Source organism: Gobio gobio (assembly GCF_949357685.1).
Source record: "Gobio gobio genome assembly, chromosome: 1".
Taxonomy (NCBI): Eukaryota; Metazoa; Chordata; class Actinopteri; order Cypriniformes; family Gobionidae; genus Gobio; species Gobio gobio.
The window spans coordinates 45,764,960-45,837,048 of record NC_137097.1 but is presented as its reverse complement, the minus strand read 5'-3'; the positions used below and the strand labels follow the sequence as shown (position 1 = coordinate 45,837,048).

General features: G+C 38.8%; 1 protein-coding gene across 1 annotated transcript; it reads left to right on the top strand.

Annotated features, from left to right (window-relative positions):
• Window positions 1-19,092: 19,092 nt before the first annotated feature.
• On the top strand, window positions 19,093-58,997 carry ngfra (nerve growth factor receptor a (TNFR superfamily, member 16)). Its single transcript, XM_079820986.1, has 6 exons — window positions 19,093-19,352; window positions 24,914-25,076; window positions 36,296-36,658; window positions 45,464-45,686; window positions 46,498-46,658; window positions 54,863-58,997. The coding sequence occupies exons 1-6, from the start codon at window positions 19,317-19,319 to the stop codon at window positions 54,892-54,894; spliced, it is 978 nt and encodes a 325-aa protein (XP_079677112.1). The 5' UTR covers window positions 19,093-19,316; the 3' UTR covers window positions 54,895-58,997.
• The last annotated feature ends 13,092 nt before the right edge of the window (window positions 58,998-72,089 follow it).

The window sequence follows — 72,089 nt, the reverse complement described above, 5'->3', positions numbered from 1 at the left end:
ACACCTCAAACTCGTTGTGCTCCTCAAACCATTCTTGAACCATTTTTGCTTTGTGGCAGGGCGCATTATCCTGCTGGAAGAGGCCAAAGCCACCAGGGAATACCGTTTCCATGAAAGGGACCGTTTACATGGTCTGCAACAATAAACAGGTGGTACGTGTCAAAGTAACATCCACATGGATGGCAGGACCCAAGGTTTTCCAGCAGAACATTGCCCAAAACATCACACTGCCTCCGCCGGTATGCCTTCTTCCCATAGTGCATCCTGGTGCCATGTGTTCTCCAGGTAAGTCAAGTCAAGTCAAGTCAAGTTTTATTTATAGAGAACAAGTTTAACACAACTGTAGTTGTTCCATCAGGGGTTCTTCTGAACAAAATAAAATGAGACCAGAAAAATAAACTCCAAGATCTAAAGTCCAAAGTCCAAAAGTCCAGAGCTCAAAAATGTATACCGGAGAACAGCGGTAGTCAACCATGCCAGCGTTCGCTCAACCGGAAGCCATTCAGCAACACCAGCAGCAGTGAGAGAGGGGAGAGAGCAATGTCCCATGTTAGACAATGTGTATGAATTTTTGCCCATCAGGTAAGCGACGCACACACACACACACACCCGGCCATCCACGTGATGTAAAAGAAAACTTGATTCATCAGACCAGGCCACTTTCTTCCATTGCTCCGTGGTCCAGTTCTGATGCTCATGTGCCCACTGTTGGAGCTTTCGTCAATGGACAGGGGTCAGCATGGGCACCCTGACTGGTCTGCGGCTATGCAGCCCCATACACAACAAACTGCAATGCACTGTGTATTCTGACACCTTTCTTTATCAGAACCAGCATTAACTTCTTGAGGAATTTGAGCTACAGCTCGTCTGTTTGATCGGAACACACGGGCCAGCCTTCTCTCCCCATGTGTATCAATGAGTCTTGGCCGCCCATGACCCTGTCGCCGGTTCACCACAGTTCCTTCCTTGGAGCACTTTTTATAGATACTGACCACTGCAGACCGGGAACACCCCACAAGAGCTGCAGTTTTGGAGATGCCCTGACTCAGTCGTCTAGCCATAACAATTTGGCCCTTGTCAAACTCAAGTCAAGTCGAGCTTTATTGTCATTCCACTTACATGTGGTGACATACAGTGGAACGAAATGTTGTGCCTCACAGGACCACGGTGCTCCATAAATACAGACAGTATAAACCTATACACAACTAACCTACTGAGAGAGTCTGACTATAAATATACTATATATAAATATTTACCTTTACTTAAAAATATACAAATATACAAGTGCTTTCACATAAACACTGTACATGTGCAAAGAGAAACATCGTAAGATAAGCAGCTGGCTGGGGAACAGTGCAAGATTATTTTTAGTGCATGAGCATGTAAACAAACATATGTTAGAGTCTTTTGTATGATCATGTACACAATAATGTGTGTAGAAGGTGTCTAGTGAACATAGATAGAGTGTGTTACTACAGGTGGTTTGTACAGGCCCACTCACCTGTGTGTAGCACTCTCAGAATTGCACAAAACGTTTCAGACAGTTTTTATTTTTCATGTGATGTTGTAAGGTTGGGGGGTGTTTGGAGGGAGGTGAGACAGTCCATGTTTCAGGAGGTAGGGTTTTGAGCAGTCTGGTGGAGTGAGCTTTGATGCTCCGGTACTGTCTTCCTGATGGTAGGACCTGGAAGAGACTGTGGGAGGGGTGGGTGGGGTCCTTCATGAAGCTAGTCGCTTTGCTGGAGCATCATGTGCGGAAAATGTCCAGGATAGAGGAGCACCAATGATCTTTACAGCCATTTTCACGGTCAGCTCGAGGGTCTTGCGGTCTGCTGCACTACAGTTCCCATACCAGACAGTGATGCAGCTGGTCAGCAGGCTCTCAATGGTTCCCCTATAGAATGTAGTGAGGATGGGTGGACACAGGTGATTTCTTTGGTACCGGTATGATGGTTGTGGGGATGACTGCCTGGCTCAGTGAGGTGTTGAAGATGTCTGTTAGGATATCTGTCAGCTGTGCAGCACAGTCTCTCATCCATGGCCAGGTATGTTGTCAGGACCTGCAGCCTTGCGTGGGTTAATCCTAGATAGGGTCTTCCTTACATCGGCTGGAGACAGACAGAGCGTCTGGTCAGTGGGAGGGGTGACACTTCGGGACACTTCACACACATAAACTCCACCAACAATTAATAGTTTTTGACACTACCACAGCATTGTTACATCATTCTTTGTTGATGTACACACACAAGCCACCCCAGGCAGTGATGAGTCTCTATCCGCTCGGTGGCAAGTTATCCCATGCAGCTGAATGGTGGAGTCCTGGATGTTATCATTTAGCCATGTTTCAGTAAAAACAAACACACAACAATTGTTTCATGCTGTGTTTCATTCCTTGTCTCATGCTGTGTAGACCGACTGAGTTGAATTAGGTTTGACAGCATGAGTGTTGGTATAGCTGGTCTAGTGGGGTTAGCCCTTAGCTTAGCTCATATACCTCCACGCTTGCCACGTTTCTGTCTCCTCTCTCACCCGCTTTGAGCGGGTAGCGTCAGTAGGCTAGTCTCATGGTCTGACTTCAGCAGTAAACAGAGGCCTTGTAGCTTCTCAGTAGTCGCCGGCGAAAGCTGATGTTTGAATACACTGCCGATTTCCAGAAGGCTCTGGCAATCATAGATGTGTTTCTGAGTGTTTATCTGATGATTTTGCGGTAAAGTGAGACTGTTTAAAGACGAGAAGACGAGACTAACAGACTTAAAAGCACCGTTTTTAGGACCCGGTGTACCCGCTGCAATCGACCACGCTGCCATCTTGGAACAACTCGCTCAAATCCTTACATTTGCCCATTTTTAATTTTTCCTGTTTCTTTCCTGCTTTTTCCTCCTTTCACACTGGATGCGATTTTGACGCGCGAATAATTCACACAATGTTTTTTTTTTTGGATCAGCTGTTTGGAGTAGCCCAGGCAATAAATAGGCTACTGTCTAAGATAAGAAAATAAAACCTTTATTTGTCCCACAGTAGGGACATTGTATGCCTATGGGCTACAGTTAGTAGTTTAACTACAAGACCTATAGTTTAAATAAACATTCAAAAGGAACTTCAGTGTTCAACGTGTCCTCAAAACACAATGACAGGATATAAGCATCACAGAAGAGCCAGGAACAGTTTTACCTTTTATTGTTAATCACATGTCTGAACAACAATTTTTCACTATTGATAAAATATGGTTTATTTATACTCTCAAATGTACATTATTAATATCTACCATTGTTTCCTTGTATGTGATTGATTGAAGCCTTTTCTGTCGCCGTGAAAGTTAAAAAAAAAAAAACGACATTGAAGCGAAAAAAATAAATGTTGTTTTTCCGCCGCAGCACATTCTTGTTCGGTATGGAAGCACTCATTACACAAATAGCAGATAAAAATTAAAACCATAGCGCAAATTATTCGCACTTTAAAATCGCACCCAGTGTGAAAGAACCTTAACACATCAACTTTGAGGACAAAATGTTAACTTGCTGCCTAATATATCCCACCCACTAACAGGTGCCGTGATGAAGAGATAGTTCATATGTACTACTGTTCCCAGTGCTTTTCAACTATATCAGGGGTCTCTCCTCAACCACCACCAGTGTGCAGCATCCACTTGGATGATGCGACGGCAGCCACAGTACAACGGTGCCAGTGTACTCACCACACACTAGCTATTGGTGGAGAGGAGAGAGGGTGATGGAGCCAATTCAATGGATGGGGATTATTAAGAGGCCATGATTGGTAAGGGCAAATGGAGGGAATTTGGCCAGGACACCGAGCTTACACCCCTACTCTTTTTACGAGAAGTGCCATGGGATTTGTAATGACCACAGAGAGTCAGGACCTCGGTTTAATGTCTCATCTGAAGGATGGTGCTTGTTACAGTAGTTTCCCCATCACTTTAATGGGGTGTTAGGACCCACACAGACTACAGGGTGAGCACCCCCTGCTGGTCTCATTAACACGTCTTCCAGCACCTAGTTTTCCCAGGAGGTCTTCCATCCAGGTACTGACCAGGCTCAGCCCTGCTTAGCTTAAGTGGGAAACCAGTCTTGGGCTACAGGGTGATATGGCTGCTGGCAAAATAATCATGGTTATTCACTTCACTTCACAACGATCATAATGTCATGTCTGATTGGTATATATTAATATAAATTAAAATGAACAATTAAAAAAGTTGTATACTTGTTGTGAAGTTGTTCCTGGAGTGTTAATTGTATCATTTGTCATGATGCAATTATGGCCAAGTGGACACACCAATCTTGCACTCATTATTCCCAGCCTAATTTAATAAATCACTGTGGCAGGTATTTGCTATTATTAGATGTTATTTTGTGGGTTTTTAGTGAAAATGGCAGATGGAAGGAGCCGTCCTCTTCAACGAAGGCACCATGTGCTCATGTGCAGGATGGGAATGTTCACAATGTCCAGAGAATTATTTCAAAGCCTAATGAGATCACTACCATGCAGAATGTAAAGTGCTGTGGCTGGCCAAGGAAGACTAGTGAGCATTTATACAGGAGGATGAAAATCACCTGAATGTGGGACCACCTCAAAACAGCTTCTAAAGGCCTGGATGAGACCTCCAACATCCTTCATCTCGAACTGTAAGCCAACGGCTATAAAAGGGTGGATTGAGAGGTTGTGTTGCAGTAAAGAAAACATGTATTAGTTTTATCTACTTCAAAACAACCCCTTCCATTTGTCAAAGCATTTAAGGATTGGAGTTCGGAAGATTGGAGCTGCAGTCCGACAAGTCGAAATTTAACAAACCAGCATTGGATGGTGTCAGGTATGTTCGTAGGAGACTACTGGAGTGTTTTAATACCAAATGCATGCATGGCACCATTAAGGACAGCAGGGGAAACAGCAGGTGTTGGAAGGATCTACAAAGGAACTGTGAAAATTGACCACTAGTTCTGTTGAACACTAGCCAAGTATCGAGGATCTGATTTCAGATCAAATGTGTATTTTACAACATGATAATGATCCCAAAAACACTAATCAATGAAACAATCTGAAACAATTCTGTTGTCACCTTGAGTCATTTTTTTTTATATTTTTATATTTTAATCTTTATATTTTTATTTTTATCTTATTTCCTATTTTTATCTTTTACTTGATTTATTTATAATTCTACTTATGTTAATACTTTTTATTCTAATTTTATTCTATTTCTATTTTAATTTCTTGTAACTGTTATTTGCACTGTCCATGGAGCGGACCTGTTTACATTTCACTGCCAGTTGTATATTGTGTATATAACTGTGTATGTGACAAATAAAACTCTTGAATCTTGAATCTTGAAGAACGGAACGAAAACAGGAAGAAAACACAGGAAATTATGATAAAAAAACCAAGCATTCTGTATTAGTTCAGGCAGGCCACGTAGTCAAGCTCCGCTATCAGCTAATAGGCAAAATTCCAACCCAGCCCATATCAACTGATCCGATTCCTATGCATACACTCAATTGGCAACTCTCAAACAGGGCACCTTATTTAAATGCTGCTTCAGTCTGCCTGCTTGGATGCTTCCACTGCATGCTGCTTTGCAACTAAGATAAGTGAAACGGTTCTTATGCTATATCACTATGCGTTTTGTGTTTTCTGCTTGATCAATTCCTTGTGAAGTAACCAAGTGAATTACAAAGCATATAAGAAGCTAGCCAAAATGGCCTATTGCATTTAAACAGCAGCAAGTAGACAATGTAGTTGCCCCACGAGGATACAGAGACAAAACTTGCTGGTTCTACACTTTAAAAGTGAAATAGGCTTTTGCTTTTATATTCACATATCAAACTACAGCAATTCATTGTATTTTGTACAGCATGTATAACAAATTCAGATTGCATGTTAGCTAATATCACAGCATTAGAACTCTACCAGATTTTTGCTGTTAAGTCATGTGCTGGCTAATAAGTCGATCATGCAATGTGGACATTATCATGATTTAAAATGTAAACAATGTATTCTCCTATTTACATTCAAAGAAATGCGAGCAGCTGCATTTTTAGCAGAAATTATATCTGGGCATATACTATTTCATAACTATAGGATGAACAGCGATTTATGATAACGTTGAATATTTCATTGTCATCTTATTAGTAGACTTCACTGCTGTCATGCAAGCATGATAATTATTTCAACTTACCTGAAATATTACTGAGACATTTAACCTGGGCTCACTTTATTTGCTCAGCTTCAACGGCTTTTTCCCAGGCTGATATTTTCATGTACCTGTGTGTGTTTCGGACTGGTTTCAGCTGAACGAGTGCAACCATCTGTTGTCCTCCACATTTACAAATAGGAGTAGCCTATATAGAGGGTTTTGTGTGTTTTTGTGTTTTAATGGTTCGTGGTTTGCTAGTGTTTGGTAATGAGCTGCTATCCATGCTGCTAAAATCTTGTCAACTGCTCTGTTGGAACTGTATGCCATTGTAATCGCTGCATTCTGTAGGGTAAACATGGGTCTAAAACAATTGTCCTCTTTTCTTTTTTTCTGTTCTTCACTACGGCAACCGTTTATAAACCGATTTGTTAGGCACCTTACTTGGTTATCAGTCATTCAAATTTCAGGCTGCTCACATTCCAGACTTAAACAACCAATTTGCTGATTCAGTTTGAATTTCAGAAATTCCACCTCCTCTGTCCGGAGGCAGCTCAATCCAGCCTGGTCTGACCCCCTTTCAGCCAAACCATACTAGACCCTTCAATATGATTTGCACACTACATGCATAGTGGTCTAGCCAAATCTACATTTAAAAAAATGTACGACTACTTGGTCACCCTTCAGTTCATTCTGTGCCACATTCTCAGTAGCTGTACTATGTTAGTGCTTCTATAGTCCACTATTTTGAGTCACATAAAATGCAGCTTTCAACTGTCAAAGGTATGTTCGCCACCATCCAATTCCACCTGCGCTGCCTGGATCCATCCACCATCAGCTAATTAGAAAATCCATCTATTCGTTTTTTGCTTAACGGGCTACAAAGAGAGAAACCTCAAGGCAATGTTCAGCGTCTCCCTTCACACTCCCTCTTTTGCAAAAAATGTCACGTCTGATAGAAGTTTGCTTTGGGCATTATTCTGATCCATTGCTAGAATCCGTTTTGCTCACGGCTTATTAATATAAATATTTACTATCATTAGCTCTAAATATACACTCACCTAAAGGATTATTAGGAACACCTGTTCAATTTCTCATTAATGCAATTATCTAATCAACCAATCACATGGCAGTTGCTTCAATGCATTTAGGGGTGTGGTCCTGGTCAAGACAATCTCCTGAACTCCAAACTGAATGTCAGAATGGGAAAGAAAGGTGATTTAAGCAATTTTGGTTGTTGGTGCCAGACGGGCCGGTCTGAGTATTTCACAATCTGCTCAGTTACTGGGATTTTCACCACAACCATTTCTAGGGTTTACAAAGAATGGTGTGAAAAGGGAAAAACATCCAGTATGCGGCAGTCCTGTGGGGCGAAAATGCCTTGTTGATGCTAGAGGTCAGAGGAGAATGGGCCGACTGATTCAAACTGATAGAAGAACAACTTTGACTGAAATAACCACTCGTTACAACCGAGGTATGCAGCGAAGCATTTGTGAAGCCACAACACGCACAACCTTGAGGCGGATGGGCTACAACAGCAGAAGACCCCACCGGGTACCACTCATCTCCACTACAAATAGGAAAAAGAGGCTACAATTTGCACAAGCTCACCAAAATTGGACAGTTGAAGACTGGAAAAATGTTGCCTGGTCTGATGAGTCTCGATTTCTGTTGAGACATTCAGATGGTAGAGTCAGAATTTGGCGTAAACAGAATGAGAACATGGATCCATCATACCTGCATTGATAGGATAGCATCAGCATAACTGCAAGATGCTATCCTATCAATATGGGCCAACATTTCTAAAGAATGCTTTCAGCACCTTGTTGAATCAATGCCACGTAGAATTAAGGCAGTTCTGAAGGCGAAAGGGGGTCAACACAGTATTAGTATGGTGTTCCTAATAATCCTTTAGGTGAGTTTATATTCCTCATGCAAGCTTCATGTGGATCGATTGGCTCTTTACAATTAAATTGTTACAGTGGCTTCCTGAAACGCTCAGTTGGCTCCTCTGCTGGCTCTTTGGTTTAGAGCCAGGGAGGATTGCCTGGTATGGTCTGTTTGGGGGATTTTTGCGCTGCTCTCCCTGTTTAAAAAGTCCTTGAAAACAAAACCAAAACATTGTCTTTTCCCCCCTAAACTTATTTAGTCAAACATGCAAATTTTGTCATAAATAACATAACCAAGTTTAGTGGTTTGTTCTTTAAAATCTATACAGTAAAAAAAAAAAAAAAAAAAAAAAAAAAAAAAAAATATATATATATATATATATATATATATATATATATATATATATATATATATATATATATATATATATATATATATATATATATATATATATATATATATATATATATTCCGCATATGTTGATGGTTTAATCAAGGGTCATTAAAAACAAATATCACCTCTGGACATCACTTTTGTATAATTTTGTATATTGACAATTAAAAATGATAGTGATATGAGTACATGAAAACTAATATTCTATAATATTAAAAATAAAATTGATGCCATTAAAACGTATTTATTGAAACATGATATTTATATAAATATCAAAATAGAATTAAATTAAACTACAAAATAGATTCTATCAACGTTCAGCATTTGCCATTTTCTCCTTTTAATTATATTAGTAGTAAGTAATTTATATTAGTAGCAAGTCATACTAATAATTATATTAGTAGTAAGTCCCTGACGTCTCGTTAGATGGAGCCCTGAATCGTGTTATAGGTATCACGCACACAGTTGTTTTGTGCTTTGGAATAATCTGTTTTAGTCATGTGACGGATTGTGTGGGGTGTGTAATGATGTGTGTAACTTTGGCAGAACGGGAACGTGTTCTGTTCCACCAGCAGGGGGTATGGAGACCACAGGCACGAACACACATACAAGATGAGACCACACACACATGCATATTTGTACAGATAAACAAACATGCATGCACATTGCACATGGGCTAAGAAAATCAAACAAAGAGAAAGAAAAGTCAAAGTCACTCATTTACAATAAATAAATAAGATGAGGTTCACAAATAAACCTGAAGTGGAAATAAATGAAATCAAATAAAATTGTATAAATTAATGATATATCAGCTGTTCAAACATGATGAGTGTGACCTTTGGTCCTCACAACTTCTCACCTCATCTCCCACTACGCCTTTCACCTGACCTCTCACCTTTCATATTATGCCTGTCATAGGGGTCATGAGGTTTATAAAGACACATTTCCCTTTGACACTCACACATAAACACAAACACACAGTAGTTCATTCGTTTTTCTCTTTATAAATTGATGTAATATTTCACTGATAATATGCTGGACCACTATGCCATTCTGTTTTTTCTCTGTGTGAATGTGTGAGATACCAGATTCAAACAACTGACCTTTCCTGTCCACAGTAACACACACAAACCTTCCACAGATGGAAAACGGAATTCCATCCTGTATATTATCCCGACATATTTGCTTTATAGTGCTGATTCTCTGTAAGACTAATCATAAATAATGCAGTTGAAAAGTTTATGCTCAATTGTAAAGGGGTCAGCCTGTTTGATGTTGCATCTCAATGTGTGTCTGGCTGCCATCGAAATCGATGACCTGGAGGGACTGCAAAAGTATATCCTAATAAAACTAGTTCTTTAGTGCTCGCACGGGAGTGTGTGATTATATGCGTGTATGTATCTCCTTATGGCTCAGATTGGGAGTAAATGGTCCGGAACACAATAGAAATGACCAATTCGAAGAATTACTAGGCTACATGTCATGAATGAACTTTCAGGAATAAGATATCATGAGCTCTGTAATAAAAACCTTGATCCAGTCATCAAACAGAGGCTGAATGATTGGTCATACACAATGGAAGAGTAGTTTAGGATAATGGACTGTAGCAATATGCTGAACTGATATAAGGCAGTATAATCATTTGCCCGACTGAGACTCAAAAGCTCTGATATCTGTTACTAATATTTATGACAGTTATCTTCTTCTACAGAGGTTCTCAACTGGCTTTGATTCAGCACTCAGGATTTTACAATGGATATCAAGTGGTGACCCAGTAAATGTGACTGTATTTAGCGTAGTGTCTACATAAAGAGGTAATACCGGGACCATTTGCTGTATTAATATATTTTTAAATAAAAAATAAAGTAAAAAAAAAAACTTTTAATGATTTAAGTTACATCAAAGTGTCCTTAAAGGGTTAGTTCACCCAAAAATGAAAATATTGTAATTTATTACACACCCTCATGCCATTCCACACCCGTAAGAACACAAATTAAGATATTTTTGTTGAAATCCGATGGCTCAGTGAGACCTGCATAGGCAGCAAGGACATTTCCTCTCTCAAGATCCATTAATTTACTAAAAACATATTTAAATCTGTTCATGTGAGTACAGTGGTTCAATATTAATATTATAAAGCGACAAGAATATTTTTGGTGCACCAAAAAAACAAAATAACGACTTATATAGTGATGTCCGATTTCAAAACACTGCTTCATGAAGCGTTATGAATCAGTGTGTTGAATCATGATTCAACAAGGGAGATATTTGCTTTTAAAGAAATCAATTTCTAAGGACTACAGCAAACGGCCGGTAGGCGACTACAGACATTCCTCCAGGGTTGCTGACATCACCAGCCCCAATATTTACATAAACCCCTCCTCCGAGAATATTAAATAAGGGGGGGTGAGGCCATTTTGTATTGCCGCGGGGTAGCGTTGTTGTGGTATATTTAGTAGGTTGGAGTGTTGTTGCCGCGATCCCGACGAAACGCTGTTATTTTCATCCGGATTGTGGGTCCACTTTGTTCAGCCTTCCTAGGGACGGGGGTGCGTTGCAGTGCGTTTAACATACAACATGTTATATGCATGTGTGTATGAGACAGAGGGGAACAGGTCGCTTTTGCAGCAGATATGCTGCCCATCATAAATCAAAGCACGAGACAGACAGGGGTCGGAGGAGAAGACCAGAAAATGTGACATAATGGACAATATTCGTCAGTATTTGCAATTCACGAGCCGCGGTTCAGCTGCATGAGACAAACACTGCCAGTGTGTGTATGCACAATGGGCGCGCGGCTCCCGCTGCACATTTCACGGAGGAAAGCTTCCACAATCTTCGCGAGTTCAATGAAGGACTCGCACAACGGCTTGTCCTGAAAGATGGATTTAAAAACAGAAGCTGTTTACGGGCCACAACCTGTAAGTATGATTTATTTTTCGTCGATGTGTTTTCCTGTAATAGTTTGTATTGTTAATTGTACGTTGTAGCAAGGAAGTACACAGATGACAACGCTGTTCTGCAAACCAGTTTGTTATGCTCATTCATACTTAACGTTATCCGACAAACACCTATCGTTACAAACTTTTTTTTAAATCTCAACAGCGAACTTGGCATTAGTGTAAATTATTCTTTGATTAGAGCTTTTATGTATTGTTTATCTACAGGCATGCTAAACATGGTTCTGTGTTTGATTTAGTAAAGCCAATGTTTAGTGTTCGTTTTGGGTTAATAGTTCTTGCGACAGATATTTGGCTATAATCGTTCTAAAAATACAAAAGTAACAGTGCCATTCAGTAGCGATCACTATAGATCCGCAGTCTTTACTCTTAAGGACTGAACAGGTTCAGCTCGATCATCTTCACTAAAATTGTCTGGGTCTGATTCGGGCTCACTGGCTTCATACAACCCGGAAACTATCAGACCGTTTTTACAAGGAGGTACAGAGCAGTGTAGAATAAAGGTAAAATATATGAAAAATAATGCAATTTTTTAAAAACGAAGCATGAGCACATGTTACAGTGCACCCCACAAACACAATCCAGCCTTCGAAAGAATGTGTTTTACCACCCCTTTAATTTGCGTTCCGAAGATGAACGAAGGTCTTACAGGTGTGGAACGGCATTAGGGTGAATAATAAATGACAATATTTTCATTTTTGGGTGAACTTAATCTTTAACTCTTTCCCCTCACTGATGGAAATTTTCGTAATTTGTGAGAAAACACTTCCCCGCCATTGAGGGAATTTCCCGGCTTTCCGTGTTTTATACTAGAGGGCGCTATGACACATCTTCTGAAAGAGTACTGAATCTCCTGATCAAAACACAGGAGAAAAAGATGCAGAAACAAGCAATATCATATGTAGTCATATGCATATGTAAAATAATGCGATTACCAACATTAAAGTGCCCCTATTATGGTTTTTCGAATATTCCCTTTCATGCAGTGTGTAACAGCTGTTTGGGAATGTAAACGTTCTGCAAAGTTGTAAAGTTGAAAGTGCACGATATATAAAGTTAATGTCTTTTAGTCGTTTGTAATTCGAATCTTACTGCGTGATGATTCTACGTCACTAGAAAATACATTTGCATAATGCTGTCTGTCCGCGAACAACTTGTCCCACCCTCAAAGGTAATTTTACTGATGACTGCTTCTCAAATCTCGGAGTTCAACGCGGGATTCACAAAACGCTTTCTCTTGAAAGATCGGTCAGTACCCTGTTTATTTCGACCAGCTTGCTCCTCATAATCACAACCTGTAAGTATTATTAATTATTGATGCATATTTCTACCTTGTGTTCAAAATACGTAGTTTTTTTCTTTAATATGGTGTACATTTTCGGCTAACACACGTTATAACTGTCTTACTGAAATACTTCTGCTAAGCAGCTGTGGGCCGATTGTCTGTCGTTCTTACTTTGAGTAAAGATAAAGAATGTGCACCGCAATAAATTAGAAATATACACATCAGTTAGTTGTTACACTTCTTAATGCTGATGGTGAGGAATTACAGTTGAAACATTGCATTATGTACCTCAAACTGAGTAGAGTATGTCCTGAGAAATGTCCTGCTCAAGTCATCCTTGCAATGGATGTTCAGGTTGAATAACTAGTCCTTCCAATGTTTAATGGTTGGAATTGTTCACTCGCCATCATTACGGTCTTTAAAGTGTGTACAATTGCTGAGCTTTAAGAAGTGGAGCTGGAGTTCAATCACAACAGACTGGACCATCTGGCCAATCAGAGCAGAGTAACCCGCGGAAAGGAGGGATTTAGAGAGACTGATTCATCCATCGAGTCGTTTGAGAATCATTGAAAAATGCGATGTGCAATGTATATAATGAGAAAATGAAAGTGTTTTTTGACCTTTGATGCATGTAAACCTGTTGTAGGAGACCTCCAAAACAAAATTAGGAAACTTTAAAAAAGCATAATAGACACTTTAAACAACATATAAATCAAAACTGTGTAATGTTACCAAATGAAATGTCGACCCAGGAAGTGCTATTTGACTGTGCTATATACTGTGTTGATGGACTGGATCTACTCCCTCTATGTTTTGATTATCGTTCTGAATATGACAAAAACGTGATTTTCTCTGCTTATTGCACAAAATGTTGCTTTTTTTAACTTTTACATTGCATCAACAATAACTAATAAGAATATTTCACACAAAAAAACTATTGTCTGGCTGCTAATATTAATTATATGTAATAAATGAAGATGCAGATTTCATTTATTTGCTAAAAAAGTTTAACAAACAGATCATTTTGAGTTTCATGTAATTTCAAGTTTATGTTGATTCAGACATAATGAAAGGTGATAATGTTTAAGTGCGTGAGTTGTTTGCTAAATGCCACACCCATTTGAAGCATTCAGGAAAACTTTGAGCACCTGTTATGAACATCACACTGTAGATGGGTGTTATCCTGTTGACAGCATGATCAGCCAATCACAGCAATGAGACTTTTTGTCTGTATTCTGCCATTACCCCCGACCCCCCACCATATTTTAGGATGCAAACTCAATGAATCTCAACTGAGGTGGCCAGAAATGTGGCTTCATCAGCGTAAATAAGAGCAAACCACATGTACAGCTAAAAATACCACTGCTGTGCTGATTTTCATTATTGTACCATCTGTGTGAATCACTTGATTTTGCATGGCAAAGCACAAGAGACACAGGATTTCATCAGACTGCATGTAATCAATCGCAGTGACTGGATGAACTTGTGTTTGTGTGTGTGTGTGTGTGTGAGAGAGAGAGAGAGAGAGAGAGAGAGAGAGAGAGAGAGAAAACTCAAAGTGAGACATAAAGAGAGGACAGTTATAAAGATTTAGACGTGCTGAAGAACACATAGGGAAGCAATGATGAGACTTTGATGGGTTCTTCACTTACCAAATTCCTCCTCTGTACCTTTTAATCTCTGTTTTCCTTCGATCCTTCTCTTTTTCAGATATGGTATACGAGGGAGCCTAGAAAATGACAGCATGATAAACAGTTCAAATAAAAGAGATAATGCATGTGCTTTTAAGATACTCTCTCACTCTCCTACAGCTTGGCTGGACTCCACTCAGACATACACGTGTAGTTTGTGAAAGAAAGCATATTCATCAAGTTGAAATCGTTTTCTTTTTCAGTAACCAACCGCAGGTGAGGCTTTCTTTTATGTGGGTATAAACACTCACATGCACATTTTTCTCTCTCTCCAACAAAAAGCAACGCTCCTCTTGCACACATAAATGTCCACACATTTACATGCACAGATATAATCAAGTTTTGCCCTGCCATTCACCCACTCACGATTGGATTGGAGATTTCCGGTGACATTGACAATACAACAGATTATTAAAATGTATGCAAATGAGCATTGATGTAGGCACCCAATAGGAATGGAGACTGTGATCGGCCCTCTAAAAGATTTAATAAGTGCAGTGGAGTAGGAATGTCTATGAGCAACCAACAGCACAAGCTCCGGTGATTTATTCGATGTCCGTGAATGCACTCACTCATCGCATTGGCACTGAGCCACAATGCAGGATGGGACACGGCCACTATATTTGGCTGCTGCTACCCTTTATTTTGCAGGTTTGCAATAACTGACAAAGCGAATGGCATCATGGAGTCGGCATGCTTTAGATCCGTCTGTCATATGGATAGAATCAAAGAGGCATAGTATTCCGGGTGAGAAAACTCCACATCTGTAGTGTGGATTATTTGTAACAGGCAACATTTGGGAACATTAAAAGCATTTTTGTCCAGCCTGGAAAGTATTCATCTTTAGCTCTTTGTGCTGGGAGTGTTAAACATTGGGAAATGATGTTGTACATATAGCAATAACAGTCTTGATATTGCTTATAGACAGTGTCAGCTGATTGTTTAATATAACCTGCTCCTTGGCCCGTCTAAATATCAACGCTCAGCAGATTCATTAGGCTCAACCTGTGGGACTCACAAACTGTATTTTATGAACTGCATGATGAACACAAGTTCTCTTGCAACCCAGAAGTGTGCATGAGCTGCATGCATCTGGCACTGGCAACGCTCCCATGCATATTCACAACTTTTTTGTCCTTTGACACTTTAAATGTTTGTACGCGATCCATATCTGTCACGAGAACAGACCGCGGCCTGAAAAGACCTGCGTGCACCCATTTACAAAATCAATATGTGCATAACAACAATGAAAAACGTCTTCTTATATTTGCAAGACAGTCCATCAAGTAATTGCCAATCTGCTAACACTCCCTCAAATTTTATTGAGTTCCCTCCAATAACGGCAATTAAAATATTCAGTTTTATTGCTTCTGCTGTCTATTAACTCTGTGTTTCCAGCTTGAAACAATGACAGTTTGAATAATATTAATAAATGTATCATTGATGTTTCACACTATGGGCGTAGATCAATTAGTGGACCATCCAGATTTGAAAAACCCCATTGCTTCATGCAAGATTTAACACATGGGTTATGAATTTGGCTTCACGATAAAGCAGGTAAATTGACACTGGAGCCATGACAAATTGCTGACTCTTATATTCATACTTATATAGCATATATGTGTGTTGCCGTTTATCTATATTTACTGACAGAGATCAAATGTAACGGCTGTGTACTATTTTGAGTTTAGGTATGTGGTGCATGTAATCTGCCGTAATGAGAGTAATAGGTTTCCATCTGGACATACTTGTCCTTTCTCAGCAGAGAGAGTTTTTTTTTTGTAGATACAAGAAAGCAATGGAGCGTATTCATAGATAATAGCTATCATTAAATATAAAGCACACTGTCTATTCTGAATCCAGTAATTCATCAGCGATAATACCAGACGCATTTAACCTGTGTGCTATTGTTAAAACAGAATAGATAAAAGATCCAGATGACACTAAGACAATCACAATCAATAAAAATGATTCAAATGAAAACTGTGCATTACCAGTATTACGTTGTTAATTTATGTCTCTGACTCTAAGGAACATCAATATATCCTGGCAGACTTAATTTTATCCTGACTGGATTAATTAGCCAGGCTGAATTAATTCCACTGGCAGAAAGAAAGAGGCTGATCTTGCTGTCTTTCCTGACTGCTCGCTTGTTATCCATCGATCACGAAGCTCTTTCTGCGATGTCTTAATTTCAGAGAGTGAGTAAGTTAATTCAAGTGTGCGTGTGTGTGTGTGTGTGTGTGTGTGTGTGTGTGGTTAAAGGGGTAGTGGTGGTCGCCTTCGACAATGTAGGATGTGGATTTATTGATAAACTAACAGATCGATGAAGAACTGCTTCCGACTTGCTATATGATCTCAGTGATACCAGATCTATTGTAACTTAAACTTAAGACTTCAAAACATCTACTATCACTCTCTAACTAGATTGGAAAAGTGAGGATGATGTTGGACTGGAATCCAAACTGCTTAGCTAAAGACTGCCGTTGTCACAGAGAATGTATATTTTGCATTGCCTTACTGGTTGTAACTGACAGTTTTCCATTGTACTTGAGTAATAACCAAAAGTGATGGTACTAATTTAAAGATGAACCGATGCAATTATCTGTTCAACATTAATAAATGTAATGTCCTTCAGTTTAATTTATAAAGCACCAGGCTAAGTAAATGCAATCTCTTAAGTTAATCACTGTCTCATTATGTTTAGTTATATAAATCATGAGGTTTATATATTATGATCTAATTGAGATCCTCATTGTTTTTTGTGCCAGAATTTTTTTGTTGTTGATAAAAAGTAGTTTGTCCTATCACCACCGGTGATGAACAGATATTTCGAGTCCTCCTCAACATCAGTAAAATAGATGGTCAGTTCCTGAAGCCACATCCCAGTGTCATTTGATCTTAAGATGTCCGTTGATGCCAGTCAGCAGTCTCTGTGAGTCTGACTATAGGAAGACCACTTTAAGAAATGTCCTGCTCGGCTTTAATGGATTGGTAAGCTGATGTTACAGGTCTAGGTTACCTTTAAATCTTATATCAGCACAAAAGATCATCGTTCCTCACTCTCAGCACTTTCTGTAAGGGGGAAAAAGAGACTAACATTATTTATGTACAGATATTTTCATAGTCCAGAATGACATAGGTTTCAGAGAAAGTAAATTAGAGATGTTTGCTAATTTGAGATTAAAGGGATATGAAAATTCTTTCATTAATTCCTCACCCTCATGTCGTTCCAAACCTGTAAGACAGGACCTCATGTCATCTTCGGAACACAAATTAAGATATTTTTGATAAAATCGGAGAGCTTTCTGACCCCCCATTTAGAAGGAAATGTTATTACTGGCTCATTATTGGCCACTGATTGCGTCATTGTGCTCACGTGAACAGCATCGGCCAATAGTGAGCCGCGTTCTGACGTAGAACCCGGAAACGCTGCACTGTGTTTACAACGTGAACAGCGTAGGAGACTGAATAAAATCATTATTTTTATTTAGTTTTTTTGCGCACAAAAAGTATTCTCGTTGCTTCATAACATTAAGGTGTCTTTACCTTTCTGGGCCTTCAACGTGCTAATAACGTTGCAGTATAATCGGGAGTCAGAAAGCTCTAAGATTTCATAAAAAATAACTTAATGCGTGTTCGGAAGATGAATGATGGTCTTGCGGGTTTTGAACGACATGAGGGTGAGGAATTAATGACAGAATTTTCAATTTTGGGGTGAACTATCCCTTTCAATCAGATCATTTTACACACACAGTAGGAACATTTGCATGCATTTTATGAATGAGCAGAAACTTCTTAAGATAAATTTACTTGAGAAGCAAAACCACATCATTCAAGACATCCCCCCCCCCCCCAGAGAATAGCCCATATCTTGAATTAAGTTTATTGTCGTTATCTCGTTTTAAGCATAGCCTAAATGTAGGCTAACAAGATTTTTGAAAGGTAGGCTACAAAAATGCCAAAATCGTATTTTTTTTTATCATTTATTCTATTATTTTAATTATTAAGAAAATTATTTTGCAGCGCACCAACCTGTTTCTTTAAAAGCACTCAGTCACATACACGGACATTTCAGAGCCATATTTACAACACATGTATTTTCTCATAAACGTAGAACAGGTGGAAAAAATATCGGAAGAATGGAGGTGAAAGGGAAAAAATCGTAAAAACCTCTCATCCCCGGCACTTAACCGTCTATGGCCTTATCACGCCTCATATGTCACATGGGTGAGTCACTGGCTGCAGTCGCCCTCCTGTGGCGTCTGTTTGATTACACCAGTCCCGTGACGTCACACCCATTACACTCATCCACTCGGTTCTTTTTCTTTCAATATTTCAAAAGCTTGGTTTGCGAATACATTTGATTTACTGTTTCAAACAGTAGTTAATAGTTAAATGTGTTTTAACACTAGTTATGTGGATAAGCGATTTATATATAGGATGCGCATAGACATACAGTAGGCTATGCATATATAATGACGGAAAAGCGATAATGTAAATATAATAAGTCTAAATGCGTGATAAAAGGTGCTCGTCCAGTCTTCTGCATATGCGTTTCTGTTGGAGATAAAAGAGAAATATATCCTTCTAGAGAGAGAGAGAGAGAGAGAGAGAGAGAGAGAGAGAGAGAGAGAGAGAGAGAGAGAGAGAGAGAGAGAGAGGTGCTGATGGGGGGAGTTGGCAAGCACTCGTGCCCCCCTCATATCTGCGTGCACGACTCTCTCCTCCGCAGTGCACTGCTGGACAGCGCTGAGTGCGGAGTACAGGACAGGACAGGACAGTTTGCGCGCATCAGCGAGGGCACGCGCTTCCGTACAGTCCTAAAGTCCCAAACACCATCCACGCATGAGAGCAGCAGCCACATGGAGCTAAAATGAACTCTCGGAGGGCTGATCTTCACTTCACGACTCACACTTACTGATTTACAGTTTGAGAGGGAAGGGACATATCAGACATGGACACCTTGCTGTGGATCTTGATTTGTGGAGCGGTAAGTGTTCGCATTAGTTTAGATCAGAGTCAGACCATGCGCACAAGTGATCCGCCGCTGGATTTCTATGTATGTTATTTGACATCAGGTGAACAGCTTCACCTCGCGTGATGCTCCGCTTATCGTGATGCGGATTCGGCGGAACTTGTTCGCGGTCTGTGGTAGTGCTGATGACTAATCTCAGCAGCCCGGTTTCTGGAGAACAGGTGTCAGCCTCCCTTTTCTTAACTCTTGTATTCTAAAATTAATCTGCATTAGGTGCCAGAAAAACCGGCTACAATCAGTGCACAGAATAAATGCATAGCCTTCTACTGTAAACAAACTTTAATGCCAAGTTGCCTCACTTAAATATGAGTTTGACGAATTCCACTGGATTTATTATTTGCCACATTAGCCTATAGCTTAATTTAGTAGCTTTTATTATGGATGGAGGTTTAGTATGCGTGTGTATTGTAGCTATGTAATGTAGCTAATGACTTTTAGGGGATCAACATTTAAAAAAAGATTCTGCGGGCCATGTTCGATGAAATGCATCTTCCCGAATTTTGGCACCCCTGGCACTTTAGCCGCAACGCCTTGAAGAATCTACCCATAGATTCAGAATCTGTACAATCTGAATCATCATTTAATGAAAAAAATAAAATAAAAAAATTGACAATTATGGTGCTGGCAAATATACCTACCTGTGGTATTTTTGGTTTGAACTTAATTTGGTAGATTTTTGTAAGGGATATGCCTGATGCTCAAGCATGTGACCCTCATGGTCCCCTACCGAGTGCCCTACGTGACCCTCACCACCTCCAGTCTCGTGTAACACGGTCCAAATCAATTTAAACATGCACACGCTCTTGACTAAACACAATTACACCGTGACCTCTTTTCAGTGATCTGATTTGCAAAATGGCAAACGGAGCTGGCAATTGAGTTTGATCCAGGTGCACAGAGTGAGAGAAGAATCTCCACCGACACATGAGCCAGCAGCGCTCCGTCTGGAGTGCCATCTTACAGCTGTGTGAAGGCACTGCGCTCCTAGGGCACTTTACTAGAGATCTGACGGGGACACAAATCGCCTAATTGGGGGTGAAATAGGCGATGGCTTGTCAAGGCTTGATGTTTCACGGTGTTAAAGCTCAGTAGCATTTCCAGGCTGGTGCATAGCAGTGGTTTACGGACAGGTGCAGATCACAACACAGTAATTATAGGCCCTTGCTAACACATTTACTTAGCTGCAGTATAGAAAAGTACTGGATTTGACCGGGGAGATTTTGTAAGATTTAGCAGATTAATTTAGTCCCCAAACTATAGCTAAGTAAAGCCACATAATCTTTTATCAGATGTGTTAAGTATTGGGCATGCTCCATTCTGGGGAGTCCATTAAAGCCTGCCAAGTTAACTCATCGGCACGCTTACTCAAGCGAATGCAAATTGAGAGAAAAAAAAGAAAGGAAGACAGCCAGGGTTTGACGAAGAGAGAGAGAGTAAATGAAGGGGTGAGTTGGCTGCTGTACCAGTGCATCTGTTTCTGAATGAGAGCGAGAGAGGATGTGGATGAGGGGAGGAGGAGGAGGAGGGTAGAAAGAGGAGTCTTAAAGGGCAAAGAGAGTGTGTGAGAGAGGCTAGGAAGGTAGATAAGATTAGGAACAAGCAGAAGAGAAAACGTGCAGAAGAGAGGTTTTCCCTCTTTACTTTGATTGTGGGGGGTCTAGATGATGTTGACCTGTCTAAATTGTGTGTATTTGTTACAACTTGTAATGTGCTATGGTTTCTATTAAAGAATGTGTGTGTGTGTGTGTGTGTGTGTGTTTGCGCGTGATAGAGAGAGAGAAAATGCTAATTCATTAAAGAATGCAAGGAGAAAATGTGCTGTGAGTTTAATTATTCTGTGTAGGCTATATGTGTGTGTGTGTGTGTGTGTGTGCTCATGCTTGTTTGTGAGTGTGTCTTTGAAACACTCTGGAATCCACAGGTTAATGAATGAATCTGTGCTTCTTTTCACAGCTATATTAGAGAGAAATGCTTCAACAAGGCCCACTTATTCCTCAATAGAGCAGAATGGTGGGGCTCCAGAAGTAAAAATGCCATTCATTTACACCACAGAGAAATAGGCCTGGTTTTTAAAGTCCCCCTGGGGTGAAAATCAAGTTTTTAATGTTGTTTATGTCTATGTGGTGTTTGTTAATATGCTTTTAGATGAAGCATGTGCAAATTCAACACCATTGCTGAGAATTTTCTCCTTAAAACTGCAGTGAGCCAAAGACAGCCTCAAAAACGCGGTTTAAAATCGCTGGTGTTTCTGACGTCACAAACTAACTTGTAACCAATCATGTCAACGAGTGGGTCTCTGAGCTGATGCGAGCGAGTGGAGGCGGGGCTAATTTGCATGTTCATAGAACCGCATACTAAATGAGGCAAGTATGTAGAGTTACAGTCAAGCTATTTTAAGGCATGAGAAAAAAAAAATCAAGGAAAAAAAACATTTAAGTATGTAATTTTGGTGATCAAAGATGAGTTTTAAATAATAAAATGATTGACTAGAGAGGGACTTTAATGATTTTGCACAAACCCTTCAAAAACAAAGTTACAATGACAACAGAGATTGTTAAAATGTGATATATGATTCAATAGCAGTCACACGTCTTCACTACCCATGCCATGGATCTCTCTCTGTCTATTTACAGTATATATATATATATATATATATATATATATATATATATATATATATATATATATATATATATATATATATATATATATATATATATATATATATATATATATATATATAGAAAGAGAGCACTTCATTGTCCCATATTTTGAAAATTTGTCTTGGATTCAGAAGTCATCTATAGTAGACACATAAACATATACCACACAATTCAACACTCTATAATGATAAAAAAAACATCTAAAAATCAAAATCATACTAAGGGCCAGATTTACTAAACAGGGCAAATTAGCATGAGAGTGCAATTCCCAAAAAGTGCCGATGGGAGTGAAAAGTTCTGCGCATGATCTACTGACGTGCAAATGAAAGAACACTTACGCAGCCGGATCATTTCCATAATGACCAACGTAATCTACCAGTTAGCATCTGGTTTAAGACGTGCTTTTTTAAGGTGGTAAATAATGCCACAAATAAAGAAAAAGTAAATTGACTTGCGCAAACTAGCACAAAAATTCATTTAAATACTCTCCTCCTATGAATTGACAAAAATAACCCTGTCCACACCTTTTCAGTACTAATTCTTCACTGCGTAGGAAATCCTGACAGTAGCTTTTTAACGCCAAAAGAGGGTTTGCGCTGGCGCAGCTGTTAGTAAATCTGGCCCTAAATTCCTTATTTAGTAGTCTTTCTGAGGTAAGACTTTTTAACTTTCTTTGTAACGTTTCAACCTACACATTGGAATATATACACACTGCCATTTTGGATTCAACTACTTTATATTCACGACACTTAATGGGATGAATTCTTTCCCTCATCAATTTAATTCATTTGAAGCAAATTTTGTATACTTTTTTCATTTAAATCATGGTTTGTAATGTGATTCATCTCTGGTTGGTGTGGTTCATGGCTTAGGACACTTTATTGAAGAAATTGAAGAATTCCTTTGGAGAAAATGAATGGGAAAAACACTTCCGGAACCAAGTCAGTGTGGGCGGTCACCCTGCACTCTATACACATGAAATCACTGAGCATGATCACATGACCAGACTGAACCTATTGAGAGAGGAAGAGAGAAGCGCCGCAGTATTAAATTAATTCAAAGTGAAGTCTGCGCCTCACTAATGAGCCTCCGAGTCCTCTTAAACACACCGCACACACATCTGCCGTCTGAGACAAAATGAGCCCATAAACACCTCTTACAGTGCCTGCATGTACAGATGTTTACGACCCCTTGGGTTATTGACAATACTCAACAAACCGATCAGGACATGTGAAAGAGGAAGGGTAGGGCTAATAGATGTCTTGGGTAGAGAGGGTCTGCGGATCCTGGTCTGTGAGACCTTGATGTGTAAAGTATGTGTAATCGTACCCGTGACAATACGAGAGAAACAGCTGGACATGTAATAGACATATGTATAACTCCAACTGCCTGTCTCATCTTGCTCAACACGCCCCAGCTTTGACACAGAAATGCAATCAGCACAATATGCTGTGATGCAGCTGTTACCAAACACGTGCAGCAAATATGAAGGAGTTTATAGACAATGAGGGATTAACTGGAAAATTCTGAGATTAGTTTTACTATCAATTAAAAATACCACACACACACACACAAAAAGAAGTTACATTTTAGGTGAACTTCAGAAGTTTTGCATCAAAATCACATCTTGTTATCTGTCAGCTGTCACAATTTAACCCTTAAATGCATGAATATTTCGGCGGTGGTTATTACATATTCGGGTCTTTAGTGACCCGGATCTATATCTAACACGGATGGATCTCAACCTGCCGCGATAATATAAAACTTACAGAAGAATAAAATAAAGCATATTTTGTTACCTTTTGGAGCTGGAAGGGTTCAGTTTGAGCAAATGTTTTATTTCATTATAACTGTCCTCTTCAGAGCTAATTTCAGTACATTCAGCATCTAATCTCAAACATATTCTCAAAATATAAAATCAAATATTTTGATTGCTGACAGCTTCCTCACCAGATCCAGCATCAAGTGACAGTGAGACTAATATTTGATTGAGTTCAGCACTTGCTCTGCAGTAAATCGCTGAGCCATTTCAAGTTTTGCTGATGTTTCTTTTGTTTTCTGCCTGCGGTAACTATGAGTGAAACTTTACTTCAACATTGTGTAAACCTTGTGGAATAAAGGTGAATTGCACTTATTCAGTCATCAAAGATTCAATTATCATTGTGCAGAAAAAATATACTTACACTATTACACATCTCGGGTCATTAGCGTTCCTATACAATTATTATTATTATTATTATTATTATTATTATTATTATTATTATTATTATTATTATTATTATTATTATTATTATTATTATTATTATTTTTACAAAAAATGAATGGGAAAACAGGTGTTCTTTTATAATTTTTATTGTTATATTTTTTAAAAATAATTAATTGATTGAGGAATACTAATAAAGTTGATGTCTAACTTTAAAAAATGAATGAGGAGGAGGGTAGTGAATGACTTCCCCGGTCACTAAAGACCCGAGGTATGCGTTTAAGGGTTAATAAGCAATAAGCAATATGCACTATTCTAACCAAATCAATGGGAGATTTGAATGAGATTGAATGTAAAAGTTCAAAGGAACCAAAACTAAATTTAATGCTAAAACAAATAATTGTCTGCAAAACAACGTTTGAATGGAGTTTATATTTTAGGTGGTTCAGGCTGAATTAATCACAGCAATTAGTGGAAAAGAAGAAGGAAATAGCATTTGAGGAATATCAATTTAACTAATATTGCCTTGCAAACACCTTAATTAAAGTATTAACATCAAAATATCTCAAGGGTTTATGTGTAATTGGAGACAAGAAATCAGTGGACCCCTAGAGAGATGGAACATTAATGTAATTTCTTTCTTTCTGTAGCTGGGGCTGGTGTTTGGCTCTAAGCTGGAGCGAGCCGTAGAAGAGGAGTGCGAGTCGGGGAGTTACACCCACAAAGGGGAGTGCTGTTTGCAGTGTCCTCCAGGAGAGGGAGTGGTCAAGGAGTGTGGGGCCACCCAGACCGAGTGCAGTCAATGCTTAGACAGTGAGTACAACTTCTTATATACACATACATAACTCACATGCTAACTCATACACCTACATGCATGTAGGCCATGATATATACTGAATTGTTCATGCACATGCATGTACTCTTCAGAATATTCACACCGTCACAAACACTTACTTCCAGGCACATAAATTTATTAACACATAATTAGTGTCTCGCACGTACACGTGTATACTTATTAACACATAATTATGCTCTCTCTCTCACACATGTGCACATATGTGTATATGCAAAGAACAGACAGAAAGCTGAGAGTAATTAAGCAATTAGATAGTTACCGTATATGAGCTGCTGCTGCTATGTGTGTGTGTTTGATGCTTCAATTTAGCCCAAATGTTACAGAAAGAGGAAAACTAATCCTTAAAGTGAGAAATCTGGGCTGTCAATTGACTTTTTTCTGAATAAGGTGAAGGGAACACTACAGTGTTTGGGGTTAGCTACAAGTGTCTTATGCTCAGAGTAAAAGATTAATATTGTATAGTAATACAATTTTAAATAACTGCTGCCAGTGTTAATACATTTTAAAATGATTCCAGTGTTGGCAAAGCTGCATTTTCAGCATAAGTCTTCAGACTTCAGAAATCATGATGATTTGATGCTAAAGAAACATTTCTTATTGAAACATAATTATTTATATAAAAACAGTTGTGCGATACATAAATCTTTACTATAAATGTCTTTACTGTGACTTTTGATTGATTTAATGTCTTAAAAATGTTTTACTGACCCCAAACTTTTGAATGGTATTGTATTTATATTCTTCCCATTCACAGAAACATTTAGAAACGACACCTAAACATTTGGAAATGACACCTGTTTAAAAGCAGGTTTCATTCTTTTGTTGTGAATGTTTCCTAAAGTGGCTCCATCCTATTTTCTGCTCTCAGTAAAAGAAACGAGCGGTTCTCCGCGAGCGCTGAGAAGCACTTATGACGACAGGCCTGAAATAGAGGAGGTCTTATGTTTCAGGACAGGACACTTTACATCAAAAACCCAACAGGGCGCTTTTTGTTTTTTCAGTCTGTGTGGGATATAAATAAAGATAGTGAATGTTATTTTAGAAAAGCATTTTCATTCATTTTTAGTGTAACAAAACAAGCTTCCTGTTTACTGACAAAAACACATTTTGTGACCTTTGCGTTAGTTTCCTGTCCCCTTTCTTCCAGTGTTGGCAAAGGCACACAAACACACACGCCGCTTTCATGCATCCTCGCCCCCTCATCCCCTACCCAGTCTAGACACAAGCACACATCAGCAACTACTGAAATATTTAGCTGTCCATTTTCTCTCTTCTCTCTCCCTCACATACATAGTCATCGCAGTGAATGTGTTCAAAAACTGATTGACACAAACCTCTAACCATCGCTGTGACTGTCTCAGCCACCATTTCATCACATCTTTGACTCACACACACATAATAGCGGACTGATATTACCTTCCATTGATTACTTTGATTTATTAATATAGCTCAAAAATTATCTTGTAGCTCAACTGGTAGACCTTGGTGCTAACAACGACAAGGTCATTGGTTTGATTCATGTATGTTTTGTGATATGTTTGCAATAATTAAATCTGTAATAAAATTATACCTAATGCCGTTTTTTATGTTTTTTAAATGTTCGGTATGATAATGATCGGAAATTGCTCCAGTTGCCCCCCCAAGATCATTGGTTTGATTCATGTGGGTGAATCTCACAAATTTAGTTTAAATCATATTTCATCACATAATCAAACAAAAATGTACATTTTGCTTTTAAAATTATGCATATTTTTAGTAAATTTTTTGCATTATATTTTTTTATGACAATTAAGCACTTTCTCTCCAAATTCTCAAGAACTAAAAAAGATACTGTATTATATAAAATTTATATATATATTTAATTTCTATTTAATTTCTATTTTGTTTGTTTTTATTTTATTATAAATATGTTTGATTATATTTATATTGTAGTTTATAATATATTTTATATTTGTGTTATGATAGTATTTATTTTAATAATTTATGCTGTTTTAGATTTAAAAAAAAATACGTTTTTACTGTAATGTAATAAACAATGTCTAATCTAGGGCTGGTCCGAATAAATTTTTTTGAGCTTCGAAGCTTCGGTAGTAATCAACACCGAATATTCAAAGCTTCGGAGGAAGGGTGCTGAACATATTCTTCTTTCTAATAAAGGCAGGGCTTATATGCTCAGAGAATGGACACTGTAGTGATACAAAACACACCGGTCTGTTACATCCCAGTAACAAGCTCCTATATTTCGCAGTAGATTCATTTAGATTGATAATAACGGGTAATATTAGGCTTTGCTTTGATAGTCGGTGATACCGTGTTCAAGCATAACACCGGTTACATCACTTGCCCACCGCGGCACTGCCCCAACCGTAATTTTGATATTTTATAGCTGTAAAAATCATTTAGTTCAGTTAGAGAACAGATTAACTACAATAAAAAACTGAACGTGCAGTGTGAGCTGAACGAGAGTCACAGCACAGACCAGCAGCAGGAGTCAGATTTCATTCATCACGAGAGTGATTTGATTGACGAAGATTTGATTTCAAAGCGAAATGTAAAAGCGCCTATATATTTAAGGGAGTTTGTGATTTTTGTACTGTTTTGTTGTTGTGTTTTTCATTAAGAATAATAGGCTAATGAACCCACCATTCAAGCAACCCGCCCCCGAATTAGTGCTAATTCTAAACCGAAAGTAAAATGCGCACGGCCGCACTGTCATTCGTTCACAGCCGCTCAGTGCAAAAAAATTTCTCGCCATCACATCCCTAACGGGTAAAAAGACTAATACATTTTGATATTATTCTATTTTCCACAATATCAAATCAACGCAACTTAACCCAAAATACAAGCTCAGGCATGCGCTTCTTCCATACAAGCTCACACAGTTGTGCGCTCTAGACAGAAAATACTCCAGTTGCAGCCTTGCAGGGAACGCTAAGAGAAGCAAATATATAACGAGGTTGGGTTCCTATTCAACTGTCCATCCTATTAAAAACGGCTAGACTATAAGATTATTGAAAAAAAAAATAAAAAATAAAAAAGAGTATTGCATTTTACCAGATTTTATAGTGTAAACATATTCAAGCGCAAATGAGAAACACTTCTAGGGGGATGCCACCGAACGAATATTCGAATATTCAGGTCCAGCCCTAGTCTAATCTAATGAGAATTTCTGCTGATAATAAATACAAACAAAAATAATAAAAATGTCTGAATTATCATGAATATAATGTGATTTTGATTTTGGGGTGAATGTGACCTGGACATGTTTTCATGAGATACCCATATTTTTCTAGAATGCATAATTTAAATGCACTTTGTCATTTTCAAGTGAAATGTGAATGAACGTGAATGTGTTATATATTCTGTTTGTTATAGGTACTGTAGAATTGTATCAATTCAGAGAGAGCTGACTAATGACTGATGTGGATTTGGGAAATAACAGCATTAGATGATGCATTTAAGCACAGGCAACATCATATGCCCTAACCCATTCAGACGGAGACTAATACAGCCCTTATTCATCTGAGAGAGAGAGAGAGAGAGAGAGAGAGAGAGAGGTTAATGCTACTGAACATTTAAGCAGAACTCAGTGCTGGAGCCATCGCTGTTTTTATTGGCCTGTGCAACTGCTCTACCGTTCCACGCAGCTTTGATTTATTACTGGACTGTATTATAAAAAAAAGTCATACTAATAAAGAACAACTGAATTGTGAAAACAGAGCATGAAGGAGAGAAACACGTTCAAGTTTGTTCTGATAAACGAATATGGTTGTGATTATAGATCAGAATACAGTGCATTACGCAATGGACATTTTTTCTAGGCCCGTTCAGTATTAAGTTACTTTTGCAAAATCTTTTAAAATGTGCCAGCAAAATATTGGCAAACATCTCTAGTTACAGTTCTCCTCCAGCAAATGACAGCCAAGCAGAAAACCAGCTCAGAAAGAAAAGCATAAAAAGATCTCATGCACCTGGCTGATTTGTCTGTAACTGTAAAGGGGTAAAAACGTACAGACTTCAACTGATGACGTTACAGGAAGACATGCCGCGGGAGGCAGCTATTTATTATGCAAGTAAACAGTCATCAACAGAGCATGTGTGTGTGTTTGAGTGTGGGTGGGCGCTCCGTTGTTTTGTGATAAGTGTTTATAACCAGTGCAGGGACGGATGTGTTCAGGTGTATCCCTGCGAACATGCGGCTGGTGCTCTGTTCATCTGTTCACGATTGTATGTACACGCTCCATAGGAATGTCACAATAGTCTTTACTCACTATAAAGATGATTAAAGTAAACTCAAACAAGAATGAAGAAGTAAACACTAAAGGCAAACTATAGAAGTAATGAAAATAAGATGGAGATATATGTCATATATTCCTCAGGTATATTACAGTAAACACAAAACAGACAAACTATGTATTGTACATTGGACTATAGACAAGAAAGTAGGAAAGTAGGGATGGGATAAGGGGGAATGGGAAAGGGATTAACTCAGGTTGGACTCAAACTGTCCCCATGAGACAACGGTTATTCTGATCATGTCATATGCTCATAATTATAATTTTTTTACCCCACATACCCAGACTTTAAATGAATGGGTAATGATATTTAAGTAGACAGACAGACAGACAGACAGACAGATAGACAGCAGCCTTAGTGGGCGACAAATGGACTGATCTTTGAATTCTCCGCTGCAGAACGAGGTCATATCTATCCATTAATAATTCATGAAAGAGGAACGAAAGAGAGAGAGCGAGAGAACAAACAGATGGGGTGAAAGGCCTGTCCGGCTGAATTGACACTTTCCGAGCTCACCATGGCCTGCATCACATGACCCATATGTTTACCCGTCATCCCCTCTCCTCCCATATTATTGCTCTTAGAAAGAACATTATTTTAACTGAGTGTGTGTGTGAGAGTAAATGAGGGTGTTGCATAGTGATATGGAGGAGTGGTACATTTTGTTTTAAAGTCCCAGTGAACCGGAAGTTGCAACTTACTTTATTTCAGTGCTGTGACGTATTTCCAGGTGAAACGGAATATTGAATAGAGGGCAGGGTTTCACTTCAGCGCTCCTCCTCTCCATCTCGCGCTCATAGCAGACTAACGGATGGAGGGGAGTGGTTAAGGATATTCAAACCCAAGCCGGCACATAGTCGTCATCGGAAAGGGAACGCCATTCAAGACCGGAAGTTACTTTTCAGATTTTGATTAAAGATTACCGCGGCAAACAATTTTTTTCTGTGTATTAACTTGCACGGATTAGTTGTTCACCCTAAGACCTGTAATGTGGGCTAACAAATTAAATAAGATCGATTTTGATTTCATGAGGACTTTAAGCGTTTAGGAGCATTATTTATGCCTACAACAAACAAAGGGTAATTAACGAAGATTAAGAATAATTTATGGGAAAACTTTATTACATGTCACTACTTGTACTTACTATATAGTAATAACAGTGAATTATGCAAGTATGCATCTAATTGCAAGTTACTAACCCAAAACCAAACCCTAACCCGAACCGTAACTCTAAGGACATGTGGTTAATTAATATTACTCAGTGCTTATTTAAGTAATGTACAATGTATCTACGTTACCTTAAAATAAAGTATAACTTAATTTATCATCCTATAATCTGGAAACGGATTATGTTTAAATCAAGCAAAAAACAGCGTTATCACTGCATCAGCAATCTCATATTTGTCAGTGCAACATGTTTGAGAAGTTGTTTTTGCATGTCTTAGATGCCAAGTCATTAGCCGTAACATCCCTTGCATAACAAGAGCAAGCATGACAAAAACAGAACATTGAGTGTTTTAAGGAAATTATGGTAGAGAGGTGAACACCTCACCCTCAGGCCAACCTTAGGCAGGAACACATCTGCCTGCACAGCATCAAATCTTTCCAGCTTCAAACAGACCCGATGAGTTTCTAACTTTTGCAGTGATGAAGATCGATCTTATCTACATTATATTGCCTAAAGTATCGGGACAAACCTAAAAAAAAAAAATAGAATTCAGGTGTTCCATGGCATAACTTCCATGGCCAAAGGTGTATAAAATCAAGCCCCTAGGCATCAGACTGCTTCTATAAAAATAATAGGTCGCTCTCAGGAGCTCAGTGAATTCAAGCCGTGATAGGTTGCCACCTGTGCAATAAGTCAATTTGTGAAATTTCCACACTACTAAATATTCCACGGTCAAGTGTTAGTGGTATTAGAAACAAAGTGGAAGCAATTGGGAACAACAGCAACTCAGCCACGAAGTGGTAGGCCACGTAAAATCACAGAGCGGGGTCTGAGGTGCACAGTGCGCAGAAGTCACCAACTTTCTGCAGAGTCAATAGCTACAGACCTCCAAACTTTCAGATTAGCTCAAGAACAATGTGTAGAGAGCTTCATGGAATGGGTTTCCATGGCCGAGCAGCTGCAAACTACAACCAATAAAGATATTTCCAGGAAAAAATCACTCTAACACTTAATTGAAAAATGTATACGAATAACCACAGAAGGGTTTCCGTTTTTACTTAAAAAGAAGTTTCAGAATAATACTGTAAGGCCCGCCCAATTGTCCCAATGACGGCTTACGATTAGCGGGTGAAGGTTTCTGTGCATTCTGTCTGTTCAGCGGGGCAAAGTAATTTAATTTAATTTTTAAATCCATTTTATCATGAACTTGAATTTAAGTTAGAATGTCGATTGGTTATTTGGTCATTTGTTTAATAGTTTAACTACACATTTGATTAATCTGTTTAACTCTTTATTGAAATTATACCCATTTATCCGGATCTCATCGAGTCTCGCACCAGCCGGCCGGATTACGATCTCTTTATCGCAAACTCGCCAGTCTTGGTCACTAGACAGAGGCGATTAACTGATATCCTAGACACCCGTGCTCCACGTTGATCATTCTAGAATATTTTTTCTTCAGTCCCCTTAGATCTGAACCCATTTAATTAATGCAAGACTATATCTAATCAGAGGCCATGACCATTACCATAGAACCAAGCGACCAACTTAACTTCCTCTAATGGTAACTTTACATAATCATGCCATGGTTTCCCACGTACACGTACTTAGAATAATATTACAATAATCAGGAGTTGAGGCTACCCTATTTAGATTGGTCTAACAACTTTTTGTTGCTCTAAACGGAAGACCCATTTGGTCTACTAACCTCTACAGTCTAAGTATACGTAACTAATGCCAATGTGTCAGTCGGAGCTCTAAAGCATCAGTCTGGTGTGCCCTTATGCTTCACCTAAACTGTGTTCTAGTCCGTTACTAACCTGAGCGTAGATTTGCGTGTTAACGTAATCTACTATAGTTAATAATTCCAGAGTAGTCAGAATAAATCAATGTAACAATTTATTATTAGTCAGGTATCATGCCAATTACATAATCAATTCAAAGATAATCAATACATACATCAAATGCTCTGAAGTAAAGAGTAAGAAATGTATACCTGACCTCAAGGAATACATAATGCATAGCATTATGGGCTGATCTGGCTACAGAATCGCGCCCTGAACCTCCTGCAACATAATACTCAGACCAAGACAGAAACTTCTTTCAAATGTAAACATGAGTTCACAATGGGAACAGCATTTATCATTTTTCATTTGCATTTATTAAGTCTTCACCTGAAGCACGGCCCCGAAAAACTAATTTACAAAGCTTTTTATACTTCTTGGGGCGGCCCTAAGCAGTTATGACTGTCATCATAATATAGTAATTACTTATAAGGTAAGCTACTTGTCTTGGACTACTACAAGTTTTGCAACAAGCACAATACATTTTCTTTTTGTCTTACTTTGCAGAGGACACTTGAAGGCTTAAGGCCCCTGTCAAAACCACAGATAGACAGTTTGAATTTCCCCTTTTTAAAGATTTCATGGCTAGATATCAGCAAATAGTCAAACTTGTCAAAGAAAACATGTTTAGCTCATTAACACTTCTAAAAAAGAAAACCACACTCACATCTAAAATGCAAACTTAAAAAATGCAAACTTCTTTGCAAGGCACATTTGGATTATCCTATATTCCAAGGAATTCAAACTCCACAATTTCACAATTGGAGCATTCAAATTGACTCCAACATAAAACTCCTAACGTCATTCATTAATTTCTTATTCAATTTCTCCATTTGTCTGATAAACATTTTACAATTGGAGCATTCAAATTGACTTTCCAACACAAAACTCCTACGTCAAGTGTTCGTGCTACCTCGAAATTTTAAGTTGTCACTTAGTACAGCTTCACATTTTAAGTTGACTAAACTTAACATTTTAAGACAGCACAAACACTTAATTTTTTAAAAGTTGAATACAATTTTTTGGTGTGTAGGCTATGTTGAGAATAACATCAGTGTGATTTTTCTGAAAATAATTGATTCAAAAGAACAATTTTCTTACTGATCCAGTTCACTGAGTTTAACAGTCAACTGCAGGGGGAGATTATAAATAAAAATATGAAACTATGAAACTCCTAAATGAAAGAGCAACATCCGAGCAATAAAATATTCCTCTGGATCAGTGTGGAAAACAGCTGTGTGACTGTTTTTTTTTCATGTTTGTGGTGTTTGATGAAAAGCTATCCTGTTTTCCAAGAATACAAGAGCATTTCCAGCAGAGATCTATCAGTGTGTTTCTCTGTTTGTTTGTGTGTTTGGTTAGCACCATGAGAATAAAGCAACAGGAACACACACATATGAGAGAGACACACAATTTAAAAATCAGGTGAATACCTCACCTTGATAATATTTTACCCATGTTGCATGTTGGACTAGTGTATAGAAAAAACAGCCATTTGGAGAACTGTCAGATTAGTGTGCTGGTGATGACATTTATTGTGAAAGTGCGGATGTGTATCTTCTTCTTGCTGTTTTAAAGAGCACTTCTGAGATTTTCTTTATGAAATATTATCTTCATCCAAAGACAAATACGGACGGTTTATTTGGTGTTAACGGTTCAAACACGTAGACTCCCCGATTAAATGTTTATGTAGACAAAAAGAGTTTCATTCTTGCTGTACTTAAGAAAAATTATGTTTTTGCCTTTTCATCCTGTTCACATCCTGTTCAAATTCCTTTGCTTTTTGTCATAAGATCTTGGCTGTAATATAAAAGATGAGCTGATAGTCCAATGTAATGGTTCAGATTTATCTGTCAAATCCTTTTATGGTAATGACAGATTATCTAACATAAATTAGTCTGAACAGGTTTCAAATTTTATTGCTGTGTGTAACATGGGAAATTAATACTTGACCTTCTATTTCCACAAAATAGCCCAGAGGAAAATGTTTCTGCTCAGAAAGGCTTGTCAGTTGTTTAATTTAATTATCAACTTTGTCTCTGATGTTTTCTCCTAAAATTTCTTAGGAGAAGATCATTGGGCTTTGGAAAAATTGAATGAGAAATGTTCATGCAGAAATCTCTTACTTTTGATTACACACTATATTAGCAAATCTAAGCTCAGAGACAAAAGTCTCAATTTAATTTGATTATATTGTCTAGCAGAAACATATAAGTATGTATCTTTTAAACAAGGACTGTTAAACAGAGAGAAAGTTGTCTTTGTTGTGGGGAGAGACACAGCCGAAGACCCCCATATACACAAGCAAGAGCTGCCATGGCCTTGACCAGGCATAAAACAACTTGTTTTATAAAGAACATTAAGTAAAAGCTTTTTTTTCCTTGTAAAAATAGAATACAAATACAAACCCTTCAAACGTCATGTCATCTAAAATGCCTCTCACACAGTCTTTGTCCTACAGTAAACCCGATTTCACTCGAAGCCTCACCACACACCCTTTGAATAATTTACAGCTTTCGCAATAATTTTCCATCTCCATGTTTTATTTTCATATGGCATCTCAAACTCTCACATAAGGGAAACATTTTTGAGAAAAGCTCTTATAGAGTTTAATAAAGGTAAACACAACAAGGTAAAGCATTATTTCAGGGCTGAATTAAGGCACTACTAACAGTGTCAAGGAAGTTAAGAAACTTTAAAAAAACTAAGTTGAAGTTCTTGGAATGATGGAAAAGACAAAGAAAAAAGTAAAGAAGATGTGCTGTGTCCCAATTTGCATACTTTCCACACACTTAATAGTGTTCGAAATTAGAATTAGTGTGTACCAAATTGTAGTATGTTGAATTGTATCTAAAGATACCGGGATGGTCTACTTTTTCCGGTCGTAATCTGAAGTGCAGATCGTGTTAACATGTTAACCACTAATATTGCCCACAACCCACTGCGCGTTGGGCGAGGATTTGATTAGAACTACAAACACGAGAGAGGTTTAGATAAAGGGGTTGAATGGGTTAAATGCAGAAGACAAATTCCGAGTATGGGTTACCAAAATGTCACTTTCACTTTCAAAAGGGGGCCCAACCTAGTACTAGCAAGATGTACCAAATAAAGTTGCATTAGCAGTGCATTACATCTCAATGCTCAGATGGTGTAGAACAACTTGGAAATCACAGCTTTTGAGCCATTCTCCTGATCCACGAATGCCATGTGACTAATCACTTGGCTAAAGAAAAACAACAACACTGACTGTCCACGAGAACGCTTACAGTCCTAAACCCTTCACTAGTGACTATATCATGAGCTGCCACTGTCACCGGCAAATCATCTATAACACAATTAAATATAATATCATATATATACTGTTTGCAAAAAAAATAATTCAGTAAATAACCACTTTGAATGGCCTTTAATGGAGAAGGATGCTCTTTGCAGCCAATATTTGTGTAGTCACGATACAACCGGACAAACCTTGTTCTCACTGTTGGACTGCACAGCTATTCGGAAATCTGAAAAATGTTGAGTGTCTGTTTTATGTCGAGAGCAGTTTAAACTAAATTCAGATGCATTATGTAATGCCAGGTAGACTTATGTTTTGACTGCAGAAATCATTGCCATATTGAAATAAACAGAACTGAATAAGAACTGAATACATGTAGCACATTGTTGCTTTCCTTGATTACCAATTTTTTTCTCTTTGTCTGTTTTTTACAGGCCTCGCCTCCTTATTATTATGATGATCACTGATTAATTATAATTAAAGTGCTAAGGACGTAATGATTTAACCCGAGGGGTCATTATTAACAGCAGAAAGGCTGATTACACTGTAATTATCTTGTCATTCTGATTATTTCTCTTTTTCTCTCTCCAGGTGAGACATTCTCGGAAAGGTTCAGTCACACAGAGCGATGTCAGACGTGTAAAGAGTGCACAGGTCTCATGCGTATGCACACTCCCTGCACCGACTCGAATGACGCATTGTGCGTGTGCAACTACGGCTACTTCATGAACGACCTGAGAGGCCTGTGCGAGCCCTGCACCGTGTGTCCCCTAGGTCAGGGTGCGCTGTTTCGCTGCGGGCACTCCCACGACACGGTCTGCGAGGAGTGTCTGGATGACACCTACTCTGATCGGGAGAACTCGCTGGACCCCTGCATGCCTTGCACCATCTGCGAGGAGGGGATAGAGATTCTCATCAGGAATTGCACACCCTATGAAGATGCATGGTGTCATGGTGAGAGAATAATACACTCAAGAATGTTATGTGTACCCACAATCAAAATTAAAATAAAGTAATGAAATTATTAATTAAAATAATTACATAATCTAAAAACAAAAAAGAAATATAGTTTATGATGGTTTGTGTTACAAACATAAGAAAAAAAAATTCTGCTTCATTTTTCAGTTTATTTAGTGACTTTTTTCCTGAATATATGAGTTGCACACAAAGAGAAAACAAGTGCGTACTTGTAGCCTGTGGTCAGTCACTAAGGGCAACTGCACGAGAACCTCAACTGTCTTGTTTGGCTGTATAAGATGTGATTGTGCCTGATCTTTCTCACACTCCTTCTCTCAGTCTCAGTCATAATGTTTGCTTGCCTCCATGTGTTTAAGGATCAATCTGGGTCATTTCCGCGTGTGTCTGCTTGTGGCCCTGCAGTTGAAAAGGTCAAAGTGCGGATATTCTGTGCAAAGCCCTGTAGTTATAGAGGTCACAACAGTCCATAAGGTCAAACCCAGTGACACATGCAAACACACACATACACAGTTTGGGGTTTGCAAGATGGATAAAAGCAAACATGCATCACAGTGATTTTCACAACAGGTAATAGATGTTCTTAAAACCTCTTTAAGAGCGGAAGACATCACTGTAAACCTTATGTGGCTTATTGCTTTTATAAAAAGACAGTGTTCCAAAAATAACTCCAACAATAATGATTGCGTTCAAACACACTGCAATTCTGTGACTTTGCCTTTGCAGTATGAATAATATAACAAATTAAATAAATAAATAAATAAACAAATAAATAAAATATCAAAGTGTACTTTAATATCCCCAAGGCATAGAAAATGACACACAATTACATCATAAAACATACAACCTAAAAACATAACATATAACACACACACACACACACACACACACACACACACACACACACACACACACACACACACACACACACACACACACACACACACACACACACACACACACACACACACACACACACACACACACACACACACACACACACACACACACACACACACACACACACACACACACACACACACACACACACACACACACACACACACACACACACACACACACACACACACACACACACACACACACACACACACACACAAACATACAGTCAACTATTGCTATTAGTATTGCTATTGCTATTGCTATAAGTAGGCATGAAATAAAATTTTAACATTCGTATTTTTATATATTGTTGTGTTTACTATAACTGATTTATCTGTGCTCTTCGTTTATTTAAAAAAAATAATTTACCCTTATAATCTTTAATCAAATATGTTAACTTTCCCTCCCCCATCGAAACGACTTCTCTTCTCTCCCGGTCATGTGCTATGGGGCGAGGGCGGGGCTATCGCCCCCAGTCTCGTTTCTGCACCGCCTCTCAGAAACCACTGATCGAAGCAATATGGTGGTCAGGTGCATGGTTCTCTGTGTACACAAAGGACTTGAGTTAAAAAGAGAGAAATATATGAGAAATAAAAGCTTTTTTTAATGTAAAAATGACTTAATTTAGTCGGACGATCAGTTAGTCGTGACGGCTCGCACTTAGGAATGCAGCGTGTGAACGCGCTTACGGCGTGCCCCCCCTTATAAGGGAGAGCTGAGAAAAACGTTTGACAGAAATAAAGCCATAAAAGGCTTAAAATAAGTGAAATCTGTAGCATAAACCAGTGAAAAGTGAGGAAATATGCTCAGTAACATGTAGAAAAGATTTAGAGAGAAAACAAATTTATTTAAGAGATAGATCGAGTTTTTCTCCACAACTGAGTGCAAACTGGCATTCAAATCTGCCTCCATTTTGTTAGCTCAGCTTCCAAAAATCCAATCAATTCCCGAAGGACGAAATCAAACCCTACATTTTTTCTAATTTCAGAAGCCGTTTCACTCGGATATACGTCACAACAAGGAGAAAAAGACGATCTCAACTTCCGTTTCATGCCGACTTTAACAATTCAAACTGATGCGTAAATTAATTTTTATACCTATTTAGTTTACAGCGTTTCCTCCCCAAAGTCCTTCATATTCCACAAACAAACTAAACAAACGTTGAGGTGAATGTTTGTTTCTGTTAGAACTTAGTTAACAGTCCAACTCGACCCATGGTTCCCTAAAGGCCATTTCACACCACACAGACAAACACCAAACTAACACGTTTTTTGGGGTTTCGTTGGATCAGTGTATTACCCCAGTCAGCGTCTGTTGGAGTTGGTCAAGGTTTGTTTGTCGGTGTCTGGGCAGTGTGAACATGAAAGATATGTGTCATAAAATTCTGAATCCAATGGCCAACTTGTTTGTTGGCATTTGTCTGTGCAGTGTGAATTGGCCTTATGAAACACTGTGGCTGTGGCCAGCAAGTGAAGGGATGGCCCTTTTTCTACCTCTTTAACCAAACACACAGAGAAAGCTCAGTTTCCATGGCTGGAGAGGGCATGTAATGTGGCGTGTCATTGCATTAGTGTGCTAGCGCTTGGTCGGTGGGACTGTCTGATGTCTGAAGCCTGGGGCTGTGTGTGTGTGTGAGGGTCTTTATGCCTTCTGCTGCTGTGGAGGATTAGGCTGGATGTGTCCGTTCGGGTTTGGTGTCAGCCGTAGCTCTTTGGTGTGTGTTGCACTCGGTATTAACATCTGTCTCAGGTAATCTGATCACAAACGGACAATGCTAAAGACAGGTGTAAACGGGGGTCCAAACTGCTTTGTGATTGGATCACTCAAACCACATTTGGAGGTAGCTGATGCATGTGGTCACATGGAATTTATAGTTTAAAACGCTAATGATGCACCCTATACAATAGCAAAAAAGGTCAAGTGTGAACTTGCACCAGTAGTGGCACCAAATGAATTGTGCACACAACAAAAGTGATTGTTTCCAAACAGGTTTCCTGCACGTTCTCCCCACAGGAGAACAGATAGTCCCGTACCCAAACTCAAACTTTGAGCAGTTTAGTACAGCAACACTGACTCAACCTCAATAAACAGCAATGTTTGGAAAGAACAACAGCCGAGGAGTTTAACATACTAATTTGTGACTAACATCGAAGAATTAATATCGAAAAATGACACACTTTTAGCTGATTTACCAGGTGAATGTTTGCTAAAATGGTGTTTCAGATGTGTGACTTGGAAGTACTCTGCTTTGTGTGTGTGCTGTAGTGCAGCATAAGGAGATGAGAGACATCTCTGCAGATGGAACCTGTAAATCATAAAGCATCTGCAAGTGCTGTCTGTTACACTCACACACATATGTTCAGCTTCACTGGCATCAGTTCCTTCTCTCATGTGCCTCTCATCAGCCTCTTTCCTGTGAGGAGAGAAGAGAAACAAATAGAGGGAAAAAAAGGGGAACAAAAGCTCAAATTTGACTGCTTGTACTTCCGTTAGCAGTGTTGGGGAACTTTGCACTTACAGGAATGAATAATGAATTACTTTTTAAAATAGAGAACCTTATTGTAAATTATAATAATAATAGTCACAATATTAGCTGTTTTACTGTAGTTTTAAACAAATAAATGCAGCCTTGGTAAGCATAACTTCAAATTTTCAGACCCCAAACCTTTGAATGGTAGTGTATTTAAAAATACATAACTAAGGTCGCAAACTATTTTTTCTTATTAACATGCATGTAGTGTAGAAAACTATGCTACTTTAAAAAAAAAAAAAAAAAGAATGTAATTCAACTACTTTATTATTAGCTTGTATCTCTGGAAGCGACAGTTACATAATATCTCCTCCAACATTTCCTGACGATAAGTGATCATCCTTTGTGTGTACGGTTACACCACAGAGCAACCTTGTTCTGCCATATGACACACACACACAGTCATAGAGGTCCTTGTGTAGCCTGTACAGATGACCACCCTCTGCGAGTGCCACATTATCGTCCTTAAAACGACCTTTTACATGACCTTTACCGCCTCTTTCTATCCATCTTGCTTTCTGTCTGTGTATCTCTGACCCTTTCATGTCTATTTCTCTGATGGGTCAGTCATTTATGTGCCCTTTGATGAGGGTGGCGTATTAAAAACAAGCTCTTTCATGAGAATCACCAAGGCACACATGTCTGAATGACCAGTCTCTCTCTACGCTGGTGGTCCATGATGTATGGTGATTCACTTCCTGCAGCTCATACAGACTTAAGTGGCATGTGACTGACTGTGTGTGTATGTGACAGAGAGAGAGAGAGAAAGAGAGAGAGAGAGAAAGAGAGAGAGAGAGAGAGAGAGAGAGAGAGAGAGAGAGAGAGAGAGAGAGAGAGAGAGAGAGAGAGAGAGAGAGAGAAAGATGTGCTGAGCTCTTTCCTTTGTTGGATCGATAAGGCCGTTGGACTTTCTTACACTCGGGTTTCAATCTGTGACCTCTATCGCAGCTACTGCATTACACACACACACTCACTGATACACACACACATACAGATACATGTCAGAGTATGTATGTGGATTGGAGCGACAGCAATTTCCCCCTCCCTTCCAAAGCGTTCTGTAACTGCTCTGTTTCAACTCTTCTCCAGGTTTCATTTCTCACTCAAAGTGTTCTAGTTTTGTCACATCATCACTCGCTTGCTCAGATAGAGCTGCAGTGACATGCATTATTTCTGGTTTATCTTTGTTATGATGCATTATGATGCACCAGTGTCATTTTAGTATTATTTAAGTAATATGATTATACTATTAATGTTGAATTAGCTTTCATTTTTATATTTTTTATTCGTTTTAGTTGTCATTTTTAGTTGTCAGTATTTCCATATAGCTACATGCTACAGTATATCTATTTTTAAACTTTTAAACTGTTCGACTTATTTAATTTATTTCGTATTTAGAAGATATAACCATTTAAAACGCACAGTCTCTCACTTCCGCCAATATGGATCAGTGAATTTGATGACATCACACTGCATTTCTATCCAATCAAATGCTCTCTAGAATTGAAAGCGCCCCGCCCCCTACATTATAAATAGACACTGCGCTAAAATCGGTCACTTGTTCACAGATTTATTATTTTCTACATGGTGAATGGCACATAGTGCACTATATAGGGGATAGGGAACAATTAAGACAGTGTAAATATGCTTTCCATTAGGGTGAATGACTGCTCTGGTCCAGAGACATGATAGCACAGAGCGGATCATATGTGCGAGTCGGCGCATACCAGAAAACTTATCGGATCCTTTGAATTCTGAATTCAAAGAAAGCTATATTTTAATGCAGAGATTAGGAGGAGAAATGGTTAGAGATTAGAAGGAAACTGAGGCTTTACCTAGCTCAACGGGTCTGGCCGAGCTGTGATATAAACAAAACAATATTGGCCATTTAAAAAAAGCGGAGGAGCTGTTGGATATGTTACACCCCGTCTTCCTTTTTTTCCGTGGAAATTACATCGACAAATTGAAAAATGCTGTGTTTCAAGGCACTTCACTTAAGTTTTTAATCTAACATTTATAATGTATTTTATTTCAGCATTATTTCAATTACTGAAAACATTTTTGGAATATTATATACGTCTCTTTTCCCTCCAGAATGTTAACTTATACAAAAACTAGATGAAAACAGTTTCAACTGAAAATAAAAACTGAAATAACTGAGGAAAAAAAAACCCAAAATAAAGTATACATGCATGTAACAATAACATACATGCATGTATATAAACAAATAGCCTCAAATTCAAGAACTTCTCTATTTTTATATACATTTTAAATAACAAATCCTTAAGACAGATTAATAAGTCCCTGTGTGTATGTGTGTGTTAATGCCTCCTGCTAGTGTAATTACTGCAGCTAATCAGAGCACTTAACAGCCAAGCTTCTGTTCATCTAGCCATCCATTTGTTCACACACACACACACACACACACACACACACACACACACACACACACACACACACACACACACACACACACACACACACACACACACACGCACACGCACACACTCTCATCAGGCTCTTATCGCTCCCCCTCCTGTCTATCACACACACACACACACACACACACACACACACACACACACACACACACACACACACACACACACACACACACACACACACACACACACACACACACACACACACACACACACACACACACACACACACACACACACACTCTCTCTCTCTCTCTCTCTCTCTCACACACACACACACACACACACATACACACAGAGAATAAGGGTTGCTGTGTGTGTGACAGTCTTTCGAGAGTGTTTTCTGTTAGATAAAGAGAACCATTATAACAAACTTGAAAAGGGATGCCAGATAAGCATTAAAATTCCTTTAAAGAAACAGCATTGTGAGAGGATGAGAATAAAGACTCCTCATTAAAGAAGGCGCCCAGCTGAGGGTTAACAAGCACTTCACACTTGGCACCTTGTTCCGAAAACGCCCAGTGAAGAAGGAAAATCATTAAAATAAAAAGAGAATTATTTGGAATTGTTAACCTTTGACTTGGCTGAGTTTAACTGCCTCAGTCCAATAAAAGCGACGACTCGTTTTCACTTAGGTTTCAAGCTCAGTCAGGCTGAAAACACATCCACATATCGCAATTTCACATACCCTTTTTTTTCAATCAGAGAGCCAGAGAATGAAAAAGAGAGCTTTCAGAAGTCATTTAACTTTTAGTGCATACTCAGTCAGAAAAAAATGAATGAATGTTTCCTTCGTGAAAGAGGGAGGAGACGGTCTTGAGAAGACTGACAGCTACTGAGGGAGAGACAGCAAGTGAAAGAGACTGATAAAGAAAAGAAAGAGGGCTGCCTGCACAAGTCTTCAGATGCCCAGAAGTTTAAAAGGTGTGCTGAAGATAAGATGCCTGTGTGTGTGAGTGTGTGTCTGCAAACCAATCTAGAAAACAATGTTGTTTTTCAAAGTCTCTTTCATTGTGGTTTGACTTCTCAAACATGACTCATATTTATAGACACTTCATAGACTAAAAACAGAAGCAAAAGAAATAAGCTATTAGCTTGTTTGGGAGTTTGGGAACAGAGTAGCTGGTTTCTATCTGGTCTACACTCTCTAAAAAATTATGTGTTGGCTCAAAAAAAAAAAAAAAATACAGTTTCAGAACATTTTTCAGGAAATTTGTATAAATACAATTTTTTTTAGTTTTTACAAAGTACTCAAAAAAAGTTGTAGCCCTGGAATCAATTATTTTATTTTTTTTCCAGTTCAAACAGCTTTCATAGCGCATGCTAACATGACTTATTTAACACATATATTTAATGAACAAGTAAGATATTACTTGTCACTGGCATTAGCGCAGTCATTGCTTATAGAGTCAATGCAGTGTTTACCTTCATACTCTTCAGCACAAAAACCTCAACAATACAGAAGCTCTTTTAAATGTCAAACATAACAGCATTAAACACTAACAGGTCTTTCCCTTCACTAAAAACAAATAAATTAACACTTAATTTCAACATTTATTTGCCTTTTCCAATCCTATGCAAAGCATACTGGGAACTAGAAAACCACAGACCTAATTAAGACCAAAGTTACTACAACCTAATTAAAAAAAAGCCAATTAATGCAGAAATTTGAGTTTAAATTACAGACAATATTAAGTTGTAATGTAATGATCAACATAATTGTGTCAACAAAATAATTGTATTTATTTAAGTTTTGGTAACAGGTCCCCTGAATTACTTTTTAGAGTGTAAGAGGGTCATCTTTAGGGATCTTCAACAAACCAACTGGTCATACCTCTTCAAAGTGTTCAAGCTGGCTTTTAGGTGAGATCTTTTCAAAGCCTAAAAATGTCATCTGTGTAAATCAAGAGTCTTTGTTTTTAACATACAATAAGGCTGCACCTTCTTATAAATCAAAGCAAAGTTCTTGCATAAAAGGTTCTCAGTTTCAGCATTGCTCAATCAGTCACGCATATGGCTGCTCTGGAATAGTTCAGATGAGAATGAGAATATTCTAGAGAGTCATGGTAAAGTTAAGACCTCCTGTTGAGCCAGATCGAACTCTGTCACCGCCAATTTTACGGCCATGAAAGATATGAACCATAACAATCTCCACTCGATTTTGGAATCTTTTCTTAAGAAAGAGTGAAGAGTTCAACAGCATAACATGTGAAAGTGTGTGTGTGTGTGTGAAGTGCAACAGTTGGGTTCCATAATGCTATTCATTTCCTTTTCTCCATACAGAAATTATATTTGTTTTGTATTACAACTTCAAACACATGCTACATTTATGACTTAAAGTCAAAAGCTTTATATTGCACCATTATTTGCAAAGCCTTATTAAATAGATTATTAAACCAAAAGTTTGTAATGTGATTAAACTCAAAACTGGTTCTTTTTTTTTTTCTTTTTTCAAATGACCATGGAGAAAATGAATGGGAAAAATACTTCCGGCACAAAGACTTGTGAAAAAGTGGGCAGCTACTGTCGTGCTCTATTGGGAGCTGGAAAGAGTTTATGGGGGGTTGCCTTTCTATAAATTATGCATCAAATCAATAAAGAGAGGAAGACAGATAAAAAGACAAATAGTGCCTTTAGAGGGTGAAAAAGGCTATATATCATATAACACTATCCAGACAGTGATTGGTCAATTTCACAGCTTCCACTAACGGTCTTACCAGGTTCAGTTCAACATCCCATTTGCATTATTGCATTGCATTATCCCAAATTATATAAATAATAACAGAGTGTGAATTCTGTTTAGATACAGCAGCAGACTGCAGTAGTTTTCACCATCAGTCTATGTAGGTTCTCAGTCATTCTCAGATTGTACCTATAATGTATGTGTGAATGTCTTTTTCTCTATCCTAGATCCGTTGAGTCCTACCTATCCCACTGACACTAGTGATTCTAATTCATTTGTCACCGATCCAAACCGTTTGTGGAGCCCCATCCCCGAAGACGACGACACCACACCCAAACCCAGACCTCCTCACTACATTAGTAAAAGACTCAACGAGAACCTGATTCCCATCTACTGCTCCATCCTGGCAGCGGTCGTGGTCGGCCTCCTGGCTTACATCATCTTCAAGAGGTGAGCAAAAGAGAAAAAAAATATAATCCCTAAAACATAGAAAGTCATAAGAACAGATGGAAAATGATTGATGATAGTGAGGTGGTGAAACATTCAGGCCTTGTCTCAATTGGGATATACTATACATTTGTATTGCTTTTAGATAAAGCTACACTATCGTTCAAAAGTTTGAGCCTGTAAGATGTGTAAAAGTCTCTTATGCTCTGCATTTATTTGATCTAAAATATAGTAAAATATTAATATTGTGAAATATTATTACAATTTTAAAATAACTGCTTTCTATTCATCATTACTCCAGTTTTCAGTGTCACGTGATCCTTCAGAAATCACTCTAATATTATGGTTTCAAGGAAAAGTTATTCTTATTTTCAATGCTTAATATTTTTGTAAAAACTGTACATTTTTATAAAAAAAACTCAATCCTGACCCAAAACTCAACGATTGTGTTATGATGATTACCCACTAACCTAAGAACTTTTATAAAAAATTGTTATGATGTGTATAATATACAATTATATTACGTTTTATGTAATTATTCAAATAAACAAAAAATATATATATTTAAAAAAATGTAGAAAATAGTTATTATTATAGGTTAATTTTGTCTCTTGTTCTGCAAGTTGTAATATTGTTCTAAAACTATAATAAATAAACATAAATAAAGTTATATAAAAAAACATAGAAAATAGTAGGGCGTACAAACATATTTAGAAAAACAAAAACAAATCCACCACTCTGTTGAAATTGAAAGCTGCCAATGTTTTCCTCTCACTCATCACATTCATGTGTACGCCGCATCTGTTTCTCCCAGGTGGAACAGCTGCAAGCAGAATAAACAGGCAGCCAATAATCGCGCAGCCACAGCCAATCAGACGCCGTCTCCAGAGGGAGAGAAGCTGCACAGTGACAGCGGCATCTCAGTGGACAGCCAGAGTCTGCAGGAGCAGCAAGCGCAGACGCAGACACAGATCGGTAAGATCATGGGCTACAGACACAGAGAGGATTATTGTCATTTCTGCAGCTGTAATAGCACAGTCTAAATTATGACAAGTTAGTTTCAAACACTTCCCCCTTCTGCCATTGCCTCAAAACTTACGCCAACGTCCCTGTACTGTATATTTGACAAATATACTCCCATACTTGTCACTCCTCTTGTGTTTATCTTTAGTATCTCTGCCCCATCTCCCCGTTCTCTCTCATATCTTCCTTTTACCCTCATTTCCATGTAAGGCTGGGTGTGGATGACATAGCTGACTGACACGTTTATCATTTAGATCTTAAAAGGAACACACAAGTCGAGAACTGCACACATACACAGGCAGTGAAGAAGTGCTTTAATACATTCCAGAGAAATCTCTAAATCGCGTGTGTGCTGTTCAATAATATTTAAAAGACCATGAGACGGTACAGTCCGGTTGTACTCTCGCACAGGACGGGACTGACGCCATGGGGACGAGACAGTTGCCAAGTTGATTCAACCTGCTGCAAAGTGCAGGGGGGGATGTCAAACATCTTCACTGGGACAAACAGTCATGGGCGGAAGAGCATTAAATATATGCTTATCACTTTATGCAATTGATTCAGCACAGAGAACGCATTTAAAGGTGCAGTGTAACTTTTGCACCGCAAGTGGATCCAAACGAAACTACAGATAATGGTTTCAAAATAAATTTCACAAACGCTCTGTTTGGATTGCTTAAAAAGAAAAACAACAACGACAATTTCAATACCATTTGGTTCAGAAGTTACACCTTTGAAATGTACAACTGAATAGGGCAATGCAAGGGCTTAAAATGCAGAGAGAACTTCCTTTATAGTCTAAAAAATAAGTTGCTAATCAGACCAAATCTTTTAAACACACACATTAAAAAAGGAAAAGCTAATTATTGTTTTTCTTTGCCAGTTTTATTATTGTTATTGTGACTAAGAGAAACAGAGAAATTAAAGATCACAATAAGGGCACAAGCATAGTCTGTTTACAAGGAGAGGTTATTACATAGAACAGTTAATTAGATATTAAAATGTCAAATATGTAATGTTCCGCACAACTGTGTTTGTGTGTATGTGAGAGAGTGAGTACTGGCTTCAGTGAATCACTCCGGATAAAAGCACCTTCTTAATGAATAAATAAATAGCAGCATTTTCATTTGCATTTATTGTAAACGGTTCTGTGAGCCAACAGCATTATGTTAACCTCGCTGTCATACGTACAGCACATCAGTTCAGTACATCCTGAAAGAAAGATTTTATGAAAGAGATGGTCAGACCATTGAATTCAGCCCCGAATTAGACGAGGGAGAACAACAGACAGTCTTGGGTTTTTGGAGATGAGACTTATCACGTTCTTGAGAGGGTGCAGCAGTGCATTATGGGAGCTGGGTCGTGAATAGTGATGGGTTTGGGGAGGGTTTGAGATGCAACCTTTGCAAAGAAACAGGAAAACAAAAACAAGAGTGTTAGGAATGTGAAGCAGACCCTCGACACAACATTATCATAGAGGCCCAGGATTGACCAAAAACATGTTGTTATGGTTCTAGTTTACTATAATAACGTTGGTTTTGTGCGACTCATCAAACAAACCATGTCTCATTTTATCTTATGTCCATTTCTATGCAATTTATCTTCTCATCAACATTTGCTTGCTCTCCTTCCATTCTCTGTCTGCCTTGAGTCCCACAGGATCAGTGGCAGATGCTGTCAGTCCAAACACACACACACACACACACACACACACACACACACACACACACACACACACACACACACACACACACACACACACACACACACACACACACACACACACACACACACACACACACACACACACACACACACACACACACACACACACACACACACACACACACACACACACACACACACACACACACACACACACACACACACAGTACCAAATGTATATTCTATCCCCTAATCCTACCATCACAGAAAACTTTCTGCTTTGTTACATTTTCATTTTGTATGATTTATAAGCTGTTTTCCTCATGGAGACCAAAAAATGTCCCCACAAGGTCAAACATTTCTGCCATTTTGCTCCCACAACGTAGGAAATACCTGAACCACACCAGTGGTGTGCAGTGGTGTTTTAAAATGAGGAGGCAAAGTCCGCTACACACTGGTCACAGACACAAATATGTACCGTTAATTTCCCTAAGCTGATTGCTCACTAAAACCCCAACAGCCATCATGTTTTCAGGCCATTTAAAGTTTGATTTTGACATGACATAAAGTGGTGATATCTAAGTGGCTGAGTTGTTTACTTACTTTTTAATAAGTCTTTCCATTAACGCAATTGATTGTCTTCATTCGGGCCCATTTGAGAACGCGCACGAAAACAAGAGGTGGGATTTATCACGTGAACCAGTCATATTCAATCATATCGCGATGGAGACATTGCCTCCTCTCCTGTGACTTTCCCTCATTCATTCTCAATTACCCCCCATCAAACTCTCCGTACTCTTTGGGGTGTCGATGGGATCAGAGGAGACAAGAGAGACACAGACTCCCGCTGTAACTTCACCTGCTGGTGTCTCTGTTGGACAGTGTTACTTTATGAAAACGACTAACTTTTACATTTTTTATCGTTACATTTGTTGTTTTACTTTTGTAATATAGATTATTTTATCATCCAGACACTGCCTCCCTTGCCTCCTTGGAGGAAACGCCCCTGACAGAACAGGTGTGATTGTTCCATCAGGTCTTTCTGGCAGTGGCTTCCCTCCTTTATTTATTTCTCACACATGGCTACTGTAAACACACAGGCGCCAGTTGTAAACGCATTAGTGCCAAGGGTCTCTCTTTCTCTCTGTCTAAAGCTTCAGTCCTTAGTGCCCACACATGCCGATCAATGCTTTGCGCTTGGGTCTTCTATTACAGAATCTGTCTCCTAATAAAGTAATAAACATGAAAATGTTTTATTTAATTGCTTTAAATAATATTTAGAAGTCTTTTTAATTGATGTATCAGAGCACTTTTTCAATAAAATGAACTATGGGATTGAAAATGACCACATTAAAAAGCCTTTTAAAAGGTTTACAAAAAGCACTGCTTTTTTAGCTAATGAAATATCATTGTCAATTTCATCTTACATAGTCAGAGCCCACTATTCTGGCCAAGAAAAGGGTCTGTCTGATCAAACAAATAAAACCACCTATTACAATTTGTGCAGCTATTTATCTAAACTGTTGGACTTTCAATAAAAGCCAGCCAGTCAGTTTGAAACTGCAGATAGTGCTTGTCAGTTTTGTGTGCAATACACTTTAGATCTGTTTAAGGCTAAAGAAATGTGCACTGGCCGGTCAGTCTGATAGTAGAACTCGCTCATTAGCAGCTGTTGCATGACAAATCGCAGGCTGACTTTGGACCTACTGGTGCGTCCGTGGCTGCTTTTTTTTAATCTACCAACAAGCTGCTAATAAGCATCGGCTACAAATGTTTGCTGCTGCTTCTGTGGAATCATTAAAATGTTCAGACAACCCACACTGCATGTTCAGAAATGTGTGTATGGTTTTTTTTCCCTACTTGTTAAAGCACCCAAGAGACAAGAAGTGAATATGCTGCAGAATCAGCAGTTCCTGACTGTACATATCTCTTCATTTTACTCTTAGTTAGAGTTACTGGTCTCCATTGTATGTTTCTGTCAATTAGGAGTGACAAATAGCTTTATTAGCTGGTGTAAATGTGCTGTGTCGGTAGTTCAGGAGGAGTTACCAACAAACAGTCAGCAGTTAGTGCTGGAAAACCAGTATTTCTTTCTCCATCCCTCTCCGTCTCTCTCTAGCATCTCTCAATCCCAAAGCTTTCACTAGACTCTTGGGAATGAACGGATGGATGAGTGGCTATCAGAGGAGGGGGATGAAGGTGAAAGGGTATTTAAATTTTTTAAGGATTTCAGTCTTCTTCGCTTCTGGCATTTTTGATCTGACGGATCCACACTGCTCAACATGGAGAGCAGTCACGCCATCTGCGGGGGTGGCTGATCAGGAGGGTCAGGACAATTCCTGTCGGGCCATGCATCTGGTCGAAGGCTGGCAATATGGCATGAACTATAGCAAATTTCAGGCGCTCGGCTATCTTTCTGTGACCACTCTGTTTGCTTCCTTTCTATCCATATAGTTTTCAAATTCATTCTCATCCATTTAAAAAACCTCATTTCATTCCAAACCTGTGACTTACTTTCAAGATATTTTGAAGAATGTGTTTGCCGATACAATGAAAGTCAATGGGGTTTACAGCAACATTGGACCCCAATGACATTCATTGTATGAAGAACAAAAAAAACACAAGAAAGTCACACAGTACACAATAAATTCTGATAGAATTCGCCTTTTTGAGTGAATTATCCCTTTTCCTACTTGCATTTGGTACAATTAAATATTTTTCTTTACAAAAAAAAAAAGATTATAAATCACAGACAGTCCATTGTCTGTTATATATGTGCCTTTAAATATAGTGTGCATATTATTGTTCAAACATATTTAACTGTGAGAGAAGAAGATACATTGAAATATTATGTTTACAATTTGCCTACGCACATTTTCTCACACTCTCTCAGAGCTCTTAGAGTTGCTCTTGAGCATAACGTTTGGTCAGAACTACCCTCGGTAGGCCGAGAGAATGTGATTTTTAAAATACTGCATCCCCCATGGAGGACACTTAAAATGTAGGACGCCCCTCAAGGGACAAAAGACTTTAGTATTTCCAGGTTTTTATAGAAAGCATGCACAGAATACGATAAACAATCTCCAGTTTGTTAAACTACAGTTTTTGGGTTAAGTTGTATTTAATAAATGTTGCTTCATTGAGAGCTTGCCAACTACTAGCTAGTTTTTTCTGCACTTCTTATATCAATAGTGTAAGAATACACAGTTTACTTAATTTGGATGGAGTCCCAGATTTTCTATTGACTGGTCCTGGCACTTCTCACCTCTACAAACAAATGTGGAAAATTGTGACCTAAAATTTGAAGTCTAATTGCACAGTACATTTTTGTGTCCTCCAACGGGTGGGTGTGGCTACATTTATCTCTGTAGACTGCTATGATGTCATGGACAAGACAGGATAAAAGTGTTTTTTTTTGTTTTTTGTATTGCACAAATGGCTCAGCTCTGAATTGGTCCAGACACAAAACGGGACCTCAGAACTAAAAGCCTACTTGCAGCATTCCGGAACTGTTTCCATGGCACCGCACAATTGACAACAGATTGAAGGGTTAGTGGGAAAATGAGGCATTTGTGTCTCAGGCTGAATGTAGTAGTGATTGCAGTTAAATGGTTAGGGCAGGCATATGGGGAACGGGATGCTCAGAGCTCCAGGGGGACCGCTCGCCACTCGACTCAAACCGGCTAAAAATGGAACCTGCATGTTATTTAGTGAGAAAAAACTTTTCCTTAAGCATTTCATTTTGGCCCAAATGATGTGAGGCAATGCATAATGTTTCTCTTTAAAGGAACAATTTAGTGCACACCAATAATGTTTTATTTTCTATAAGACTTCTTGCAAGAGTTTCTACCGTAAGCATAACTAAATATCTATCCATAACTAAATCAAATAGAGGTAGAACTAATTGACAGCCTCTAATATAAAGCAACGTTCACTCTGACACTGTACATTGCCTAGCTACAAGTTACTAATTATTCAAAGAAGTTCTACTACAGTAGTTAGCTACAGTACAGCTATAGTAGGCAGCAAATTGTTACACTGTTACAATTATTATATAATTTTTTTAAAATAAAAGCTGTTCTTTTGAACTTTCTATTCATCAAAGAATCCTGGAAAAAGCGAATAACGTTTTCCACAAAAATATTAAGCAGCAACTTTTTTCAACATGTTTAAAAAAAAATCTTGAGCAGCAAATCTATTAGAATGAATTATGAAGGATCATGTGACACTGAAGACTGGAGTAATAACGCTGAAAAGTACAGCTTTGTGTCACATGAATAATATCTATTCACAATATTTCACAATATTTCTGTTTTTACTGTATTTTTAGCAAATAAATGCAGTCTTGGTGAGCATAAGAGAGTTTTTTCTAAAACAGAATACACACACACACACACACACACACACACACACACACACACACACACACACACACACACACACACACACACACACACACACACACACACACACACACACACACACACACACACACACACACACACACACACACACACACACACACACACACACACACACACACACACACACACACACACACACACACACAGCAGCAGCAAATGCTGCCCACAAGCTATTGCGCCGACATAACTTATTTTTCAGTTATTTTGTCTATGGGTCATTATATTTCTTACAGACTTCTGCTCGTTCGAAATCAGATACATAAAGTATCCCAGTAATATTCGAATGCATTAGTGAGAGAGAGATTGCCAATGTGAATGAATTCTACCTGTCTGTGTAGCTTCTCTCTACTAATAGTGAAGCTGTGGGTTTTAGTTTAAAAACAGAAAGCAATATATGCTAGAACTTTTCAGTTTTTAAGCTATTTTATTGATCAATTTTCTGGGAAGCGTTGACAGTAAGTTTCTGCACTACTGAATGATTCTGTGTGCGCACTACTGTCTGTGTGTGTGTTACAATGTAGCAGCACATTAGTTTAGAACGGCGATTAACTCACCTGAACGATAAGCTGTTCAAAAGAAGCATTTACCCGATCAATTGAGTATCCAGATGGTAAATAAACAAACATAACTTGTGGAGTGCTCTCAGAGTATGCATTTATTTATAATTTTCACTGATGGAAATCGAGCGTTTCAATGGTTTTTAAAGATTTTCTAGTGTTTTTTTGGAGTTTTGATTGTAATTTATACAAAATTTTAACTTGATCGGTTAGAAAAGATTTAGCACACTAAGTCACAACAGTCTGAAGGTCTTCTGCTAGGCGGCCATGTTGTTAGTGCCAAAATGACATGATCAGCAACTAGTTTACGTCTAGCTTAAAGCGACATGGCAGAGCATTAAAGTCAACACTAAAGTGTTGAAGCAAAGACTAGTCTGTGCAACCCCTAAGGGTGTGTTCACACTAGGGCTGCCACTAACGACAATTTTTATATCGACAAATCTATCGACTGATTTATCGATTCATCGATTAATCTATCCACTAATTTATCACAATCATTTTCAACAATTTTACTTAAAGACATTTAATTTAACTTGCAACGTTGCCCTTCAGTAATGTAGGCTACTATAAAAAAGTATAAATGTAAACAAGCCCTTGACAAAATGTAAAACTAAAAGAGTAAAAATGTAAAAAAGGTACAAATTTGTAAACCAACATAACAAAAAAAGAGAATATCAGCAAATACTTTTTTATTTAGAATAGTGTTGTCACGATACCAAAATTATGACTTTGATGCGATACCAGACTAAAATGCCTCAATACCGATACTGAATCGATACCATGGCAAAAAACAGTAAAAGTAATTGAATAATATGACAGAACCCACTATTCATTGTTTTATTATTGTTTTAGGGTTAAAACCCCCTAAAAACTCACTTGGCCGGCACGTTCCTGCCCTGCTTCACACAGAATATTAGGTCCGGCCCTTTAAGAGCTGCACGGACCAAATTCATTGTAACACCCGATTTCTCATTCAACTCTGTATACATTCACTAAAGACATATCCGACTGCGTTTACCCGAATACTCGCCAGGACGTGCATTTTTACATATTTTTTACCATTCAAACCCAATAATTCGCGAAACTGCCGCTGCGATCTGTCTGAGCGAAAGGCGGCTGCGCGCTTCAGGTCAGAGTCCGGCAGCGCGCGCGAGCACGTCCCACGTATATATTTGACTGTTCTGCTTCCATTGTTTAGTGAACGGAGGAAGCAGAGCTCACACACACGTCCTCACTCCTGCTGTCACACATCGACACACATTAAGAAATCCTGCTCTTATTAGAGTGCTGTCATTTTTAAGGTACCGGTACTAATACAATTTCATATCGTACCCAACTTACCCAGTCGACGAAAAATATTGACGTCGACTAATTAACAGCGTCGACGATTGTATCGAAAAAAAAACGTGACATGCCTAGTTCACACTTGGCATGTTTGGTTCAATTAAACATTACAGTTCGGTACAGGCACCACGAACTACTAACATTTTCTTTCTCTTTATTCCTCTAGTGGTGAGAGTGGATGGAGGAGGCTCAGCCTGACTCCTCCCAACCTCAGGCCTAACCAGCGAAGAAGAGGAAGTCACGTTGTCAATATAACAATAAAGAGGGGATGAGAGATTGGAGATGGATACAAGGAAGCAGAAAGAGGAGAATGGAGGAGTGAAGCCATGACAGCCATCCAGCAAGGGACACCAATACTTAAGTGACAAGTCCTTTGATCCTTTTGAATCCAGCACAGAAGATACTGTACATTAATGAGCTGGTTCAGTAGCACCGCATCAGTGGATCCACATCAACGATCAGACTCACCGGCCCAAAAGTAGCTACTTCTTAAAAAGACAAGCCTATTACCCTTAAGTTCACCATGATGTATAATGAAACCCACCACAAACTTTGATGAATGTTCAACATATACTGGGTTTATAATGTGACTTTGTGACACAAACTCTGGATGTGTTTGGCTTCACAAGAGAACGTAAAGAGATGGCCATCACAGGCTTAACGGATATCGCGCAATTTAGCAGCCGCACCATGGTTTCTCTTCCTGGAGCCTTCTGCCTGATCTAATAAGGATTTTGTTTTTGCCTTATCTTTGAAGTATTAATAGATTTTGTCTATAACATCAAGGCCCTTTATTTAATCAGAGTTGTACCCATTTTCCTTCAGCCATTTACAGGTGTGTGTTAAAACTTTGGGGGGTGTTGTATGCAGTTAGCGCATACCAGTCTTGTTTTAGAGCAGCTGATCACAGGTCAGCGTGTAAGGGCAACCACTCACAACTGACATTTGTTGACCTTTACTAATGTAATGACTCAGATCTATACTTAGCTCGCCTTCGCTTTTCTCTCTTTCACACTCTCTGTGACAGCCTTTTCTCTATAAAACACACACATAGCGTGTCATATTCCCTGCCTTCCTCTAGTCCTTGCAGTTTAGGTTTCATTGCCTAGATGTTCTCGCCTTTCCTCCTCGGAAATCTGAGTCACAATGCAAATGGAAACCAGAACTAAAAGAGCTGCAGAACTATTTTCAAGCCATCATGCACTCTTAGAAAGATCTACCATGTTTATGTCCTATCGTTATTTCAGCCATGCCATTTTTTTCAGGTTTAGTAGGAATGTCTGGAAATGTAGTTCTGATTCAGATTCAACAGCCCAGGTTCTTAAATGTTTCCATTAATGATTCTTTAAGTACTTTTGAGGAAACCTCATGCACCCCCTCAATATTTTGTCTTAACTATTTACTAAACGAAAATACTAAACAAAAACCATATTTTGCTAAAATATTTTTAAAGTTGTTTTAAGTTGAATACGCCGAATGTGTATCTTTAATTACATATCGTCATATGAATGAACAGTCAGCAACTACACTGACTTAAGTCTCACAAGCCTTAAATAAACAAGCCAATATTAACGTTTTATTTTAAAAGGTTGCTCCTTGACAATTCATATACCATCAAGAGAGAATAATCTGACGTGTGACCAATACTAGGATTCCTTTGTCTATAAGTTCATAAAATCTCTTTCATAAGTTTCTTTTCTTTATCTTTTTCTTGCTCAGGCTCCACAGTCATTGACACTTTACTGTAGCTCTTGATGAGTCATGCTATCTAGGTTTTCCTATCTTTCTTTCCCACTCTGTCTTGGACATGATTCATTCCATGAATGCTGATGCAGATTCAGATGCCATAATGTGGTTTGAATTACACAACCATCCCAGCAGTCATGACTAAGGGGAAATAAGAAAGTACTTTAACATTATTATATCACCTTTAAAGTAAAAAGGAATGGTCTAAACAAACAAGTTAACACTCAACAAAAAAACAGAAGTACTAAAAATAGACTTCCTGTTTCCATCCACTGGGATATTGCACTCGTAAACAGATGTTAGGGACCTAATACAGATATTCCAAAGCGCGCGTGCACACACACACACACACACACACACAGTATCTAATGGACTGTCTTTCGTTGCATTTCTAATGCGCTCACCGTCAGGCTCTGGAATAAACATGAGAGGCATTAGTGAGACATTCCTGTCAGGCAGTTCGTAATTACCCCAGAAGCTTTCCGTTTCTCTTCCCCACAGTGAGTTCACTCTCCTGGGGCTCTGTTAAGCTCAGCTTCCCTTCCCTGGAGCTCTGCCTCTCCATTCCAACTTTTCTGCTCTCAGTTCCACTTATATTACATCAACGATAAATCTTCAGGAAATCCCTTTTTTAACACAACGAATCCCTGAAAAATCCATCTTAAGCAGGTGTCAGTATTTTGGACCATTTCAGCTGATCTAAGCTGGTTGACCTGCGACTATTGTTAAAAAAAAAAAGCCAACTTGACCACCTTAAACTAGTATGACTAGCTCATTATTTTGGTGGTCTGCCAGCTATCAGTTTAGGCCATTATTCCTGTACTCAATGCTAGTCACAGACTGGTTTGAACTGTTACACTCTAATTCTCTAATTCTTGAAGTCATGCATTACCTAAAAGTTTGATATATGAGTCGGTGGAGCATCTCTGCCTGCTGCTTTTTTGGCAGGCAGGTTGTCTGCTCCATCAGCTTTTATACGGCTTTAGTAGCGTGCGTCTCCCCTGGCGCTGCGCTTTCCATTAAATCAGGCAGCGAAGCATATCATTGGCTTCTGGAGTTGCTCGCATACTAGTGTTTAATGCACATCGGGGCTTTAACGCTCACCGATGTTTGTTCTGATATTAGCCTACCTGAGAGAATCTGATGAGATCAAGATAAGATCTCTCGGTCCATCTGTGGGAATGCGCTGAGAACAGAATGGGTTGTGTTGATCCCATTCTTTGCTTCTTTACATAGAGCAGAGAGGTTTGCAGACATCAAATAGCAGGAGTTGTGTTGACATTACAAAGGAGATCTGAGCGATTGATGCTTCTCAGGGGGGATGATGGTGTGATGTATTGTATATTGAAAATATGGCTATATTTTCATAGACTGTTAAAGTGATTTGTTGTTCTAAAGTCCACTGAGAATTTACATATGAGGGAGATTTACATATGAGGGATTTACCATGTGTTTCACATATGAACCAGACGATTTGTGATTGGCATCTACAGGCCGTCTATGCATCAATCAGTCAATCAGTAAGCATTTAAAACAATTGAAGTAAACAAGTGGATTGATTCTTGATTCAGTTCCCTGGAATGTGCCAAAGTTGCCATAAATAAAACCCCTCCACAAGTAAAATATTCACTTAAATGGTTTTAAATCTCCATTTGTCAGCCAGAAAGTGTAAAACAGAACTCTCATTTGCCATATATTCAAAAAAATCCAACCTTATCCACCCTTTCCTCATTTCTACTTCAGTAATTTTTTTTTTTTATAAAACTTTTTTTGTTTAATTTCAAATAGATGTATTCTTTGAGAGCAGTATTTTATAGAGACAGTTTACTTTCGTAGCACTTAAAACAGAATTTGAACACTCAAAGAGTGTCCTTCACCAGAAAGTGCCTGTGGACTCTGTCAGGTGTCTTTGAGCAATGTTCAACAAGCTTGATTTCATGTATTATGTTTGTGTATCCATTTCGCTTGTGTGTTCCGTGTTAATTGTATGTGATTTGCCTTTTTTTTTTGTTATAAGAAAATGTTGATGAATATTACAAAACAGTACATCATTATCCAGCTAAAATACAGTACATCCAGGTGAATGATATGGATCGTTTTAATAGGTGAAGTATCCAAAAACACTGAAAGTATATAAATGTCACTGGTAATTTACATCAGACCACTCTATGCACTCAACTCAGCGCAACCTATTTTTTCAAAAACTTTTAGCTCTTCAACCGTAAGCCTAAAACATGGCAATATTTGATAATTTTGTGTTTCATAAATATGTTGATATGAAAAGGGATTGTACATTAACTATTAGATCAAATAGAGACTATATCACATTTAAGAGACTTAACTTAGGATATTAGGAAGAACCTCCACATGATGCTTTAGTAAATCAATTCCCCTTTTTCGGCCTATCCCTCCAATAGAGCTGAATGTTCTCTGTACGTAATCCATGCTGTACAATGCATTGTGTAAATTGTTTCCTGGAGTTATGACAGTACACTTATGTAAACGAGAAATTAAAGCATTAGAATTCTAATAAATAAAAACCAAATATGACTGCTACAATACGGTCTGTTTCAATCATTTAGTCATGATTCTCACAAAATACAGAATTTCAAAAAAAGGTGTTACACACAATATCATGAACAGTGATTTCTATAAAACATCAAACCTGTACACTTCTATCTAAACGATAACGGCTCCAGGGCGTCACACTAGGGAGTCTGAGCCTTAAACCTCAGATTGTTCTGACTACAGACATTTTCTGAAGGAAAAAAATATCTATAATTACATTTTTAGGCACCTTGTTTTGATTTGTCATGTGAACACCCTGGGAAACACCAAACTCATGATCTACATTTGAGGTTATTCAGTGGTCCAACCTCTATATGGCCCTTAGAGGCTTCACAACTAATATTAACTCCAAATCCAGACCTCTCCGATATACATGAACCAAAACAAAGCCCTTAAGATCTGCAACCCAGCAACAACATTGGCAGAGCATCAGATTCCTTCTGTAAAACTATTTCAAATTTGCTGTGCTGGGAATTTAAGCAAACATGAAGAATTACACTGCACGACTTTATTAGACTTTTAGCAACATATCTAAAAGGATTGCATTGTTCCTTGTGTGAAGGTAGCAAATAAACTGAATGAAAGAATTCCAGATGTATGATCATTAAATAATTGTCTAGTCTTTCGCTTTTCTAAAGAAACTTTTTGACAAAAAAAATGTTTGCCATGTCACTTCATCTCTATGAGAAGTGAGAACTGTTTTAAATTATGTCAAAAAAGTTTGAAAGTGGGCAGAAAAGCACAGACCACAAAATATGTTTGGACCAAGTGATTGCCAAACCACAGCGTAAAGCACATCCATATGCTTCATTAGAACCAGTCTTTGAGTCGCTGCAACTGTAACGCTGCTTGCATTCACGCAGAAACCCAAAGAAAGCACCGTTTCATTGTGAGGAATTTCAAAATAAGAGTTTCATAAATTGTGGGTATCTACACAGATGGATGTTGAGACACCAAACGTTTGGATATGCGTTATTCACAGTAACAGTAATCATTATTATTAATATTATAAATATTATTAATAACATATAAATTTCTATATTATATAAATGTACTAATGAATTGGCTCAAAGAGTGAAAGTAAAGCAATAACGGTATGTGTGTGTGTGCATATATTAGTGGTGGGCATAGATCATTTTTTTTAATCTAGATTAATCTCACTGTAATCTTGGAATTAATCTAGATTAATCTAGATTAAAATGGCTCATTTGAATTCTGCCGAAGGCATTTAGAATATGTGTGCTCGTAAGTGATCGTTTGTCTTTTTGTAGTTTGTATAATAAATAACTTCTGTCCCTTTAAGACCTAACGCACGCATGGATCCCAAAACACTATTCCTGTGAGTTGGTTACGACGTGTTTACGTTAAAACTCACCAAGATGGGCATTGAGACATTTTTGAGTGTATTTGACCATTAATAAGCTGGAAAAAATAGCTCATTTTTGCACTTGTATGTCAGAGGCTGCTTTATTGCAGAATGTGTGTGTGCGCTTCAGATACGAGCGCAAAATCTGCGGGAATTAGTAGAATTAACGTTATGTGCAACCCCGTGCAAAATTCAGACCGGTCACACCAATACTAACACGCTGTCATGAGGAAAAATCCAGCAGAACACACATTCGCCATGTTCAGAGGATTAACCGGACTGAATGAGAGGAGGCGGGTGCGTGTCAATCGAAATATGGATATTTTTGACAACACTAGTAGGCATACACACAGGTTCGAAGACTCGTTATCTTGCCCCCTACAGTGCAATTCGGCTAGGTATACATCCGCGCTAAAATATCAAGGTGAAAGTCATCATAGCTTGCGTAGTAGAGACCCAGCTCCCAACCCAACTTTGAGAAGAGATTAACGGCGATATTTTTTTTATCGCCCGATAAGAGTCTCACGTTAACGCATCACGTTAACGGCGATAACGGCCCACCACTAGTATATATACTTTTTTTTCTACCATAAAGTAATTATTTTAAAATTAAATAAATATATTTTTTTAATTAAATAAATTAATAAACTGGTCCAAGTCATGCAGAAAATGTATAATATATAAATATTAATTTTATACTTTAAGCATGCACAGTTTATTCTTGTCTACAAAACAAATCTGACGCATTTAAGTCGCATAAGCCTTTAGATCAAAAAGTTTGTGAGAAATAAATTCAGTCAAGTGTGTCATAAACTTCTGACTGTTAGTGTATGTTAGCATTTCGACACGCTCATACACTACACACCCACACAAGCACTGTGTGTGAAAACCGCTTGAGAGAACAATGCTTGCACAAGAACCAGCGCTTTACAAAGCCTGTACATCAGAGCCTTCACCCACTGATGGTTGTCAGCAGGCTTGTAGACAGCGATGAGCAGAAGGGTGTAAGAGATAAGCTCCACTGTCACCGCATTCACTTTCAATTAGATTAGCCAGACAAACCAACTACCACAGCAAAATGTAGTCACTAATCGAATAATTCATCAATTTTTTTCTCCTTAACCCTCATATACTTAAGGACCATGAGTCAGCTAAAACTTCAGATTAAAAGTTGTCATAAAAAGGGACATTACTGATGCTGAATTACATTCATTTTGACAAGCAAAGACTTGCAAAGTGAAGAATGACGTCACTGCATTTGCCCATAAAAAAGATTTATGTCATAGTCAAGGACACAAGCAAACTACTGCCATTAACACTGACAAGTGAGAGAAAGAGACAGAAATGGAAACATACAGAGGATTGTAAAACAAATGAAGAGAGGTGAGTGAAAATGTGATTTTACACAGATTTGTCAATGATAGTTTTCATTTCTCTTTCAGTCCAATCACAGCTGTGAGCTCTGTGATGTCACACCTCTAAAAATTCCTTGTCACATTGTAAAGAGGTAGGATAAACGTACATTTTCAGATCCCAGCTCTGTGGGGCCATAATAACTCAATAATTTTGAACTGTTGAATATATGAATTCATAGGCATAGGCTATAGCTTTGAGAGACATTGTCCATTGTTGTGGGTAATATATTAATAATTTCATGAAATTGGTCATATATACTGCTGAAAGTTTTTGTTGTTGGTATGTTTTTTTTTCTTTTGTTAAAAGAAATTATTCAGCTAGCATGCATTTATCAAAATCAATGACACTGATGATGCCAGATGATAGTAATAACATTTATAGGCTAATGTTACAAAATATTTATATTTCAAATAAATGTTATTCTTTTAAACCGTCTATTTAACAACACAATCCTATTTTTTTTTCACAATTTCTACAAAAATATAAAGCGGCACAACTGTTTTCAACATTATATATAATAATCGATAATAATAGGACATGTTTCTAGAGCAGAAAATCATCATCACATTTCTGAAGGATCACGTGACACTGAAGACTGGAATAATGATGATAAAAATTCAGCTTTGCATCACAGGAATAAATGATATTATATACACTATATTGCCAAAAGTATTGGGACACCTCTCCAAATAATTGAATTCAGGTGTTCCAATCACTTCCATGGCCAAAGGTGTATAAAATCAAGCACCCAGGCATACAGACTGCTTCTACAAACATTTGTGAAAGAACGGGTCACTCTCAGGATCTCAGTGAATTCAAGAGTGGTACCGTGATAGGTTGCCACCTGTGCAATAAGTCCATTCATGAAACATAGTGTATGTAGTCTTTGTGAATCTTTCAAACACACACACACACACACACACAAACACACACACACACACACAAAAACAATAACATTTTCACTTGTGAAATAAGCCGTCTTGTTACTGGTGAGTCCAATATAATTACTTACCCATCCTTCATCCATTCTTTGCAAAGTCTACATTACATTGACACATTAAAAAAAAAAAATCTTTTGAATTTGTATCATTGTATCATTTTAATAACTGGTCTTTTTTTACTAAAGCTTTTTTTCTAAAGCTTTAAATGTTTTCATGACTATATTACTCTTTTTTTCCCTCTTATCCCAACTGGAATATCAGTAGTTCTTTAGGACAGAGGAAAGACATCCAGCTCACCACAACCATTAACACATCTACAAATCAATACCCTCCATCACACACATGTAGACCCCACACCACATACCACCTGCTGCCCCTCAAGAGAAATGAGGCGGGACCACCAACGGAAGAAAGGAGAGTGGAATAAGAGACAGAATTAGGACAGCGAAAGAGAGAGCGCGACAAAAAGAGAAAGACAGACGGAAGGTTGGATTTAAATACAGAAATGCATCACTGTTCCTCTATCTTTAAAACACAATATTAGCAGAGTCACATAGACATGAAGCCCTGCACGCTAACACAGTCTTTGCCCACCCACGCGAAGATGAACAACACACACACACACACAGCAGGCTATTACTCTGTCATTGTCTCAATCAGAGCATTCCATTGGCACACTTTAAAAAGTGACTGCTATGACATGATTCCACCATCTGTTCATGTGGAAGCAACACCCAGCAAAAAATGAACACACGCAAACACATACTGTCCCACAGATTCTCTTCCTGTCTGTACAGACATTTTAGAATGTTTATCAATAGATCTATAGTGAAAGTACAGAGCAGTCATATTTCCACATATTATCATATTTTCCACAAGCAGCACAAAATTTAAATGTTGAAACATGAGCAGCAAATCATCATATTCAAATAATTTCTGAAGGGTCATGTGACACTGAAGACTGGTAATGGCTGCTAGGTTCTTTTTTGTATTGTAATAATACTTCACAATATTATGATTTTACTCAGTCAAATAAATGGGGTTTCAATTTATTGTGATGGTCCTTTTTTACAGATTCTGTTGACTATAAGTAACATTGCACCTACATATCTATTATCTCTCATTAGAGTGTTAGTAGAGTATTTGTACACTCTAAAAGGTGCTATATGGCACTAAAAGTGGTTCTTGGCTTGTAATCATAGGGGAACCTCTTTAAGTGCTGTATAGCACCAGTCTTGGTGCTTCAGTGGTTCTTCACCGGTTCTTTGGCTGAGGTGCTATATAGCACCGCTGACTAAGGTGCTATATAGCACTACTACCATATACAGAACATGTTAAGATATGGTGCTATATAGCTCCAAAAGTGGTTCCCCTATGATTACGACCAAGAACCACTTTTAGTGCCATTTAGCACCATTTTTTTGTAGACTGATTTGTAGAGTGTAGACTGATTATAGGGTTTATGGTTAGAATAAGTTGACATGTAGTTCCAAAGTTACTTATAGTTAGTAGAATGTGTGTTGGAGGACCATCACAATAAAGAATTAGCAGATATTAATACTCTTATGAGAGTTAGTTGACGTGTGTATTGATTTTACTTTCGTCCATCCAAGGATGATAAGTAAGGTAGTGATTGGTTACCACTTCACCACTGACATTGTGATTTTTGGACCACGCGTCACTTAAGGTGTGGTTATGAGTACATCAGATGACCACCTTCCCCCTCTCTTAGTTTGGGACACTAGTCAAGGTCTTTTACCGTGGTTGTATGAGAACGCTCCAAACAGGTATGCAAATGAGTTCCTTCAATAATTTAGAATCAATGTAAAGCGGGGAGAGTTGGTCAGCTAATTTATCTGAAAGATTGGTGATATTTCTAACTTGTAGAGCCTCTTCTGTATTATCAGCACAAGGAAGACACAATTGTTTTGGTTAAATTATATTTACGTTCACTTGGTTGAGTAAGCAGTCCGATGGCGGTGACTTCTTCCACTGGTTGTGCTGGGTGACAAGGCAGTGGGGAAAGGAGCTGGAATCCGTTTCAACAGCTTTGAACACGAAGATCTGAGGGATGCTGATCTCTTGGAGCACCAAAGGGTCCTAACATCTGGAACACTCAGATTAGGCCCTGAAGTAGGTGCAGAAGGTCCTTAATCTGGAACACGCAGACGAAGGAACCTTGAAGTGAAGGTTTGCTCTCCTGAGCTTAACCTTGTTGCAAATGTCTCTTTGTGTCTTCTGCCTCTCTGGGCCAGACACTCAGAACTTGGTCAATCTGCTTTGGTCTCTCTGGCATGGAGACTCGGGACGTGCGGTATCGTCACTGTCTCGCTGGACTAAAACTCTGAACGTAGTGTTGGTTAATGTCTCTTTCCTCACAGGCTGGCGGCTCAGAACGTGGTCGTATCTGTTGCTGCCTCACAAACTGTAGACTCAGATCCTCGGCTCTTTTGTTGTCTCTCTGGATTAATCAGAGGCTCAGAATGTTACGGTGTATCTGATATGTCTCATCCTTGGTGGACAGACTCAGAACTTGGTGAACTGTTTGTCTCTCTCTCTCGAGGAGAGGCCCAGAACTAGGTTATCTGACCAGCTAGGTTATATAACGACCAGCTGCTGCCTCCACCCAGTTGTTGGCCGCAGTGCCTCCGCCTGCTCGTCGAGCCGGGCGTAAGGGTGGCGCCGAACCCGCTCAGGGTCCCGCAAAGTCTGCCAGCAAGCGCAAGGGCAAGCGGCCCTGAAATGGGCAGCCCAGGGAGAAGAGGATCTGCTCTCGGGAACATGGTGTCCGCACCCCTCCGAAAGTGCCCTTCGTTTCTACGGGTGGGAGTGCCCTTAGAACAAGTGTCCAGGCATGCTGTGGTCTTCACGGATGCCTCATCCACCGGCTGGGGGGACACATACAACGGGCATGCAGTTTCGGGTCTGTGGACGGGGCTCCAACTGCATTGGCACATCAACTGCCTGGAGTTGTTAACAGTGCGTCTTGCGCTGGGCCGCCTCACAAAGCTGCTACATGGCAAGCATGTTGTGGTCTGTATGGACAGCATTGCGACTATTGCGTACATCAACTGACAGGGTGGTCTACACTCCCGCCGCATGTTGCAACTCCCCCGCCATCTCCTCCTTTGGAGTCAGAAGCATCTGAGGTCGCTTCGGGCCATTCACATCCCTGGTGCACTCAATCGGACAGCTGACAATCTCTCACGACAGTCGACACCTCCGGGAGAGTGTCGACTCCATCCCCAGGTGGTCCAGCTGATATGGGACCTGATATGGGCGAATCGTGCCTAGAATCCGGGCCGGCCAACTCTCACGTCATCCTGAGACCCCGGCCTGGATATGTGCCCAAGGTTCCCACCACTCCCTTCAGGGACCAGGTGGTGAACCTGCAAGTGCTGCCTTCGGAGGAGGCAGACCCAGCCCTAGCTTTGCTCTGTCCCGTCCGTGCTCTTCGCGCCTATGTGGACCGAACTCAAAGCTTTAGGACCTCAGGGCAGCCTATCGCCTGTAATGGAGGCCAGCAGAAGGGAAAGGCCGTCTCCAAGCAGAGGTTAGCCCATCTAACACGTTCGCTAGATTCTATAGCCTCTGTGTAGAGCCGGTATCTTCCTGTGCACTCGCCCCCAGTGGCCAGTAGCGCGAAGGACCCGTTCTAGTGTCGGCTTGCAACGCCACTCCCGCCCCCTAGGCCGGATATGTGCATTTATTGTCTCCAGTTGTGTTCCCCAAAAATGGCTAACCCTGTCGAGCTCCTCTATCACCCCTTGGTGTCAGACGTTGCGGGTGTCTGACACCAGGCTTACACACGTTTGCCCGTAAGCTGGGTATCCATATGTAGCAGTCCCTACGGCAAACCCATATGTGTATTCCTCCACGGTACCAGCTACCCTACTCGGCTAGCCCCGTGTCTTTCCCTTGACAGAGCCCACTCTGTCGTCTCTGATGGTGTTCTTTCCCCCCTAGAACTAGCTTGGAACCACCTCAGAGGCTGCCAAATGTTGCACTACCCTGCTAGGTTAGTCCTTATGTGTAATCTGCCACCTCTCCTTCCATTGAAGCATGTGGCTCCGCAGCATTCCATCTCCCGAGACCAGTGTTAATTTCGTTGACGAATAATTTTCATCATAATTTTCGTCAACGACCTGTTTTCACTGACGAAAACGAGACGATAACTAAATAAAAACTAGTGTTCGATGACAAAAACTATAACGAAAATAAGCTGTCATTTAACAAATAAAAACGAGACGAAAATGTTAGGGAGGGACGATTAGGGAAGAGATCCAGTCAGAACTGATGTCGTGTGTAACAGATGCGCACATTTGATTTGAACGTGCTGATCTAACTGCTGGAGAAAACGGCGCTGTTGCATGTTCTACAGGCTCACTCACGCATCCCCAATCCAGCGCTCCAGAGCGGCTCACAATCAATGAATAACACACATTTATGCCAAGCAATTGTTTATGAACTAATGCTGATGAATAATGACAATGTTTACTTTACGATGTTTACATAGTAATGTGTTTTAGACGGTTGTAAAAATGCATATTATATCTCCTCATCTGAACTTGAATGAGCTTGAATGAGCAACTGCAATAGTAAGACGAGATTTCAAAATAAGAGTCCCGGTGTATTTCCAGCTGGTTTATAATTAAAAGTCACGCATTATATATTCGTTTTTGCTTACACAATAAACTTTATTTAATTTCATTCCCATTTAATTCATGGACAGGAGGAAAGACCAGTATTCGACACATATTCAATAAAGTATCAGGGTTATAATAGTTCACTAAAACCATTTAAAAAAAATCTTTGTTACTTGAAATTAAATAAATGTTAACTGAAATTAAAAAAATAAATAAACAAACTTATTTAAATCTTTAGCTTAACATGATATACTAACTAAAACAGAAATACAAAGTTATAAAAACTATATAGATGTTTTTAAAAACAAACAAAAAATTGAATTGAGCTCTCTTTCGTGTATTTTTAATGTCAAAAACAAAATGATGTCAAAATGTCAGTTCAAGTGACAGTCGGTTATGTAATGCTTAAATGCTTAATGTATTACAATTGAACTAAACTCATTAGATTTTAGGAGACTAAATCTACTGTAGATTTAGTCGACCAAAATCTTATGATATTTAGTCGACTAAAACTAGACTAAAACTAAAAACAATTCAGGTGACTAAAATATGACTAAAACTAAATGGAATTTTAGTCAAAATACTATGACTAAAACTAAATCAAAATATGCTGTCAAAATTAACACTGCCTGAGACAGGCACGCTTTCCCAGCGTTATCCAATAGTCACACTGAGTGGGTCTTGCAGGAACAGCAGTGACTGACCTTCTCTGCTTGGAGCCCTAACTTCCCGCTCCAACAAGGGGGTGGTTCAGTGAGCTCAAGCAAGGAGCTGGAAGGACCAGCATCCCTGGCGTGTTGGTAGGATCCCCAATTCCTCTCGAGTCTCGGTTACGTATGTAATCCTCGTTCCCTGAAGGAGGGAATGGAGACCAGTCGCCAGGTGCTGTGCTTCCGCTTAAGGACCGGGTCACTAGTTCGGTGCGGTGCGGAGCGTGGAATGCGTGAACCGCATGCCACTGTTCATTGGCTCATTTTAAAACACTGGAAGTAGATTGGTCTCTGAAAATGATCCCCGATTCGTTGGTCAGTTCCAACATATTTCTCCGTTCCCTACTTCAGGGAACGAGGGTTACATATAAGTAACCGAGACGTTACTTATAGTCAACAGAATGTTCAAAAGGAACCATCAAAATAAAATGTTACCAATGAATGCAGCCTTTTTGAGCATAAGAGACGGATCATTCTGTTATAAACAGAACACATGAATCTATCAGGTCAATTTGTATGAGTACAGTGTGTGTGTGTGTGTGTGTGTGTGTGTGTATACACTGCAGTATTCCTTTTGGCTACATGCCACACGAATACCAAAACACCATCGGCTTGAGAATGAGTCACTAGCCTGGTCCCACTGTCTGTGTTTGTGTGTGAGAGACTAACACAGATGGAGGAAAACTGCACAGGAATTTCTTTCCAATTTCTCCATTGATAATGTCTGGCCTCTATGAACCTGTTCTGCATTACATTCATTGTGTATGGCCAGCCTTGCTTAAACCGTTCTATTCAGATGGAGTTCATCTAGGCATCATCCATGCTGACATAATCAATGTATATGAGATATGTAAATTTATGGTAGGTTATTATTCATCTCATTATACTTTTAGTTGTGCGCCTATCATTGGCTGCAGATGCGTGAGGGAAGAGGCTCACTGAAGTGAAACGGAAGAAAATGGAAGGGTGCAAATCATCTATTCTAAAGCTTTATTTGTTTGTTTGATTTTAAAGGGTTTAGGAATTCCATTCACTCCCATTTTGATGAATAGCTTTGGCTGGAGAAATGGAACAACAGATGTTGAATTCATTGCCTCATTCAGGGACAGAAACGCACACACACACACACACACACACACACACACACACACACACACACACACACACACACACACACACACACACACACACACACACACACACACACACACACACACACACACACACACACACACACACACACACACACACACACACACACACACACACACACACACACACACACACACACACACACACACACACACACACACACACACACACACACACACACACACATTTGTTTTTGTGAAATGTGAAGACATTCCATAGGCATAATGGTTTTTATACCATACAAACCGTATTTTCTATCCCCTTACACTGCCCCTAAACCTACCCCTCACAGGAGACATGGGGAACGTCCTCATATTTCACCCTCTTTTTGTAATACCTATGTCATACCCATGTCATTATACACATTTGTGTCCTGATATTTCACGAAAACATGCCCACACACACACACACAAACTAAATAGATAGATAGACACAAACCCAGGCAGTGACAAACGGGCCTGCAGCAACATTTTTGCTTTTTTTTTTTGCGAGTTTCATGACACCTTCAAAGTGCAATGTCCAGTCAGTGCCAATAAAGCATGTTACATTTTATCCAAACAGAATCTGGCAATATTGTGGCAGTTTGTAAATGAAATGCCCGGTGAGTGGCGCTTAAAAGATTAATGCTCTATCGTGTTCGAAAATAACCACCTACACTAAACCTAACTGGAAAAAAGCAAACATGATCTAAAAACACATTTGCTGAAGCAGTCATGCCATTTTAGTTCTTTTTGTCTTTGAGCTCTTTTATCATAACTAGGGTTTCACAGGACTCATCCCCGAGCACTTTGCATCGCACATGCAATTCTGTATCAGGTGAGATACTGAGCAAGTTTTTCAGAAACGCGTTTTACTGCCACTAGTGTACATTGGAGCAGGAAACTGCAGTATGTTTTGGAGTATTGCAAAATTGCTTTTATTTTTTTAATGAGCATCTGTTGACAGATGCACAATCTCTAAGCCTGGCAATGCAACATGCAATTCATCAATTGAAATTTAGAAAGTCTTAATTAACATTTTCTGAAAGAAAAAGTTAAGCCTATACAATCTAAAACAACACAACTAAGGTTAAAATTATGTTCAAAACAGTTCTAAAAGTGACAGGATTTATGTTCAGTCAGTCAATGGCAAAACCCGCTCAGTATCTCCTGAGTGCTGGTGTTTTTGGAGATGAAAGCTCATATCACATGCAGGAGAGCACAGGGAACAACCACAGCCACAGCTGAAATTAAAATAATGGCATACTTATGATGATGCACCTTCATTTAAATGTCCGCATTATTTATAGATGACATTTATGAAAAAAATGAAACATGAACAATAAACACAAAGTACCCATCTGTTTCAGACTTTAGAGTGAGGCCACGACCCTGTGAGTGCTATCGAAGTCTATTAAGTGCTTTCTAATTGCCATGGGCTCAGTGTGTATTGTTTTATGAATAGTTAAAAAGGAGCTCCCTCAGGTCCTTGAGCTCTCACAGAAGACAAAAACATCTACTTCACTGTCTATGATACATGGCTCATACAAGAGCCGTGACATTTACAAGTGCCATTAAACAAATTTAAAACTCCATGAGCCAGCATATTGAGCCCAAATCGGTGGCACTTCTTATGAGACACAAGGACAGTTGAAAATCATTATGGGTTTTTTGAATAAAGTGCATTAAATGTTTCAGTAGCATTAGATGTTTTCAATACCAGGATCAGATTCAGGAACAAAACATGATTGTATGTGTTACAGTTTCATGCTAGTATTTTAGTTTATTTCCATGCACTCATCTCCTCTCATAATATTTTATTTATGGGCTTTTCAATGTTTTATATAACAGGACAGTGAAAAGAGACAGGAAATTATTCAGGGGGAAATAGGAAAATATGACAGTCCATGGCTCCAACACAACAATATGGATTTTTTATTTTTTTCTCTCTCTCAAAACAACAAAGCAAAGCCCAACAAATGTTCTCATTTATTTATTTTGCCACTATAATGGTGTAACTACAACATCTAGCAGTAGGGGCAAATTTTTGAAGCTAACCCTGATTTACCCTAAAAATGGTGGCTTTTGCAATACTTTATAATAAGGTTAAATTTATTAACACTTGTTAATGCATAAAATATTTGTATAGCCTTTATTAATGTTAATTAATGTTAATTTACATATAGGCCTAATACATTTTTAACATTTCAAGTTGTATAAATTAATGCTGGGTGCACACTACAAGATCCCCGTCCGACAATCCCAGATAAAATCCCAATTATCTTGATGGTTCTACAGATTATCTAATCAGATTTTCCTTTGGTGTGAGGTGTGTTAAAAGTGACTAAATCTGCTCGGAAGAACGTTGGAGCCGCTCTAGAGATTATCATGTGAAACAATACCTAATCAGAACGCGAGCTAATGAAAGACTCGCCTCCAGCTCGCGCTGTAACATGTAAAGGCCATGTTCACGTCTCCATGACCGTCTAAGATTTTCCTCTCCCCCACCCCGTGGATTTTCTGTAAAAAGCCATCCATACACTATAAAGCGCCCTTTCTTCTTGCCGGCCATCCGCCATGTTTACTTTAAAGTCACATTTGACACAAGAGATTTTGCGAGATTTCCTGTGTTCACAGATGGGACTCTGTTGTTTGTCAATGGAATCTGTTAGTGTGTGGTGTGTTTTCCTGGTCACATCGCGGCACTAGAGGAACAAAACAGTTAAATCTATGATTTCTTATGGTCATGTTTGTGGTTTAAAAATCTTTTAGTGTGGACCCAGGAACAAAACTGTTAAAACTAAAGCCATACCGCATCCTAGTTTTTGCCATTTCTAATTATGGGGGGAATGTCAATGGTGGTATACGGG

Excerpts from the sequence above, each read along its gene's own strand:
- ngfra (XM_079820986.1), top strand. The coding sequence starts at position 19,317 with ATGGACACCTTGCTGTGGATCTTGATTTGTGGAGCG. Across the intron at positions 25,077-36,295 it reads GTGCAGTCAATGCTTAGACA|GTGAGACATTCTCGGAAAGG; the intron begins GTGAGTACAACT and ends TTCTCTCTCCAG. Across the intron at positions 46,659-54,862 it reads GCAGACGCAGACACAGATCG|TGGTGAGAGTGGATGGAGGA; the intron begins GTAAGATCATGG and ends TTATTCCTCTAG.